A 72,089-nucleotide genomic window follows, 5' to 3' on the forward strand; every position below is an offset into this window, starting at 1 on the left:
CCCCGGCCAAACTCTAACCCGGACGACGCTGGGCCAATTGTGTGCCGCCCTATGGGACTCCCAATCACAGCCTGTTGTGATACAGCCTGGACTCAAACCAGGGTCTGTAGTGACACCTCTAGCAGTGAGATGTAGTGCCTTAGACCGCTGCACCACTCGGGAGCCTTCGCCATTGCACATTGACAGTAAACAGACATTGTGTTATCTTTTTTGTGTGTTGTGTATACTGTAGTTTCATGTAGTAGTTTTGAGTTGTGTTCTCATAGACTATTTAAACTGTGTTGTTGTTCAATGCATGTTGGATAGCAGGTTAGCGTTTTTCATCACAAATCTTGTTCTGGAGGCAGCTCTGCAGCATGGTCACTAGCTGGCAAAGCCACAAAGTCATCAAATGTTTAACCTAACCTTAACCACACTGCTAACCCTAATGCCTAACCCTATTCTTAAATTAAGTTTTGTTTTCATGAATGTTTACAATATAGCCAATTTTAAGTTTGCAGCTGGCCAATCTAGTGGATATCACTCAGTTCTGCCTCCAGGGCAAGATTCATGTCAATAAACATCAACCTGCACATTAGATAGAGGATGGCTTGTAAAACATCAGTTAATTTAAAAAAACGTAATTTTCAACAACAAATTGAAAATGTTCATCCATCCTCCTCCCCCTCCCCCAACTTTTTCCACCAGCTGCCACTGTTCCAAGTGCATACTGAGAGCCAAATAAAACAACTTTACAGCGAGCAATTTGTTTACCATGGTCTCTGGCAGATTCTGTTTTTATTCCAAAACTTCAAGGATGTGTGTACCTGAATGTGTTGTATGGAAGAGCTCCAACTTGAACTGTGGCCAGGGGAGTCCCTAATGCCCAACTGTGGTGTGGGCAATAATACCACTATAGGATCACCAAATTGCTCATAACAAAAATATTATGATCCTACACTCTGCTGTATGGAAAGCTTATGTCAATATGAAAATAAGAAAATACACTACAGAAGTTACAGAAGTTTGAATAAGTAGGTTATGTATTCGCCCCAATGTCCTTTGCGAGTGCGTGATAGCTCCTTGAGATTAGGACCTAAATTGCAGGGACTTTGTAGAGATATACTTTTGTAGAGGTATAATTACACCGCATAATTCAACACCAGGTATTATCCATCTCTGGGTCGTGATATGTCCAGATTTTTTTTCATACAGTGGGCATTCTTGGCTATCCCAGAATTCCGTGTGCCCAGTGTATCCTACGGTGGCAACCTAGCTTGGCTACTGCAGGCGGTGGCAGGATGACATAGGGGGACTACTGGAGTCAGCAGCCAAAGCTTGGAGAAACTGCACCTCAGACAACGGATTTTGGAGGACACAGGATACCTGGTAATGCAATAGAAACTCCAGATTTCATAAAGGGGACTCGTGTATTGAATTCAGTAGTCGCACATTAATTGTGGAAAGAGAGAAAATAGTTTCATTATCGATGTTTTCATCTGAAAATGTGACGTGCGGCCGTTGCATCATTTACAGGAGATGACGAGGCGATTCCCTTGTACAAAAAATACTGCTCATGGATAACTTAGTTATAGTAACATTCAAGACGAATAGAGATATGTTCATCTTTATTGAATCTTTGTATCCCGTATCCCTCATTGTAATTTGAGAAGTCATGCTTTCTGCATAAGCTACTTTGTATCATATGAGTATAATTTTCCTCTGGATACAGTATCATGGCCATGTGATCAAAACGCCCGATGCCTATTTGCGACTGGTTAAAAAGTGTCTAATAATTGGATTACGCACGGATTCTTGCGCATCAATGGAAAAGTTGTCCGTTGTATTGTTTTGTGGGAGTTGTGCTCTGTTTTGTGCAATTTACTATGGCGGTATGCGTAACGTCTAGCGGTTTTGATAAATTATTGGTTGACTATCACCGGTGTATGACAGTTATGGCTTGCAATCCCGAAGTTCCTGTCTCGGTTTTCGGTATTTCTGCAATGCGGTGGGTGTGGCCTGACTGTTCGGTAGATGGAGAGGAGGAGAGGAGAGCGTCTTGTGGCTGCTCGGCCAGCTGGTTTACTCGCCCAACGGGGCGTTTTTCAGCCCACATCATGGTTAGCAAAGTGAGGGCACATGCTACAGACACAGGTGGTGCTGCATTGTGCAAACTCATGGGTCAGAAAATGTAGCTATAGTGGTCCATTGTTTACTATTTTATGGATGTGTTTTATTTTGGTCTCATCTGTCACCACGGGACATCAGAAATGGGTTATAATAGGCCAACAATTTACAACTATGTTTGTGTGTAAATGTAATAAACTGTTTACATAGGTACGTGTTGGCTATTTGTCTGTTTTTGTCATCATTTTGATTTATGATGTCGAAACTGCAAACTCCAGCACAAAGTAATGCTATGATTGATTTGAAATGAAATGGTTATGATAATGTCTGCATCACTCTGCTTGGAATGTTTAAAGTGATAGGCCTATCTGGAACTTGATTTATTTTCTTAGCATATTTGAAGAGGTAGGGCATCAATGTGTGTCCATGCCAATACTTACTCTCTCCAAATAGCAGTATGGTCCACAGAATAGTGATTGTCACGGTTTCCTTTACGTGAGCTGCATGCTAGGGTTGTGTTGTTGACCAGTGACCACACCTCAGAAAGTGATTCACTCTCAGCCTGTTGAGGCTAACAGAGAAGTAAACAAATAAGCATATTGCTGCAGATTTCTGTTGTGCTTTTCACTAACACCTGCCCAATATCCTTTATCTTGGCTAGAGCTCAGCCAACCATTTGTCAATATTAGCAAAATAGCATTTGATTCAACATAATGGTTATAAGACCTTGGATAGAAGAAAGGAGCAGTCCAGCTGCTGAAGCCATGCTGGGTTTACACCTTCTGTAAAGCTCTTCAGTCCAGCTGCTGAAGCCATGCTGGGTTTAAACCTTCTGTAAAGCTCTTCAGTCCAGCTGCTGAAGCCATGCTGGGTTTAAACCTTCTGTAAAGCTCTTCAGTCCAGCTGCTGAAGCCATGCTGGGTTTAAACCTTCTGTAAAGCTCTTCAGTCCAGCTGCTGAAGCCATGCTGGGTTTAAACCTTCTGTAAAGCTCTTCAGTCCAGCTGCTGAAGCCATGCTAGGTATATTAGGTATATGGCCAAGTTAGGTATATGGCCATGCTGGGTTTAAACCTTCTGTAAAGCTCTTCAGTCCAGGAGCAGTGGATGGGTTCCATTCTTCTCATGGACGCGTATCATCCTTATGTCCTACAGCATATGACTTTGATGGATGGCTTAAAGTGTGTTATGCTGACCACGGACTACTGCAACAATACTGCTACTGTGCAGCGGTGTAAGGTTACATGGGAGAATGTCACACATACAGCATCTCTTACCATAACATTTTAGTCATTTAGCAGATGCTCTTATCCAGAGCAACTTACAGTAGTGAGTGCATACATTTCCGTACTGGCCACCCTGGGAGTAAAAACACAAAATACAAGATTTATAGTGTGATATGTTGGGTAGTACTGTGGTGGAGCAATGGGGGCCAAATAACAATGCTTGGCTTGTCTGGAATGGATTTCTCAGTCTAAATATGGGCCAGTGGCTTTTGGCCTCTGTGTCAAGTGTTTCAATCACTGGATCTAGGCTACAGCGGAACAAGTCACAGAGCAGCAGCCTATTCAGAGCAAAGCAGAAATAATATAAAGATACCAAGGGACTTTTCTATCAATAGCAGTGTAAAGTCCTTTGGTTGTGCACCTCTATTACATTTACATTTCAGTCCTTTATCAGATGCTCTTATCCAGACTGATTTACAGGAGCAGTTAAGGTTAGGTGCCGTGCTCAAGGGCACGTCGACAGACTTTTCAGGGATTCGAACCAGCGACCTTTCAGTCACAGGCCCAACGCTCTTAACTGCTAGGCTACATGCCGCTGCTTTGTCAAGAGAGTTCAAAAAGACTGCCTTGTGTGTAAGTATACAGTCACTCAGATTACTGCATGGAGACTAATTTACAAGAGCAGGCATGTTTTATGTAAAAGAGGAAAGCAGGACTTGTTTGTGACTCAAGGAGCTGTATTTTAGCATTGCAACAGCACCAAGGACAGCGCCACAAACTTTGTATAATAGACAGTCAGGCCCAGTTCAACTAATATACCACTGTTGTAAGCCTATTATTCTCAACTGAAGGGCTAGTGAATGTCAATCAAGAAGCCTTGTAAGTGTGCTGCTGCTTTGTCATCAGGATAATTCAATCTCATTGAAAGAGATATATGCAGTAACTCAGCAATTTTTCTCTGAGGTTTTTTTGCAAAACATTGCCATGCCTTTCCTTGATATAAGCCTATGACCCTCAAACTCAACTCTGGGCCTAGAAGCCAGTTCCACTGCATTGTTTCATTGTTCCTCTCTAATCAGGGACAAATTTAGACCTGGGACACCAGGTGTGTGCAATTAATGATCAGGTAGAATAGAACACCAGCAGGCTCTGGACCTCGTAGGGTCAGAGTTGACTACCCCTGGCCTATGAGTTGAACCATGAGCAGTTTAGAGGAGTTAAAGTCTGATTATATAGAATTCAGGTAGTAACCTTTACATTGTAAACAGCAACATCTACTGTATAACGTGTTACTTAAGCATTAAGGCCCGAGGAGATGTGGTATATGGCCAATATGCCACGGCTAAGGGCTGTTCTTAGGCACGAATGAACGCCCTTAGCCGTGGTATATTGGCCATATATCACAAACCCCTGAGGTGCCTTATTGCTATTATAAACTGGTTACCAATGCAATTAGAGCAGTAACAATACATGTTTTGTCATACCCGTGGTATATGGTCAGATATACCACGGCTGTCAGCCAATTAGCATTCAGAGCTTGAACCACCCAGTTTATAATATACTTTAACCATGTTATTACCACTTTACTCCATGGTAAATGTGAAGTGTTATCAAACATTTTTATAGAGGCTGTATTTAGGTTTTTGGAAGTTGTATTCTCCATTTATAATCATAATACTCTGACAGTGTATAGGGCTGTAGACAGTGTATAGGCCTATATCGATGGATCATAATCTTCACAGTATGCCTGGCGGCTGTCCTATATGATTGAAAGACAGCCTTTATGTACTATACTCTGTAATTGTGTGGATCTGTAGATAGTACTATATCATTCAGTAATATAATGGTGCGATCCTGCTTTAGAGTCCATGGGAGATTCTCTATGATGAGAACGTCTATCAACGGGAGAAAAAAAACTATTGGAGCTCAGTATGCAGATCAGATCAGTACATGCCTTATTTTAATTGGGATCTAAACTCAATTTCTTTTACCCTTATAATTATTATAATTTTTTCATCTTAACCAGGTTTCTGTTTGCTCTTAGATGGACCTGATTGAATAATTCATATTTCTCATTAACATTTACATTTTAGTCACTTAGAAGACACTCTTATCCAGACTGACTTACAGTACAGAGCTGCGTCCATTATGAGGGAAGTTAGAGTTAGGTTCACGGGCCAATGCTAACTAGCTTAGCACAAAGAGTGGAAGTCTTTGGGTACAGCTAGCATACATAAAAAATAGTATCCACAAGTTCATCTGACTCTGGGGAAGAAGATAAAGGGCTTCATTGCCAAAATCCCAAACTATCTCTTTAATATCATCAATATTATGCCACATGAGACACTGTTATTACAGTTCCAGGCGTGTTTGCTTTGGCTTCAAAGGGGTAGAGTTGAATGGAAAAACATTCTAGGTTACAGTCGCTGACTGTGTTAATGATACCTCATAAAAAAACATTGTTTTTGTAATTGTAATAATATTCTCTTCATTTCAGGAAATACGTTATCAATGGTTGTGTGGATGTCAAATATTAGACTTATTCTTTATTCATGAGCAGTGTTGTTTTGGGTCATCAATGATTGAGTATAAAGGTCTTTAATCCACCTACCAGGGAGAGCCATACAATAAGTAACTAGGCTCATCTAAACTGTGTCAGCTGATTGAACCTCTCTCCCATCCAGATCAATGGTTCCCTCAAGACCATTTCTAATCTGCCCTGGGGTTATTTAGTTGGACAAAACAGGTTTCTTCTGTGATAGGCTTTTAGCGCATTGTGACAGACAGAATCAACTCCTTCCAGTGTGTCTGTTCTACTTCACACTTTTGGATGCTTTGTGATGGGGGAACACAGATGTGCTGATAGCTAGCTCCCCCTCTGTTTGTTCCTCCAATTTCCCTAAGGGAGGTCATTCATTGTGGAAATGTGTTCCCTCACTCATGTGGGCTACTGTTGCTTTCCCCCCTCTCCCTGGGTGGTCTGGGTTGAATCCTGGTATTGTGGTTGGTTAAATTGTAGGGCTGTTTGGTAAAGAGGACCAGCTGTGGCGTTGAACTGGGTAATTGGCTGGGGGGTCTCTGGACTCTGCCGGTCCACTGCCGGCCCACCGGCTCTATTAGCTGAAGGGGAAGATAGCAATGCAATCAGATTGAAGGAGACACTGGTTATTTGGGAATAATTCAAGGGAGAACAATAATTGAAGGAAGCAAGCGTAAGATAAGATCTGAAGAGGACTTCTGTGGTACTAGTGCTGAGCGATTAGTGCCTTTTGAGGTCGTTTCGACTATAAAAAAAATATCACTGTTTTCAATTTCTTTTTTGATTATAATTTTTTTGGACATGAAATGCACAATGCATTTTGTGGGTTGAATGCTGTAACACAGAAAAACACTATTAATACAAGTCCAATGATGGTAGTAACTGCTCATTACTGCTTATCGCTTATTAACATAATTTATTCACATTACTTAAATATTTGTTTTAGTCAATGAATTTATTATTTCATTCCAAGTCAACATCTCATCTCTATAGAGCTGCTGCCTATATAGCCTGACGAATTCACTATTTTAGTAGTTCTTCAAAGTAGATTAGGCACTTTTATGACTGTTGAATACCAACTATCAATCACCTCGATCACGTATTTGTATGTAGAGAAAGCCCCGCAATGCAACTGCTTTCTATCTCTCTCTCATGCTCCACACAGACCGAGAGCTGACAAGTAAACGGACATGCAATGGATTATGGTTATTGTAGTTAATTACCACATTTCCTGTGCTAAACTATGTAGAATATTGGCCTGTTGGAAACTATAAATCCCTACTACATCGCAGAGTTTGGGCTAGATAAGATTTTTCTCCACAGAAACTGAGCATCAAGCTCACAAAAAAAACAGAACTAAATGGAATTTAAATAATTGAACTGACTTCAGTCAATTAGTTGTTTAAAAACTGAAAAATAAAAAGAGAAATCATTTAGTGTAGAGGTGCTGACTAATGGCAAATAAATTGTAAGCTATATGCTCTACATATAAACTCCCAGTAATTTATTTTGTAAACCACCAACGGTTATGTAGACAATGACAATATTGAGGGGTGTGTCAATTATTAGGTTGATGAGAATGATTTGAGTGAAACTGTTAAAAGACAAAAGTTTACAACATGTTGAATATATTAGGCTAATGTTATCATATAATATTAGCATCAACATACTGTACATTATTATTGAATTAAATGCAATATACAGTATATATTTAATTGTTTCCAATTTAATTTTTGTTACATGTCATCTTTTGGTTCAACCATAATGCATAATAAGCATTATCAACTGCGGGGAACATATTGGGTGTACGCTGATAAGCTGTAGAAAGAATATATGAATTTATCAGACTTGTTGGTAAAAAAAAGGAGGATTGTTCATAAGTCTGAATACTGAAAAAGAACAGACATTTCAGTTAATTGTTCAGCCCCAGTCTGTATTCTCTGTGCTGTAAATAGAGATAGGAGAAGAAGGGTTCAGATGTTATCTAGTCAGAGGAGAGGAGACTATTCAAAGGTAATACTGTTCATAAAGAGGATGCGGAGTCAGAACTAGCCACACTGGATTCAAATATTGTTTGTTTTCCTTCAGATACTTTGAGCATTTGTTTAAGCCTACCTGAAATGCCAAATAAGTGGGGTTTGCACTTTCGGGCATTTTCCATTTCTCCAAACAAGCTCAATCAAGCGCAATTAAAGAATTTGAACAAAAACAAACACCATTTGAACCCAGGTCTGTCTGATTAGAAGACAGGCCATTGTTTGATGCTATATGCTCTCTAGAAGAGTCCCACAGGTCCACAGACAAACAGTCTTTTGATGAGGACTCCAGATACAGTAAGTGTCAGAAAAGGTCAGAGCGGCCATCTTTTTCGACAGCAGTCGGCATTCTGTGTGTAAAAGATACCAGTACACGCATGCATTCTCTGCACAGCTGTGCCCAACCCAACCCATATTGGCATCCTTGCTAATTATAGGCACCAACGGGCGAGAAAGAGACAGAGAGAGAGAAAGGGAGAGACACCAATAAAGAGAGAGCATCATTCATGATACAATGGTAGCCCAGAAAGACGTTTTCCACTGGGGCTTTAGCAAGAGGCTTGTATGAAAAAGAACATACATCAGTGTTCACCGGAGGTTGAAGAAGCTACGCATTTGTTTTACACTGAACACAACATGTAAAGTGTTGTTCCCATGTTTCATGAGCTGAAATAAAAGATCCCAGAAATGTTCCATGCACACAAAAACCTTATATCTCTTAAATATTGTGGACACATTTGTTTACATCCCTGTTAGTGTGAATTTCTCTTTTGCCAAGATAATCCATACCCCTGACAGGTGTGGCATATCAAGAAGCTGATTAAACAGCATGATCATTACTCAGGTGCACCTTGTGCTGGGGACAATAAAAGGCCACTCCAAAATGTGCAGTTTTGTCATACAACACAATGCCCAAAGATGTCTCAAGCTTTGATGGAGCGTGCAATTGGCATGCTGACTGCAGGAATGTCCAACAGAGCTGTTGCCAGATAATTTAATGTTAATTTATTTACCATAAGCTGCCTCCAATGTCATTTTAGAGAATTTGGCAGTACGTCCAACTGGCCTCATAACCGCAGACCACATGTATGGTATCATGTGGGCGAGTGGTTTGCTGATGTCAACGTTATGAATTGAGTGCCCCATGGGGGCGGTGGGGTTATGGTATGGGCAGACATAGGGTTGCCAAGGGTCGAAAACCTTCCGGAAATTTTCCATAGGAATTTAAGCCCTGGAATTTGGGGAATTTTGCTTAAATTCATCAAAAACGTTAGCTTATAACAGTGAACCTTTTTTTGTGGGATACACATAAGGCAATTCTATGTCTTGTGGCATATTTTGGTTAAACTATCCCCAATTCAATGGAATTGCAACCCTCTGCATGCAAAGTGCATTCTTCCTTCACATGTGCAATGCACTCTTCCATCACATGTACAGCTGATTCTCAAGATCTTGCACACTAATGAGATGCTATCGAGCCCACACTACTACACTGTCTGAGCCAAGGACTACATTTTTTATGGTAAGTTTTGATTACAATACTGGGTGGGGTGAATATATTTTATAAGACATATATGATTTTTTGTTAACTAGTAAATAGTAGCCGACAGCAAAGTGTGTTTAAATTGTTTCTAACTTGTCAACAATTTCTGCTAGTTAGTTTTTGCTACCATGTGGGTTTTAGCTTGCTTGGGCCTACTAACTGAGGAGTGTTAATTCACATGTTTTCATAGATGTTTAATTTTAAAACATTTATCTTACAAAGGAGTTCTTTAATCTAACTACTTAACTATTTATCTGTACATGAAATTGTATTAGGAATTTTTTAACTTATTTTTTTCTAATGTTTACAGGAAAATGCCACGGGCACTATTTGATGTGTGGAGACATTTCACTGCAGCTAGTGTAGAAGAAAAAGCTGTGTACTTTTGCAAATACTGTGCCAAATCATATGTGAAGAAGGCAACAAAGATGCAGAATTATCCAGCAAAGTGCATAAAATTCCCTCAGCGCTCACAACAAGCAACCTCTGACAAAAGTCCCTCTACTTCTATTTGAGGTGAAAATGATGAATCAGACACTTTATCGATAGCAACAGCTATTGGTCCTCCTGGAATCAGAAGTTTTTTTGACTCAATGGAGGAACGTAGTCAGAGAAATGCTGATGAATGTCTTGCTCAAGCTGTGTATGCAACTGGTTCACCTCTGATGCTCACAGGCAATGTGCATTGGAAGAGATTTCTGAATGTTCTTTGCCCAGCAAACACCCCTCCAACCAGACATGCTTTATCTACTCATTTGCTGGATGCAGAGTTCAACAGAGTTCAAGTGAAGATCAAGCGAATCATAGAGAGAGCAGACTGTATTGCAATCATCTCTGATGTGTGGTCAAATGTTTGTGGGCAAGGAATAATTAACTACATAATCTCCACCCCTCAAACAGTATTCTACAAGAGCACAGACACAAAGGACAATAGACACACCGGTCTCTACATTGCAGATGAGCTGAAGGCAGTCATAAATTACCTTGGACTACAGAAGGTATTTGCACTGGTGACAGACAATGCTGCGAACATGGAGGCTGCTTGGTCTAAAGTGGAGGAGTCCTACCCTCACATCACACCCATTGGCTGTGCTGCTTATGCGTTGATTCTGCTCCTCAAGGTCATCATGGCACAAAAAACAATGGATACACTCTACAAGAGAGCCAATGAAATGGTTAGGTATGTGAAGGGTCATCAAGTTGAAGCAGCAATCTACCTCACCAAGCAAAGTGAGAAGAATAAGAGCACCACATTGAAGCTGCCCAGCAACACCCATTTGGGTCATGTTTGACAGTCTCCTGGAGGGGAAGGAGTCTCTCCAAGAAATGGCTATATCACAGTCTGCCGATATGGACAGCCCCATCAAGAGGATCCTCCTGGATGACGTATTTTGGAAGAGAGTGGTAAGCAGTCTGATACTCCTGAAACCTGTAGCAGTAGCCATTGCACAGATTGCACGCATCTGTCTGATGTTCAGACTCTGCTTGCAGATGTAAGAGAAGAAATCCGTACTGCTCTGCACACTTCACTGTTACTGCAAGCAGAGGAAACTGCAGTTCTGAAATACATCAGAAAGCATGAAGACTTCTGCCTGTACCCCATACACGCCGCAGAGTACATGTTGGACCCCAAGTATGCTGGCAAGAGCATCCTGTCTGATGCAGAGATCAACAAGGCTTATGGTGTCATCACTACCATGTCTCGCCACCTTGGCCTGGATGAGGGCAAGGTTCTTGGCAGTCTGGCAAAGTACACTTTCAAGCAAGGGGTTTGGGATGGAGATGTGATATGGCAGTCGTGCCAACATATCTCATCAGCCACCTGGTGGAAGGGACTTTGTGGATCTGAGGATCTTTCCCCTGTTGCCTCCATCATCCTCCAAATCCCACGAACATCAGCCGCCTCAGAGCGCAACTGGTCCTTGTTTGGGAACACACACACCAGAGCACGCAACAGGCTGACCAAAACAAGGGTTGAAGAATTTGAGAAGGTTGAGGGAGAAGCCTGAGAGGAAGACAACCTAACCTTTTGTTTCTAGACTATAATTTTAAAGATGTATGTTAAAAACTGTTTTTGGGAGATGCAATGGATCATTGGGGATCATTCAATAGTCCCTTTCTTTTGTTGTTCAGTGAAATCCTCCCATGTGAAGAGTCGGCTCTTCACATGGAATCAGGAATTCCCCAGCGTAGCTGTTTAGGCCCCTTCCTTTTTCCATTTTTTACTAACGACATGCCACTGACTTTGAGTAAAGCCAGAGTTTCTATGTATGCGGATGACTCAACACTATAAACATCAGCTAGCAAATGAAATGACTGCAACACTCAACAAATAGCTGCAGTTAGTTTCAGAGTGGGTGGCAAGGAATAAGTTAGCCCTAAATATTTCTAAAACTAAAAGCATTGTATTGGAACAAAATACTCACTAAACACTAAACCTCAACTAAACCTTGTAATAAATAACGTGGTAATTGAGCAAGTTGAGATGACTAAACTACTTGGCGTAACACTAGATTGTGACAACTGTCATGGTCAAAACATATTGATGCAGTAGTAGCTAAGATTGGGAGAAGTCTGTCTGTAATAAAGCGATGCTCTGCCTTCTTAACAACACTATCAACAAGGCAGGTCCTACAGGCCCTAGTTGTCGCACCTTGACTACTGTTCAATTGTGTGGTCAGGTGCCACAAAAAAGGACTTTGGAAAATTGCAATTGGCTCAGAACAGGGCAGTATGGCTGGCCCTTGGATGAACACAGAGCTAATATTAATAATATGCATGTCAATCTCTCATGGCTGAAAGTGGAGGAGAGATTGACTTCATCACTACTTTTATTCATGTTGAATGCACCAAGTTGTCTGTCTAAACTACTGGCACACAGCTCGGACACCCATGCATACCCCACAAGACATGCCACAAGAGGTCTCTTCACAGTCCCCAAGTCCAGAACAGACTATGGGAGGCACACAGTACTACATAGAGCCATGACTACATGGAACTCTATTCTACATCAAGTAACTGACACAAGCAGTAAAATTAGATTTTAAAAAACAGACAAAAAAACACCTTATGGAACAGCGGGGACTGTGAAGCAACACAAACATTGGCACATGCACATACACACTAACATACACATGGATTTAGTACTGTAGATATGTGGTAGTGGTGGAGTTGGGGCCTGAGGGCACACAGTGTGTTGTGAAATCTGAATGTATTGTAATGTTTTAAAATTGTATAAACTACCTTCATTTTGCTGGACCCTAGGAAGTATAACCGCTGCTTTGGCAGCAGCAAATGGGATCAATAATAAATACAAAAATACAAACTCTTCTAATTTAAGTTCAATTCGTAGCTAAATTGTTTTTTACATTTCTATTGGAAGGATTTAATAATTTGCAATTATGTCTACTTATGTTAAGGTAAAAGGTTTATGTTTCTGTCTCCATATGATATAGAGTATGATATATCCAATGCAAAAAACATCTACATTTAAATGGTATTAATATTAATTTGCATATATTTCAGTTAACTCCCATGTATTCCCATTAATTCCCATATATTCCCATTAATTCCCACAGAACGTTTCCACCTCAGAATATTCCCCAAAATGTCCAACCGTAGGCAGACATACTGTAAGCTATGGAAAACTAACACAATTGCATTGTGATCCTGAGATCCTGAGGCCCATTGTCGCAAGGATCTGTACACAATTCCTGAAAGCTAAAAATGACTGATTTCCTTATATGAACTGTCACTAATTTATATTTTTGTTCAGTATGGATGACATGTTTTTTTGTGTGGAACTACTGGCCTTTATCTCTGTGGTGAAATCCTGTTCTCTTGAATTCCCCCCATTGCTTCATTGGTCATGAAAGTTGATTAATTCTGGTTGAAATATCAGCTCCTTTGTCAAGTAAATTTTTACTCCTTTTTCTGATAAATAAATTACCTTCAGATGATGGCTTGAATAATTCAGATTTCTGCTTACTAGGAACGTAGAGAAATGCAAATTTGTCTCGTGATTTTTCAAGCAAAAATACAGAACATTTAGAACATTTGAGGATTATAATTTCCTAATATCAGTATGGCTAGAAAGGATTTCCTGACCTTCATGGGATCTTTCTTGTTTGTTCTGTTTTCTCTGCTGCTTTAATATTAGTCCAACAGCAGACTGCTATGCTGGCCTAAATATGCCTGCAGTTTACTGGTGTTCCTGCTGTTTAGCCTGGACTATCTTTAATGTCGCCATAGTAACTACTGCAACAAGCGCCACCTTTGTCTTTTTTGGGGGCTCCTTTTGTCAAGGCGTTTTGCAGAGCCTGGACAATAGTGATAATATTTTTTGAACATGTGATGCACAGTAGGCTACAGATGTAGGATTTTAGGAAGTATGAATTATTTTATGGAAATATGAATTATTATGTGGATTATAATTCATGTGCATTTTTGTAAGTGTTGATACATTTTTCGTAAGGGAAAATCAAGTCTGACATAGTAGAAATTACAAACTTCAGAAGTATTTTTAAACCACAAATGCACTACAAGTTATCCTGCAACAGGGTGATCAAATTAAGATCCTACATCTGTACACTTATGTAATCTCTTTAGAAATATTATACAGGCTACACTGTCCCGCGAATGTTCCGCAAAATCATCCCGCATTTGGGTATTTTAAATGTGGTCAACCTACTTCCATAAAACCTAGTAATAAATTACCAGAAAGTCCTTGCACAGCAGAAAAGCATGTTTTGCAGTTGACTTGAAACTGTAAAGTAAACATTCTTTATTTTGATTGAATAGGGTTCCTTCATTCTCAGAAAAAGAGGGTTCTAAAAGGGTTCTGCGGCTGTCCCCATAGGAGAAACCTTTTTGGTTCCAGGTAGCACTCTTTTGGGTTTCATGTAGAAGCCTCTGTGGAAAGGGTTCTACGTGGAACCCAAAAGAGTTCTACATTGAACCAAAAGGGTTCTACTTGAAACCAAAAGGGATCTTCAAATGGTTCTCCTATGGGGACAGCCAAATAACCATTTTTGGTACTAGATAGCACCTATCTAACAGTGTTCACTCTGTGTGCCTGATTTCATCCCTGAACCGCAATAGAAGAAAAGAGACATGGGGGAAATAAAATCCTACGTTAGAGGATTGGGACACGTCCCATTTCTCTCTCTCCAGGGGTCAGTGGGGCTGTCTCAGAATATTTCTCAATATCCCCTTTGGTGGAGTGCTCAGAGCAGCTCCCATCAGTACCTATCAGCCTCTGAGAAGCAGAGCATGCTGTGGGATATTTTTTGTTCACTGAAAGAAACGAGAGTAAACTCAGCCGTTGCCTTCTTCCTGTTTGCTACACATTTGTTTGATGTGGTGTAAAACGCAATTGAGATGAGAATGTCCTGATCTTTTGTAAGCTTTAATCTTCTCTATCTCGCTCGCTAGCCCCTCCCTCTCGTTTGATTGCATTATTCTTTTATATCTGGGCTGTAGTGTCTTTCGTCCTCTTTGACCCCGGACGTTTTTAGTCTCTGTAAAGCAAAGTCAACTCTATGTTTTCCCAAACAAAGCTAGAATCACCCTGAGGGAGAGGCAAACATCAAACAAGCTTGACAGGAGAGAGAGATGATTGTGGCTCACTGTTTTATCGGAGTGAATCCGATGTCAGTTAGTCTGCTGACGTGCTGTCAGCCTGTTCAATAGACCGACCAGCTTGAACCAATAAGTGCTCAGAGTCATTCCCAATTCAAACACCAGATTAAAATGATTGAAATCACAATCAACAACATAGCATTTCTATGAACCAGAATTCCCTGACTACATCAGAGATGTTCTGTAGAGTCACTGGCTGTAGCCTCACAGGGCTTCCCTGGTGGTGAAGCAGTATTGAGTCTATCTGGGCCTGGATGACTCCAAAATGTTCTGGGACACAGTAAAGTCCATGGAGAATAAGAGTACCTCCTCCCAGCTAGGAAACACTGTCACCACCGATAAATCCAAAATAATTAAGAATTTCAATAAGCATTTTTCTACGGCTGGCCATGCTTTCCACCTGGCCACCCCTACCCTGGTCAACAGCCCTGCACCCCCCACAGAAACTTGCCCAAGCCGCCCCCATTTCTCCTCCACCCAAATCCAGATAGCTGATGTTCTGAAAAAGCTGCAAAATCTAGACCCCTACAAGTCAACAGGGCTAGAGAATCTGGACCCTCTCTTTCTAAAATTATCTGCCGAAATTGTTGCAACCCCTATTACTAGCCTGTTCAACTTCTCTTTTGTATCGTCTGAGATCCCAAAGATTGGAAAGATGCCGCGGTCATCCCCCTCTTCAAAGGGGAGACACTCTAGACCCAAACTGCTACAGTCCTATATCTATCCTGACCTGCCTTTCTAAGGTCTTCGAAAGCCAAGTTAACAAACAGATCACCGACTATTTTGAATCCCACTGTACCTTCTCCGCTATGCAATCTGGTTTCCGAGCTGGTCATGGGTGCACCTCAGCCACGCTCAAGGTCCTAAACGATATCATAACCGCCATCGATAAGAGACAATACTGTGCAGAGGTATTCATCAACCTGGCCAAGGCTTTCGACTTTGTCAATCACCACATTCTTATCGGCAGACTCAACAGCCTTGGTTTCTCAAATGACAGCCTCGCCTGGTTCACCAACTACTTCTCAGACAGAGTTCAGTGTGTCAAATCGGAGGGCCTGTTGTCCGTACCTCTGGCAGTCTCTATGGTGGTGCCACAGGGTTCAATTCTCGGGCCGACTATTTTCTCTGGGTACATCAATGATGTCGCTCTTGCTGCTGGTGATTCTCTGATCCACCTCTACGAAGACGACACCATTCTGTATAATTCTGGCCCTTCTTTGGACACTGTTAACTAACCTCCAGACAAGCTTCAGTACCATACAACTCTCCTTCCGTGGCCTCCAACTGCTCTTAAATGCTAGCAATACTAAATGCATGCTCTTCAACCAATTTCTGCCCGCCTGTCCAGCGTCACTACTCTGGACGGTTCTGACTTAGAATATGTGGACAACTACAAATACCTAGGTGTCTGGTTAGACTGTAAACTCTCCTTCCAGACTCACATTAAGCATCTCCAATCCAAAATTAAATCTTGAATCGGCTTCCTATATCGCAACAAAGCATCCTTAACTCATGCTGTCAAAAATACCCTCGAAAGACTGACTATCTTGCCGATCCTCAACTTCGGGCGATGTCATTTTCAAAATAGCCTCCAACACTCTACCCAGCAAATTGGATGCAGTCTATCACAGTGCCATTCGTTTTGTCACTAAAGCCCCATATACTACCCACCACTGCGACCTGTATGATCTCGTTCACTGGCCCTCGCTTCATATTCGTCGCCAGACCCACTGCCTCCAGGTCACCTATAAGTCTTTGCTAGGTAAAGCCCCGCCTTATCTCAGCTCACTGGTCACCATAGCAGAACCCACCTGTAGCACGCGCTCCAGCAGGTATATGTCACTCGTCACCTCCAAAGCCAACTCCTCCTTTAGCCACCTATCCTTCCAGTTCTCTGCTGCCAATGACTGGAACGAATTGCAAGAATCACTAAAGCTGGAGACTCACATCTCCCTCACTAACTTTAAGCACCAGCTGTCAGAGCAGCTCACAGATCACTGCACCTGTACATATCCCAGCTGTAAATAGCCCATCCATCTACCTCATCCCTATACTGTTATTTATTTTTGCTCCTTTGCACCCCAGTATATCTACTTGCACATCTTTCATTACAGTGTTTAATTGCTAAATGCTATTTATTGCCTTACCTCCCTTATCTTACCTCATTTGCACACACTGTGTATAGACTTTTTTCTATTGTGTTATTGACTGTATGTTTGTTTATTCTAAGTGTAACTCTGTGTTGTTGTTTGTGTTGCACTGCTTTACTTTATCTTGGCCAGGTCACAGTTGTAAATGAGAACTTGTTCTCAACTAGCCTACCTAGTTAAATAAAGGGGAAAGAAAAAAGAAAGAAAAAAGTCATGCACACGGACACACACACTAATATTTGTAAATTCAGCCTGGAAGTTTGTGTTTAGTCAGCTCATTCCCTTCATGGTCTCTATGTCACAGACTCACCACTAATCCTACAGCAGATGAATAATACAGACTCATCACTACTCCTACAGCAGATGAATATAATTATGGTGGTGTAGCGCGGGGGTTTTGGGGAAGGGGGCGACAGGTGCTTGACTCTTGACTTGATTGTATTGCTAGTCGATCACTCTCCTCATCCAAGCTTCTCCACAATCTATGCTCCTATTCTGTTTTCAGTTGGTTTCATTGGTAGGGGCTTGTGTGCGTAATTTATTTCTCATATGTCCTTTCTCAGCTCACAATTGTAGCAAAGGAGTTAAATGTGTTTAACTGACAGTAATGTAAACTAATTATAAACCCTTTATAAAGTAAAAAATTATGTTCCAATCTCCAATTTCACCCGTCCCATATCACTGTTGGCGAGATAATATTCCCAATCTGCACATATGAACAGGCCACATTTGGGAGCTGTTCATTTCAAAATCTAATGCCCTTAGATTGTGTGGCCGTAAATTTTATTAGCTTTTATCCGCTCAGTCTTTTTACCTCTTTGAATTCTCTCCTGGCATTTACACCTTGACTTTTTGCCTGGCCAATTTACTATTTCTGTCATCTTTAGAGGTAAAAAAAATATGCGTATTGTTGTCAAGAAAATACACATTCTTTCACTATATGTAAATGTCGATAGATTATGCAATAGTTGCAGTCAAAGTTAAGTTAATGAAGCTAAGGTTATGCAAGTCAGGGAAATATTGTTTCTAGTAAAAAAATTATAATAATTTACCATTATGCTATAATTTTTCTGATTACCTCCACACTGGCAGGTAATATGGCATCTTTTTACAAATTGATGCTAATGCATTCTGACAAGAATCTTTGCATTATGATGATGAATTTGCATTAGGCCTACATAGGGCTGCTGCAGTGACCGTATTACCGCCACACCTCATTAGTAGCCCACCAAATGTGCTAACTGCCTGGTACTCAGCACTCTATTGTCCCTCTAATCACTTTGACATCAATGCAAATGTATTCGAAAATGGAATCAAACACTTCATGAGCTCATGTTGGGCAACATTTCCATAGGCTATGCAGTTGGTGAGAAAACAGAGTGATGGCCTCTACTGAAAAGGCTAGGCCTATTATATTTATTTCGCAACTTTCCTAATATTAAGCACATTGCTTATCTTTACAACAGGAGTAGAGCCTGCCTGGCTGGCATGAAAATGAATAACGGGAAAGCGTCCTCCATCTGCTATTTAAGTGCAGAGATGACTGTCACGATTTGCTAAGAGTGGTGGGTGGAATCAGGCGCAGAGAGCAGGTTCCAGTAATTTGTCAGTTTATTCTCCTGCGCACAAACGACGGTCACGCCAACACACAGGGTGAATACCATACCCAGCCTAAACACAGGACCAAAATAGTCCGGAGAATAAAACACACAAAAACCACCATATAACAGGATAACAAAAACAATCCCGCACAAAACAAGGGCGGGGACAACCTACTATATATAAGGACGCTAATTAAACTAAAATACGCACAGGTGAAACTAATAAGACAAAACCAACAGACAAACGAAAAAGGGATCGGTAGTGGCTAGTAGGACGGTGACGACGACCGCCGAGCACCGCCCGAACAGGCAGGGGAGCCAACTTCGGCGGAAGTCGTGACAATGACATGTATTTTTCCCCACTGCCACTGTTTCAATACAGATGCATGGTAATGGTCCATTCTAAATCACAGTAAATTTCACACACATATTATTTTGTATATGTAAAGACAAGATTAAATCAAGAATAGTCTGATGGGTGACAATATTAGCCTATCACTTGTGAATTATATATTGTCACTTGTGAATGATGCCCAGTATAAGAAACAGACTTTTTCAAATCACAGTTGTACACATCAAGTAGCCTAGCCTATAGGTCAATATGTTTTGATAAGGTTTATATCACAACTAAAGTGGCCAAAAAACTTCTTTAAATTAAGCACATTAATTTGCTTTTACAAGGGGTTTAGAGCCTAACTGGCATACATAAACAGTGCGTGACTTTCAAATTTAGGGAAGATAATTGTCACCATAAAAATGCACCTTTATAATAATTGCATTTGAAGTCACTTTTGATAGTGGTGTTTTCCCGCTAATGGAACATTCCTGTTTATAATAGCCTACTGCCATGTGCTTATAATGTGAAGAAATAGCCTAATAGCTTATTAACATTTGAAGCTAAAATAACTATTTCTTGGTTATTAACCGCTCAACACAGAATAGCCGCATGTGCGCACTCCCTCAAATCTTTTGGAGAAAATATTTATATTTTATTCAGCTTTGTTCAATTGTATTATTTATACTATTAAATAATATAAAATAATGCCACAGAATTCTAAGCACATCTTGTCTGCTAAATGAGGACAACTCAGAGAATGCTATTCTGTTCTTCTGAAATAGTCTACATTTTCTTTAAATCATGGATTTATTGTGAAGGTGTAGACGATATTACATGGATTTATTAGACTTTTTAAAATGGAAATGTTCCAAAGGTCCGCATCAGTGGCTTGTAGGCTGTGTGTGGAAGTCAGGAGATGCTAAATATGTTTATGTTAATTAATGGTCAATTACCGTGAGACCGACAGTTATTTGCTTGACAATCACTGGCTGATGAAATTTCGTGACCGCCACAACCCTCTTTTTTTGTATTTTGTTCATTATGCAGACACATACTCATATCGTAGTTAGTCTACATCCCTTCCCTTCCAGGTTTTACATCCGCTTTTTCCTGAAGCTCGGATATGGAAAATCATTTTGGAGATTGGTATTGACGTTTTTATTGCTTATATTTATGGTTTTCATGGCAACAGGGTCCGGTCCTCATAGCTGGGCTCCTCCAATCTGTCACCTCTTTGGTTGGAATAAACGGATGGAGAGCTTATAGTGTGTCTGACAACCTTCTGCCTGGTCAGCAGTGCACACTGACCTATATTATAGATTGTAGATTAAACCAAGAGAAGGTTCCACTGGCTTACGGCCCACAGAGCCCATTCCAAACCAAGCTAGGGTAAACCCGTTGTTGAATGAGGAAGAATGAAATACTCTCAAAAGTGTTTCTCTAGGGGATGTGTATCTGGTGGACCTCACAGAGTCTTTGTATTATCTGTATTCATCGCAACGCTGAGCATTAATTGAATTAAAGCATTATGGAATGAACGCAGTGAGTTCAACGGCAGTTCATGCTGTGTTGCTGAGGGCATGTTTTTGTATGATGTTCAAACAACTTAAGTGCGACTTTGACTTAGTTTCTGAGGGAGAAAGCAGTAAAGAACATAACTCTTAACTGGCCATTACAGTAGTAGCTGATTGGGTGTGGTACATATTTGAACCCTGCATACTCTGACTGCCATGGGCCTTAGTGGCCACGTGTGGGTAGGGGTGTCATGGCACCTGTCTACGTGCGTGTGTGTGCATGCCTCAGTATGTTTACGTTTAATATGTCTGTGTGTTTGCCCATATTTTTGTGCATTAGTGTGTGTGTGTGTGCGCACATGTGTGTCTGTATGTGTGTGATACTGGAACCCCTGCACCATGTGTGTGGAGACCTGAAGGGGTAACTGAGCCCAGTCCCATGTTGTGGGTAAACACTGGTGATACAGTATAAATAGCCCTAATGCTCTGACCACCCTGCCACAGCCCACTGTTAGTGTGTGTGTGTGTGTGTGTGTGTGTGTGTGTGTGTGTGTGTGTGTGTGTGTGTGTGTGTGTGTGTGTGTGTGTGTGTGTGTGTGTGTGTGTGTGTGTGTGTGTGTGTGTGTGTGTGTGTGTGTGTGTGTGTGTGCGTGAAAGCCACACTTCACCAGCCAAACACTTCCAACTATGCTGGCTAAAGTTCACATACTAACGTTGCCCTTTCCTTACTACTAAGATTTATTACAGATTCATTACAGCATGGATACATCTTACTGACATCAATACATATTCATTGTGATTATTTTGGAGTTAGCACGTGGGAATTATTAAATGGTAAGAGGTTGTTTATAAGGTGTCAAATGATAAGTGAAAGAACTGTAATGGAGTGTAGAGTGACGTTTTCTTTACAGAATAAAGACGCATTTGATATTTTTTACTGACTTTGTCCTTTCAGACAGCTGAATATATTGAAGTGGTTGTACCATTACAGTGTGTTCTCAGGGGAACCCATATACACAACATTATAAGTCCTTATGGTTTGTCAATGGAAAATGGGGCCATTATCATGCATATCAAAAATATAGTACTGTAAATTGTACTGCACTGTTGTAGTTACCAGTTACACCTCAATTCATTTAAATTTGAAAGACACTTGGTGTACACTGATGGACTGTCACAATGAGACATTGAGGTATATTAATGCTGGGGCGAGTGTGACACGTCTCACAACTCTTCACTGATTTAATCTGAGTTGAATCACTGCTGTCTCAAGGAAGCTTATTATATAGAGAAGTACTGTAGTGTCACCTCTGTTTCAACCTTGAAGCTATGTAAAATACATTAGTAGTCAAATCAATGTTGACTTTCACATTACAAGAGCTTCTTATCATGGCTGTTGTCCTAGATATGTTTGGCGTCGGCAGTGAGAAAGTGTACTTCATTGCTATGCAGGTTATTCTTGATTGATCCCAGATTAACACTTATATGGATCTCTTCCTCAGATTGACGGTGTGGTGGTTGGAAATATGATTATGTCTGCATTGCAGAAAGTATTCAGGGTACATATTATTATAGCATTTCATTTTCAATTTGTTAGATTTCAGTTGTATCTAGAAATGTGGCCATGTATTAGGGCATGTGTTGCAACTGTTGTCTTGTGTTGAACTATTTTTTTTTGTCTCAGTCGAAATTCTACCATCTTCTTTTGTGTGTATTTATTTGCTGTGTTGTAGGGTGAATTGTCATGACGACAGAACCAAATTCAGAGTCCAGCGCGGACCAGCAGGAGGCCAGTGCGGTTCCACTCCTGGAGGCGGACTCTTTCCCCCCGGCCGCCGCCCACAGCACGCCTGTCAGGAAGAAGCAGGTTAGCCACACCCACAAAAAATAGCACCGTCACAGAGTTTATAAGCCAAGTAGACACGGCCAGGGTTTGGGAAGTTAATGAGAGAAGTGAAAAATGATTCCTTATTTGTTCATTTTCTCTAAATCTAAAGGCACAACCTAGATTCGAGTCAATGACTTAAATAGTCAAACATGTTATTATTCCAACCTCATGAAAGTGACAATCCAAATCTAAAACATTTGCATTTTCATCAAAAACACTTTATATCGAAGGAGTGCCTTTGATTTAACGGCCTGCACATTCGCAGTCCGGCACAAGACGGCCATTAGACCTGATGACCAGTTTCTGAGCTTGAGCTTAGCTAGCCAGCGTTGCTATGACATCGCCTACAAGCATGATCATGTATTTCTATTGGAGAAACCTATCTTCATACTGTACTGTCTTTGGCACCGCCATCTTCATTTAGCCTATACAGTAAATTACGTGGGAATAGGCTTTAAATGGCTGAATTTGAAACATTTCATACAATATCAAACAGCCACAGTAGTACTATTCAGGTTTATAATAAACAAGTGTCCAAATAATTTCTCCTTAAAGGGATACTTCTGGATTTTGGCAAAAAAAAACTTTATCTACAGCATCATGACTGGTTGTGTTCAAGTCCCATTAAAAAGTAATTTATTTTTCCCATTTAAATAATGTATTTATTATTAGGATCATCAAAAAAATTGCACCCCCTCCCGAATGTCATGATGTAATTCACACTCTGACGCAAAGACATAAAAATAGAAAGTTAATCTGAGTAGATACAGGGCTTCATTGCCAAAATCCAGAAGTATCCCTTTAACATTTCCGTCACATTCATCCAGCCCACCAAATATTTATTCCACTTGACCATTCGTGTCACAACCTGTTGAGTCCAAAACAACGCATTATCATAATCAACCCACTTTAACATTCTCATCACAGTGCTATGTTAAAACCTGTGCCCCCCTTGTCCAGAAAGGTGAGAGAGCGGAGGGAGGCGTGGTCCCAGAGGAGAATCAGCTTGAGCCATCGCAGGTGGAGGAGGACAGGACCTCACACAGGTCATCCACCAGTAAGCTGTCCAGGTCTCCCGGTGGAGGCCGGAGCGTCCGCAGCTACAAGACCATGCAGTGCAAGGTCACCCTGCTTGATGGCTCCGACTACACCTGTGTGGTGGAGGTGGGTGGAGGGGGTCACCACTTGGGGTTGAGGGGAGTTTTGCAGGTAGGTGGGTTAACGTGCGTGCAGGGATGGGTTGGTGTGTGTGTGCGTGTGCGTGTGTTGCAGAGTTCACCAGGGATCAGAGGGGGCAGGACATGTATTTATCAAAGTTAGTCTCACTGACTTATAATTTTTTTCTCAAGTCATACTTTGTGGGGTTGGCTCAAAGTTGTCTTGAAATTGTTTTTTTATCATGCTGAATTGATGACGTCTCATTCTACAAAGTCACCTCTGTCTACATGAATTGAGTGGACATTAATGGTCTACTCTACTAATGGTCTTGTTCTACTGGAAGACTAACACTGACAATATAGGTTAGCAAGCTTATCTATATGCATGGCTGTTCCTTTATTTCCTGTATTATCTGATCTTAACATAATTAAAGACTATGGAAGCTTGCCCCAATGGAATTCACTCTGCTTTTAACATTATTGTAATAAATTCCCCTTAGACCTAATACTTGGCTGTATACATTGAAAAACACCCCATCCCCCACTGGCGCATAATCAGACAGTTTTTTGGCCAACCCCGGCGTTTTCCCTCTAATCATCCCATCACTCTGTATAAATCTGTTCATTCCTACACATTTACTGCTTTGTCTCCACAAAAAACAGAGGTTCTGTTCTTCAGCTTCTAGCCAGCTCTGTCGACCAACTACTGGAGAGAAACCAATCTATTAGTGCAGTTTGAGCCCCAGGCTGGATATGGCCAGATTAGTTGGTACATTCAATGGAAAAAGATAAAGCATTGTGGCCGGTTGGCTCGGTCGTTTGTTGGTCGCTCTGTGTAGGTGGCCATGGGAAAGCGACACTGTGAAGAGAGGGGTGTGGCTCCGGGCTAAACATGTTGCAGTGATTATTGACTGGCTCTTTCCCTGGCAGAGAGGACAGAGGAGAGATAGGGGGGGAAGCAAGGTGGAGAGGGGAGGAGAGCGATGAGGGAGGAGAGGACAGAGGAGAGGACAGAAAAGGAAGAGAGGGGATAAGGCAGGGGAGGAGAGATATGGTAATGTTTTGGGGGGATAGAGGTTATTAGTGAGGGGATAGAGGTCAGGAGAGAGGGGAAAGGAGAGGTAGAGAGGAGAGTGGAAAGGCTTGAGGAGAAGGGAGATGGATACACTCAGTAGAAAAAAGGGTTCCAAAAGGGTTTTTTGGTTGTCCTTTTTGGTTCCACATAGAACAAATGTCGGTTCCATGTAGACCCCTCTGGGAAAAGTGTCTACATGAAACCCAAAAGGGTTCTGCCTGGAACCAAAAAGGGTTCTTCAAAGGGTTCTCCTATGGGGACAACCGAATAACCCTTTTAGATTGTAGATAGTACCTTTAGAGAGAGGTGAGAGAAGGGCAAGAAGTTTACTGAGGGGATAAATAGAGAGAAGCGGGTGATAGCGTAACATCCCCTCCTCTCTCGCAGTGACATGCACAGTGTCACGTCTGTCACAGGCCACTCCGCTTCTGGGTCACATGGTCTGAATCATCAATGTCGCTCTAACCTCCCAAGTCACCTCTACAACATTCCACTTAACTACCCATCAGCCCCATCAATGTCACAACAACACTCCTATAGTGACTCCAAATCCCCCCCTCGCCCCTACCGACTTGCTCGGAGGGCCCTCCGTTGTCACGTGTTGCTGACAGAACTCTGAGAACGACTTCCAGTGTGAGTGGCGATGGGATCAATAAACCCATCAACTTCAGGACACACTCGTTAAATAGTTTTTAAAAAGCATGAAAATCAATTGAACAAATCCCCCCTGTTGTTTTACAAGATATAAACTCAGTAACAGTTCAACATTTAATTTGGGAGGTATTTCATCTGTTAGCTAATACATGTGGCGTATAATTAGGCACGCCTTTCCATTCTTTAGTAGAAAATTGCGCCAACTCCATAGATATTGCGGTGCGTGTCGGAATAGTACTTCACTCTGAAGCCTTGCTGGCTTGGCCGAAGTGGCTATCTGAAGGTCTAATTAGCCCCTAAACCCTCGATCATTTTCGGTCCCTCAGCTTTGGGACACGTGGGCAATTGGCGCACGGGAGCGAGCAAATGGAGGGCCAAGGAGAAGGGAGTGATTTGAGATTGAGCCCGAGTAATGGATGTAGGGCTGTAGAGGAGCTAGGGAAGTGGAAACACCTTTATCTCTCCATCTGTTTGTCCTCATTGTTCAGCAGCTACATTCTTTGTTTGGATGTTGTTTGGGTCACTCAGACAGTGAGTGACATCGCTGAAGTGCTCCTTCTGGTGATTGGAAGGGGAAATTAAGGCTGCAGAGATTATCCTCTTTAGCGTTAGCTGTTACCTGCCCATGGCTAATGCACATAGTTTATATTGTTCCTATATTACTGGGTGTTTAATAAGGTTGTGGTATTTAAGTGGTACCCCAAGTAGAGGTCGACCGATTATGATTTTTCAACGCCGATACAGATTATTGGAGGACAAAAAAAGGCAATACTGAATAATTGCAGATTTAAAAAAAAAACATTTATTTGTAATAATGACAATTACAACAATACTAAATGAACACTTATTTTAACTTAATATAATACATCAATGAAATCAATTTAGCCTCAAATAAATAATGAAACATGTTAAATTTGGTTTAAATAATGCAAAAACAAAGTGTTGGAGAAGAAAGTAAAAGTGCAATATGTGCCATGTAAGAAAGCTAACGTTTAAGTTCCTTGCTCAGAACATGAGAACATATGAAAGCTGGTGGTTCCTTTTAACATGAGTCTTCAATATTCCCAGGTTAGAAGTTTTAGGTTGTAGGTATTATAGGAATTATAGGACTATTTCTCTCTATACCATTTGTATTTCATATACCTTTGACTATTGGATGTATTGCCAGTGTAACAGTATAGCTTCCGTACCTCTCCTCGCTCCTACCTGGACTCGGACCAGGAACACAACGACAACAGCCACCCTTGAAGCAGCGTTACCCATGCAGAGCAAGGGGAACAACTACTCCAAGTCTCAGAGCGAGTGACGTTTGAAACGCTATTAGCGCACACCCCGCTAACTAGCTAGCCATTTCACATCACATCGTTACACCAGCCTAATCTCAGGAGTTGATAGGCTCGAAGTCATAAACAGCAGAGCTGCAGGCAAAACGCACAAAAGTGCTGTTTGAATGAATGCTTATGAGCCTGCTGGTGCCTACCATCGCTCAGTCAGACTGCTCTATCAAATCATGGACTTAATTATAACATAATAACACACAGAAATGCGAGCCTTAGTTTCTGGATTCGACCATATTAATGAACTATCATCTCCAAAACAAGACGTTTATTCTTTCAATGAAATACGGAACCGTTACGTATTTTACAGTGGGGCAAAAAAGTATTTAGTCAGCCACCAATTATGCAAGTTCTCCCACTTAAAAAGATGAGAGAGACCTGTAATTTTCATCATAGGTAGACTTGAACATCAATGCCCTTGCTGATGGAAGGAGGTTTTCACTCAAAATCTCACGATACATGGCCCCATTCATTCTTCCCTTTACACGGCTCAGTCGTCCTGGTCCCTTTGCAGAAAAACAGCCCCAAAGCATGATGTTTCCACATCCATGCTTCACAGTAGGTATGGTATTCTTTGGATGCCACTCAGCATTCTTTGTCCTCCAAACACAACGAGTTGAGTTTTTACCAAAAAGTTATATTTTGGTTTCATCTGACTATATGACATTCTCACAATCTTCTTCTGGATCATCCAAATGCTCTCTAGCAAACTTCAGGCAGGCCTGGACATGTACTGGCTTAAGCAGGGGGACACGTCTGGCACTGCAGGATTTGAGTCCCTGAAGGTGTAGTGTGTTACTGATGGTAGGCTTTGTTAATTTGGTCCCAGCTCTCTGCAGGTCATTCACTAGGTCCCCCCCATGTGGTTCTGGGATTTTTGCTCACCGTTCTTGTGATCATTTTGACCCCACGGGGTGAGATCTTGTGTGGAGCCCCAGATCGAGGGAGATTATCAGTGGTCTTGTATGTCTTCCATTTCCTAATAATTGCTCGCACAGTTGATTTCTTCAAACCAAGCTGCCTACCTATTGCAGATTCAGTCTTCCCAGCCTGGTGCAGGTCTACAATTTTGTTTCTGGTGTCCTTTGACAGCTCTTTGGTCTTGGCCATAGTGGAGTTTGAAGTGTGACTGTTTGAGGTTGTGGACAGGTGTCTTTTATACTGATAACAAGTTCAAACAGGTGCCATTAATATAGGTAACGAGTGGAGGGCAGATGAGCCTCTTAAAGAAGAAGTTACAGGTCTGTGAGAGACAGAAATCTTGCTTGTTTGTAGGTGACCAAATACTTATTTTCCACCATAATTTGAAAATAAATTCATTAAAAATCATACAATGTGATTTTCTGGATTTTCTTTTCTCATTTTGTCTGTCATAGTTGAAGTGTACCTATGATAAAAATTACAGGCCTCTCTCATCTTTTTAAGTGGGAGAACTTACACAATTGGTGGCTGACTAAATACTTTTTTGCCCCACTGTACACACACAGTTATTTTGTACTTTGTTTAGCTTGGATGGGATAACTTCTGTATGGCCCATCTCAAGTATTCATTCTGACACTTGGTTTGTTTTAACACACCTAGCTACTTCTCCAGAAACTCTACAAAATAACCCAGTTTTACCACACCTAGTCAAAAAACATTACAAAATATAACCCTTCAAATCTTTATCCGTTTCAAGGTGACATATTTGGAAGAAGTCTACTGTGTCAGCCCCCTTTACCCCTGGCTTAATTGGGCTATTTTTACAAAGCATTAAGGCATGTTGCTAATTAAGAGCTAGCAATAGGAGCCTCACAGGTTGACGTATCATGGTTCTGAAAGCCTTGGATCTCGCCCTGCGAGGGCCAGGCAAGGTAACAGCCATTAGTACAGGGATCATGATGTGACACAACATGGTGTGATGCTGGGAGATGGGAGTGGAGCCCTGTTGACAGGCAACCCCCTCCCCCTGTAGAGAGTGGAGTTATGGTAGGAAGACTGGCACCCACAGCGGCAGACGTGACTGTGTGTGTGTGTGTGTGTGTGTGTGTGTGTGTGTGTGTGTGTGTGTGTGTGTGTGTGTGTGTGTGTGTGTGTGTGTGTGTGTGTGTGTGTGTGTGTGTGTGTGTGTGTGTGTGTGTGTGTGTGTGCGTGTGTGTGTGTGTCTGAATACTCTTTCCAGTGCCTATCTTTCATTAAATGGCTCCTGACCCCGTTGGAGGAATACATCACAATTTAGCGCAGTGACACACCATTATCATTCAGGAGGTGTTAGATAATAGAAAAATGGTCTGCCGCAGTAATCTGTCCAATGTATGTTTGTAGCATTTCTAGAATAAGAGTTCTTCATGTGCTTTTCTGTGCAGAAACGGGAGAGAGGCCATGTGTTATTCCACAAGGTTTGTGAGCAGCTTAACCTCCTGGAAAAGGACTACTTTGGCATCACATTCCGGGATATTGAAAACCAAAAGGTGGAATTTCTCTTTTTGATTTTTATGTGTAATTAGGGCTATTTTGGTTATTTTGTAGAGGTGAATTGACACTGTCCTCTTGAATTCTCCCAGAACTGGTTAGACCCATCTAAAGAGATGAAGAAACAGATCAGAGGTGCGTGGAATATGGGTATTTGGATATTATTTCTCTGCATGGTGTGAATGTTAGCCAGCATGCTAGTTACTCAGGCTGAAAGGATCTATCCTACTGTTCAATGGTCATTTGAATGACCCGCTTGTTTTTGTACGCTCCAGGAGTCGCCTGGAATTTTTCATTCAACGTGAAGTTTTACCCTCCAGACCCTGCCCAGCTGTCTGAGGATATTACAAGGTAACACTTTCTCTAGTTTCACCTTCGGGAAGCTGTCCACTAGGTCCTTTTTCAAGAGGTTTGCTATTTTTGTACCTTTGGGATGTCTACATTCACCAAATAGCTGTCTGAGTCACCTGGGATGTTTTTATTCTTCTGTCCTCAGGGTTTTACATTAGCATAATGACACTTTTTTTTAATCAATTCATTACTGTGCTTTGTGCATTTGACTGCCAATTAACTCTCTCGTTCTCTTTTTTCCCTTTCTCTCACACTTCTTTTTCTCCGACAAACTCCCTCACTCCCCTTTCTCTTCCCCACCCCTCTTTCTCTGTCCCTCACCCTTCCTCCCCCTCTCACTCTCAGATATTACCTGTGCCTCCAGTTGAGAGATGACGTGGTGTCGGGGCGTCTGCCCTGCTCCTTTGCCACCCACACGGTGCTGGGATCCTACACAGTCCAATCAGAGCTGGGGGACTACGATCCAGAGGAGTCTGGGACAGACTACGTCAGCGAGTTCCGCTTTGCCCCCAACCAGACCAAGGAGCTGGAGGAGAAGGTCATGGACCTGCACAAGAACTACAAGTCAGTCTGTCTGTCTGTCTAGAACTACAAGTCAGTCTGTCTGTCTAGAACTACAAGTCAGTTTCTGTCTTTCTAGAACTACAAGTCAGTCTCTGTGTCTAGAACTACAACTCAGTCTGTTTGTCTGTGTCTACATTTTTCTGTCTTTCTGTCTATATAACCTATTGGAAGAGACGGTCATGGACTGAACAGTTACTGTATAAAAAAACATACAAAACCCTCTGTGTGTGTTTGTCTCTCTCTCCAGAGGAATGATGCCAGCTGAGGCTGAGATGCACTTCCTCGAGAATGTGAAGAAGCTGTCCATGTACGGAGTGGACCTTCACCATGCCAAGGTAAAGGGGCCGTATTCAACTTATACAAACACCTGTTATTGACCCCAACCCTGTTGTTGTTGGGGTTTTTTTCAAAATGTCTGCTCTGCCATGAATTGAAAAAGCCCTGTTGTTATGACCTGCATGATTCTGCCTGGTTCCCTGTCCTTTGACCGCCAGCAGCTTGAATAGCCATTTGGATCTTTGTTGTTTGAATCCTTAGATCCAAACCATGGTGTTATGTACTGCCCTAAGTGACACCTCAAACCCCACAAGTGCAGGGAATGAAGGATATCACTTACATAGGCTTTGAAATTAACTAATTTTACCTTGCTACCAAATTCATTATTTTAGCCTGTCAAAGGTGCGTACACTTTTTATGGTCTGCGTATCACTAGCTAATGTCCTCTCTGTTTTGTGTTCAATTTTGTTCTAGTTGTTACTTTGTGCCTCGGTTGGTTGTTAATGTTGTTTGCAATGTCAGCTGGGAATGACATGTTAGGACTAACTATTCACCTATCTACACAACACTGTTATATAACTAAGCAAATCAAAAACTGCCCAATTCACTGGCATAGATTTTAATGGACATGGCACAGTTAGATAAAAGAACATTGTCAGATTGAATATACTCAAGAAGCAATAGGAGAGGAGAAAGAGCTTATTTTAGATTTCAGCTGAACCTTTTACAAATATGGTTATTTTTTGTCTTTATCGAAGAAACATTGTTTGGAAAATTGTATTTCTGTTGCCAGCCATGTAAATATAGCCTGACCCAGCTATGTAATGTGGGTTATATCATCTGACCTCATGTAACCCCAACGCACCATGAGGAAAAATCGTTTGCCAAAAACCGTTTCACAACACCTCCTAGCACCAATTGCATCAGAGAGTAAACATAGTGTTTTGTCATGAAAAAAAAAAAACATGAAATAATGACATGCACTTATGATTTTAATTCATAACCAAATAATAAGGGAACACATAAAAACACTCATAACAGACTCACTGATGGCATGGAAACCTTCCCTCCGTTTGGTCAGATCAGACTGTTTTTATCTTTTCTTGTCTTATTCTTACTGAATGGCCTAGTTGGTAGGAAGCCTGTTTGAGTGCTTGTCTCCAGCTAAGGGCGAGGTAAGGCTTGCATTTTGTTTGTGTGTATGTAAAGTTACATGTATGTTACATGTGTTCCTGTCTGAAAACCCCTGTCTTCTTGCATGACCATGGACTGTTAGAGTCCATCGTTTAGGGCTGTGGGTTTGTCTCACCACAATTTCAAGTTGATATTGTGGATGATTGTAATTGTAATTTCTTAGGTGGCTGTTGTGAGGTGTAGGATATCCCCCCCCCCCCCATGGTATACTGCATCCCCTCATAGCCCCAGTGCTCATATCCCACACACAGGGAGTTGTGGACCACCCTCTGTCCCCCCATCTGCTCTGTGACAGCCTGACTGTGCTCATCTGCAGACTTCAAGACCTTTTGGGGAAGGCCTCATCATTGTGATGTCATGTGACTAGTATTCTCCATTTTAACCCCACATTCAGGCTACATCCAATATCCACATTAACATGCCTCTTGAATGAAGCAACTAGGCAGTGGTATGCTAGTGTGGACATTGGAACATAGAATTAGACTTAAGACAGAGTAGATGTCATTGTAATAACAGACTCCTCCATCACCCTAACATTCACTGTCCTTGCAATGCCATCACATTGTGATGTACGTAGTTGTATGAATGAATGTTTAGACAAAATTCCCACTGCAGCCTTGTAGACCTTCAGCATCCATGGATCATGAAATAGGAGCACAGGTCATTGTACAGCCCAGCTGAAAATACCTCACTGTGTTCTGTAAATTGGCTCTCAATTGCTTCCTCCCCTAATCTCCTTAACTTCATCTGCACTGATTGGAACGTGACAGGTAAAAACATTATGGTGCAAGATCATGATTAGGCTGGCTTTCACCTGTTCAGTTCTTTCAGCTGAGTGCAATGAAGGAGAGGAGGCAAGGAGAGGACAGACTTCTTAGACAATTGAGAAAGAGCCCAATACTTGCTCCTGGCTAAGCCAGACAGATAACTAGTGAAAGTAGGAGCTGTGGAAAGAGGCGATTTAGGATAAATAATTGGTTTCCGGTAATGTAGGTCATTTTCTTGTCTCTTGAGTTCTTGGTTTGGCGACGGTTTGTGAAATATGTTCATCAACATTACGACAGCTCTCATTATGTTTTCATTTCAATTATCCTTTTTTTAGAAAGCTCATTTGAATCCTTCATTGAATAATGCATTGTATTTGGCTTGCCGTATTGCCAGTCATCTCAGGCTGCCTCACTTCTTTGTAGGGGAAAGTGGTGGTGTCTGATAATGTCAACCATTTTTGTTTTAAACAATCAGAAACTTTTTGTAGCCTGGTTGTCAATCTGTTTTGGCATTAGTCAACTACTCTGCTGTTATTTTATTTTATTTTTTTATTTTTTATTTAACCTTTATTTAACCAGGCAAGTCAGTTAAGAACACATTCTTATTTTCAATGACGGCCTGGGAACAGTGGGTTAACTGCCTGTTCAGGGGCAGAACGACAGATTTGTACCTTGTCAGGTCAGGGGTTTGAACTCACAACCTTCCGGTTACTAGTCCAACGCTCTAACCACTAGGCTACCCTGCCGCCCCGCGGTAGAGTCTAGAAAAGATTAGGAATAAGTCTATGGTCATACTGTAGACCAGGGCTATTAGAACTCCAGGCCTGGAGGAACGAAACACTTCTGGACTCTCTGGGCCAATCAGTGGCATTCAATCAATCAATGAATTACTCGTTAGTAAACAAAACCAGGAGCCCTTTGGCCCTTCAGGCATGAAGTTGAATAGCCCTGCAGACAGTAAACTAAGGACAACAACCAATAGGTGAGCTGACTAAGACCAAAACTGACTGACACCTAGGCTTCCTCAATGTGAGATTAGTAACAAAATTCCACAAACTTGACCAAAGTTCTCAGGTTTTTTCAGAAATCCCCTTTGTGGAAGTTTCAGGAATTTTGCAACCCGGAGTCTCGTTTGAGTAGTGATAGGTTGTTAACCACGCTTCCTGACATTCCTTCCCAGGATTCCGAGGGTGTTGAGATCATGTTGGGCGTGTGCTCCAGTGGTCTTCTGATCTACCGTGATCGCTTGCGCATCAACAGGTTCGCCTGGCCCAAGGTCCTCAAGATCTCCTACAAAAGGAATAATTTCTACATCAAAATACGCCCTGGAGAGGTAAGCATATCAGTATAAGGCCCTGCTGACATGAAAGCAATGTCCTGATCCTGTTTCATGTATGAAGGTAGTATACACATCACATAGAATGGCATCACATAGAATAGCATCACATAGAACAGGGTTCCCCAACTGGTGGCCCGTGTGCCCGAATTTGGCCCATGGGTGGTTTTATTTTGCCCTTCAAGTATTCCGAGCAAAAATAAATACAACATTTATTGTTGGAAATAAAATACTGTAAAAACACCAGGAAATTAGCTCCAAGTGATTTTAATTTAAGAAATCTGTTCCTAAATATTCCCACGCATAAGAGAGAGACACATGATCATATAGAAATGTATGCAGGGTTTGAAATGATTATCTTTTAATCTAACATTATATCTGTTTGGACTTGTTGCAGTCAACAAATTCTATGTTCCGGCACCCCGACCATCCGCTCAAGAAAGAAATTGTCCCGCGGCTGAATCTAGTTGATGATCCCTGTGTTTGTGTGTTTTTTCTGTATGTTTTGTCATCAGTTTGAGCAGTTTGAAAGTACAATTGGGTTCAAGCTCCCCAACCATAGGGCAGCCAAGAGATTATGGAAGGTTTGCGTGGAGCACCACACCTTTTTCAGGTGAGACCTGGGCCACCACCTCAACGTGTAGACATCTGCCATTTGAGTGAAGGGTTTTGGATGTAAATCCATAGTCATTGAACATTGTCTTGGTTAACTTCATGCTGGGTTGGAACAATTGCCTGCACACACTGCTTCCCTCCAGGACCATTTGCCCATCCCTGCTGTAATTGTGTGTCTTTCTTGACCTCTAGGTAGATTAATGTCTCCTCTTTGTTCATCTGCCCTCAACATTCCTCTCTGTCCTCTAGGTTGGTGTCTCCAGAAACTCCCCCCAAGAAGTTCCTAAATCTGGGTTCTAAGTTCCGCTACAGCGGGAGAACCCAGGCCCAGACTCGACGAGCGAGCTCCCAGATCGTCCGCCCAGCGCCCTGCTTTGAGCGCTCCACCAGCAAGCGCTATATCATGTCTCGCAGCCTGGATGGAGGTTTGTAGTCCCATCAACCTTTCTCTTTGAAGTGGTTAGGAATGAAGGAGGATTGTATCACATTTCTCCCCATAGAGTTTGAGTTGGGGAAGCATACTACAGGACAAAGCAAGCTACGAGACATTATTAAACAACCAAACCTAAATCATCTCACTTATGAAAATCATATGTTGCCCTTGTCCTCCGTGTTCATGTCCACACTTTTCTGAAGTATTTGTTTCTAAGCTGTCAAAGTCAGAGGGATTGACAGTATCCAGAGATGTTTTTACATGCATCTCAGGCACCATTCAATCAATGCACCCATTTGTCATAATGGCCATACCACTGCACACCTTGTAACATCTGTCAATCAATCACACTTGATTTGGTTTTCACATTGAAATTCACTCAAGTCCTCCCAGACCTGTCATTGGCTTTACAAGTGTCACTGGTGTGAATAGGGAATACTTTCCCTTGAATATCCTTAGAAAGATAGTTGATATTCTCCACAGAGCCATTTTGGTCGCCGTTTGTCTTGAAAGTGGTCGCTTGCTTGACAGCTTCAACATTTCCTAGTCTACATGAAAGCTTAAGAGAACCTCCGTAAGCAGCCGTGCTGTGAAGGCTCTATAGCCTCAGTACGCCGCTCAGACTAATTACAGTTTTTAGCCATTGTTATCTTCGCCGCTCTGCACTCACAATGCCTTTTCATTCCCTGGAAGGACCCAGGGCCATCCCTCACTCCCCTGTCTTTATGAACCAGTCCCAAACCACGGGTAAAGTCCTTTATTTTTTTATTTTTCAAGCCAGCTCACAGAAGAAGCCACAGATAAATGGCTCGTAGTGACGACGGCTATGTATGAAGAGAGAATCGAAAAGATTGTTTATTTTATATCCCCTTCTGAAGGAACGGATAATCGCCACAGGGATTTACCAGGCACCCCATTGTGTTGTTTTGTCATCTTTGCTTGACGATGCACCCTCTGCTTTTGTTCTCCCCCGTTCGCTGATTAATTGGAGAATTTAGTTTTTTATTGTATTTATGCTGCCGCCCCTCCCATGTCATATCTGAGCTGTGACGAAAACCTGTCCGTTTGAATGCAAATGTTGCTGTTTCATTTAGGAATAAAGAGCTTTTTTGGCGGGATTTCACTAGCTAACTGACTTGAAAGAGAGACTCGGCCAATTGGCTGTGATATCAATTGAATATGAGCCACCCCGGGGCCCATATTAGTTTCAGATTCCATCAGTATCATTGGACCTAAAAGGCAACATTGATTTTTCTGTCTCAACTCTTCATTGATGGGAGAAAGTTTGTGTCTGACTGTCTGTTCTCATCCCATCAGAAAGTGTATCCATTTAGTGTTTTAGTTTTAAGAGTCTTTCCATAATACTGTGAACCAGACAACTTACACATCCTTTAACGTTCATTTATTAAAATCCATAGTCAATAACTCTACAAAATTATTATATAAACAAACAATATTCTCTCCCTCTTTCTCCCAAGTGCTCAGCTGACTACCTAATGCTCAGCTTTGAATAATATTATGTGTTATGTTAATGTTGAATCTTCCCCCGTGATATTGAATTTCTATGCAATCCTCCTCAGCTCCGCAGAGTACACCCAAAAGGAGTTCATCCAATAGGAGTTCACCCAAAAGGAGTTCACCCCAAAAAACTGTATCACCGAGAATTAAACCACCTGCTAGTTTAAACGGCACTAAACCAACAGGTAGATATTATGCACTGTGTCTCTCTGTACGTGCGAACAGTAGATGTAGCCCCTGAGCTAACTATGCCTGCTAGTTAATGACCCCATCTCTGCTTCTTTCCTTTGACTTTTTCCAACGGTAGACATTTGGTTTTGGGCCCTGGTTACAGACACCCCTCGGTGCTGATCAGGCTTGCGCTGCATGCTCCCATGCTGATTGGGGGGTGTGGGGGGGGGGGGGGGGGGGCTCCCCGTCAAGCATGTGAACGCACCATGGCCCTCCGTTCATAGCTGTTCACTTGTAGTTGTTTGTTTGAAAAAAATGGAGAAAAAAATCCCAGCCTTGTTCTGTTAGCTTGGCCGCTAATGGCTTATGTGGCCTGGATCTATAAAGAGACTCAGCAATCGCTCGCTCATTCTCCCAGCTCGTTACATTGATTCAGAGTGCTTTTTGTGCTGTCAGTGACGTAGGGAGATGATATAAGTTAACATAGTTACAGTAGTCATTGTTTAAGATATGTGTTTTATGCCCTGAATGATCAACAAAGCTAATAAGCTGTGTTCTAAGTTCACGGCAGGATGCAGTGCATGTTTTGTCTGAGCTGACTCATAGCAATGATGGAATATTAAATGTTTCTAATTTACCAGCACACCCAATACCATATCATCTGCCAACTGCATATTTTTCCCCCTTTCTCGTTTAGGTTCTGACGCAGTAGTTTTCATGTTGGTATTTAAGTGCATGCAGTTTGAGCCTTTCATTATCAGTCAATGGGAGGAATTCAAAAGCTGCAGTCAATTAGAGAATGTTTGTAAGTACGGCCCATAGAGGAGCTGAAAAATGACAGCTTATCAGGGATTGCTGTCTAATGTTAATTGAAAATTGATTATCGGGGTAGTCACCCTAGCATTTAAACCTCTGCATGGAAACTGATAGCAATTTATATATATATATGTATATATATATATATATATATATATATATAGCCTTTTCTCATAAATCTGGAGCGTGGTATTTTGTTAGGTGCGTACTGTTGTGACTGAAACCCTTGATGATATCGATTTTAATACATAATACTGCTTATGAGATGCTTTTCATTTCAAACCACACAATGATTATGGAGTATTGGCTTTAATTACAGATCAAGGCTAATATCTGAATGAAAAGCTCTGACGTTGATAATAATAGTGTTATTATCAATGGGAATGGGATTTAATGCGTGTTCTTAGGTTTATCTTCCATGAGTCTATGGTTGTGATGACTATGCTGATACAACCTGCAGCTTATTACATTCACGCTCCAACCTGCTAATGTGCGATGTTGCCTCAGTTAGAGGAAAATGACAATTTCTTAATGCAAAATGCTGTGTGTGTGTGTGTATGTGTGTGTGGGTATGTGCGTGCCTGTGTGCGTGCGTGTGCATGCATGTGCGTCTATGTGCATGCTTCAGAGATGGGCTCGGATCTATACGGAAGGGCGAAGGGCATTGCCGTGAGTGACCTCATCACCACAGTGACACCGGAGAAAAAGGTGGAAGAGAGGAAGGCAGAGGAAGAGGTGGAAGTAGAGGTGCAGGTGGAGGTGGAGGTGGAGGAGGAAGACGAGACCACGAAAGCCACCGAGATGTCTCAGCCAAGTCCAACCTCTCCCATTCGACATGACACCAAGGTATAGTTCTCCACACCCAATCAATTATCTCTGTCCTCAGTCCACCCCTGAGCTCTCTCTATAATACATTAAAACAAATTCCTCTGAGTGCCCAGAAAACGAAAGCTGTTTAATGCCGGAGCCCAGAGTGTAACCTCGCTATGCCAGCCAGAGCTATTCTGTCAGACAGACTAGAGCCAGGTGGCCATCAGTTTTCCAAGGTAGTGAAGCATTACAAATCTCATTGTCTGGGAATGCCGTCCTGTGCTTTCACGCTCTGCCACGCTCTCTATCAGGTAGGCAGGGCCCTGATAACTCACTAATGGATAACTCAGAGTCCCCGAACCTGAACTGTCTCTACTCTGCCTGAAAGGCGACTTCAGATCAGTGCCAGAAGACCCGCAAAAAGGCAGGGACAGACTATTTCAAATGTAGAAATTAAAAGTGCTTGTTTAGACGTGATGTTCATTCATTGTGAAAGTTGATGACAAGGAGCTTAAACGTAATTAACTTTGGCAGATGTAATGTCTATAGTTACTTGTTACCTAGGAGAAGAGTTCTTAGTAGAGTCCTAATGCTTATTGTGAAAGGGCAAACTGCAACTGTAATTCAATTTGTGATGATAATTGATAAGGCAGGAGAACAACCTCCAGCTGGTGGAGTCATCTGTAATGTATTCTAATGGAATGATGTTGACATAGGTCTTCTGAATATGTTTTAATGCATTTCCTGTTGTTTTTTTACCCCAAAAATGGTTTACAATCACTACTTTGCTAATGGCTAATGTTTTGGTAAAAATGAGTTCTGGGAAATCCTACATTCAACCCTAACAGCCACGGTTCTCTTTCTCCTCACGCTTGTCCATTGGATGTTCTACTGTGTTACTACTAAACAGACGGAACTGACTGACACTTGTGTCGATGGTGAACTGACAGCTACTGAGGTTTGTACCACGGGTAGACACTTCACCTCAACTCTCATCTGTTCTTGTAGAAGTCTTACGTTCTTTAGTTCCATATTTCTATTTCAACAATATCGGATTGTCTGATTATCCATTCAATGCGTTATTTGATAGTTTCTCTGTTGTGTTGTATTGCGGTTTTGATATCAAATTCCCTCTCTGTGCTTCCCATGCTGCCAGTCGGACCAAGACGATGAGTCTGAGTTAAAGACACAGGTATATTAACTAGTGTATGGTGCCTTAACTCTCATTTCATCCACAGCTCGTCAAACGACCATTTCATCCGCAACCTGTGAACCTGGGATTCAAAATCACTGTAGGCTTCACAATCAAGATCTGCAATCTATGAGGAGATGTGGATTTTATATGCAACAACATCTAAATGACTGTCATTTTCCTTCCAGAACAGTTTCATAAGGCGAATTAAAGGAGAGAATGTGTTTGTCAGACATAGTGTGCTGATGTTAGAGGTTGGTACAGTATGGAACGCCAGGCTAGTGCATGGAGATTGGTGACATTTTGGTCAAGGACTAGGTTTGGCCAGTAACAGTGATTTTCCCATTTTGACCACAATAACACATATTGTTTTGAACTGTCCAATGTTGATTCACAAGCTAAAATACTTAGTAAGCATGGAGTGTTTTTGGGGTGATTTAGTTTTTTATTGCTTATAAATAGAGAATAAGATGAATTAAGGTTCAATTGATGTCTATGAATACTTCTTTACAAAGAGGTAAATCTTAACTTTCACTTCAGTTAAATTTGTAAATTTGATGTCTATGTGAGACTAAGTGAAAAATTTACCTTGTGAATTATCCACATTTTGTGGTGAATCCTAAGTATACAAGAGAGGCAAATGCATTGCAGTGTTCTTTTGAATGCATGTTCTGCCTGTTTTGGATAGATTATGCCGTATATACAGCTCATTACACTGCACTGCACCTGTGAACATAATATAAACATACATCAAAGTAATGGACATTATGTTTGTCAATCTGTCACCAAGACGATACTTAGACACGCTACTTCAATAGCAGCACACAAGCTGCACTCACAAAGATTCAGAATTGTAATTTTGTCTCATAGTACACCGTTGATTTCCTATTGCGTTTGCATTGCAGAACTCATTCACTACCTCATTTTGTTTTTAAAGGATTGATTTGTAGCGTCCAGTAGCATATTTTTTTCAATAGAAATGTTATTTTCAATATTGTTCAAAACATGGACATAAATGTTAAACAGCCTGAAAGAACAGGACACAATACTCCGACATTAAATTGATATCCACACACGTTTAAAATCTAGAATTAGCAGTAGCATCAGTCAAATGACTTCTCTTTCTGTTCCTCAGGACACAGTGGGCACGCCAGAGGAGCTGTTGAAACACGCAACCAACATCAGCGAGCTCAAGAGGTCGTTCCTGGAGACGGGTGCCGACACGGCCGGCCTCACCGAGTGGGAGAAGAGGCTGTCCTCGTCCCCCCTGCGCTCGCTGCGTCTCGACGAAGCCCCTATGATCGAACCACTGGAGCTCGATGAAGTACCGGTAAATTCACTGTCAAATCGGAAAGGGACTGAATAGAGAGGGAGGAGGCATCCATACAGCGTTTAGAGACCCCTGTGTTTTAATTACACATTTAGTACAACCTCAGTGGTGAAAACACGTAGAATTAGAAATCCGGTAACATGTAATCCATGGGTGGACATTATGCTGCTTTTTGTTCCATCCTGCTCTAACACACCTGGTTCTACTAATCAGCTGCTCATTAGCTCCTTGATAAGCTGAATCAAGTTTAAAACTGCTGGAAGTACACACATTACTATCCTGACTTAAAGAGAAATAGCATCCTTGCTTTTGATAGGACATGATTTGAAGGTTGAGATGTGCCTTCTGCATTGTGAGAGGGTTGACATGTGCCTGCTGCAGTGTGAGAAGGTTGACAGGTGCCTGCTGCAGTGTGAGAAGGTTGACATGTGTCTGCTGCAGTGTGAGAAGGTTGACATGTGTCTGCTGCAGTGTGAGAAGGTTGACAGGTGTCTGCTGCAGTGTGAGAAGGTTGACATGTGCCTGCTGCAGTGTGAGAAGGTTGACATGTGTCTGCTGCAGTGTGAGAAGGTTGACATGTGCCTGCTGCAATGTGAGAAGGTTGACAGGTGCCTGCTGCAGTGGGAGAAGGTTGACATGTGCCTGCTGCAATGTGAGAAGGTTGACATGTGCCTGCTGCAGTGTGAGAAGGTTGAGATGTGCCTTCTGCAGTGTGAGAAGGTTGAGATGTGCCTGCTGCAATGAATGAGATCCCTCCTCTCCATGTCAAATCTCAGGAGACTGGGGCCTCTACAGTGTCTCCTTGAAAAGCTACTCAATAATCTATACAGGTGGAGGAAGGTGCTTAACACCCCGCTACTGGAGATAGAGGGACAGATGTTAGGAAATAATCGCTGCCTCATTATGACGTGACACCTATACCCTTCCTTCTCCAGTGACGTGTTCAAGTAGCTACCAAGCATCAACGTGTTTTTCAAGTGAAGTTAAGCCACTGTGAAAGGAAGTGATTCAGAGGCAGCTCCTTGATGCAGACAAAAAGTGTAGGCTACAAAATCCAACCGCTGAAGCCAAAAGTAGATACAAGGAGCACCAGTTGAAAGTACCAGGGGACAATTTACAGTGTGACATCAATATAGGGCTGGATTGATTTTTAGCAGCCTGGCCTGTGAATGAGTAATAAATCCTTGTGCTATAACCTTGCCAAATGGAGGTGGGAGGGAGAGTCTCAAGGAAGCAAACATCCTCCTTGGCTAAGCATTTTAGCAGGATTAAGATCAACCACAGCCCTGCTATGGAAGAGCATGCATGGACTTCAAAAGGGAGGAAGAAACCCCCACCCCTCTGCATGCTGTGTGTCTGTGTGTGTGTGTGTGTGTGTGTGTGTGTGTGTGTGTGTGTGTGTGTGTGTGTGTGTGTGTGTGTGTGTGTGTGTGTGTGTGTGTGTGTGTGTGTGTGTGTGTGTGTGTGTGTGTGTGTGTGTGTGTGTGTGTGTGTGTGTAAACATCAAGCAGTCGGGAGAACGGCAATGATGATGTAACCAAGGAAAGGGGATTTATTTATTTATTCATGTACCAGCGACGATAGCATATTTCTACCAGTATTTCTTTTTATGACTGTTTGTATGTGATTAAAGTAGGTGTGGAAAGGAGCCAGTTTACCCCTCAGCCAAGTCTTGCAACCTTGACCCATTCTTTATTTGTGAGATACTGGAAGAAGAGTGATTGTGTCTGCAGAGAATGTTCTCATTAATCCACACCCTTATCTCTGTTATCAACCTCATAGTGTGAGTATGTTTGGAGAGATACTTAAGTCCCATCGTTACACACTGTTGTGCCATGTTTTATGGAAATCTCATATCCCACACACTCTTATCAAACAGAATGAGTAATGATATCCATAATAGGATACAGCCCACATGCGTACACCTCAAAGCTACTTTCCATTCTACTTCATTCATGCCGGGCTGTTTGTTTGTCTTGTTTGTCTTTTCTATTCATGTAGAGCAAAGAGGATGAGAGAGAGGATGAGAGAGTCATGGCTGCAGGCGGTAGCATTGAGGAGGAGATCAACCACAGCCCTGTGGATACTAAGACTACTGTGGTAGGTAGCCAGGATGTATGCTGGTCCAGCTATCTCTGTGTGATTGGAACACCTTCATCTCTGCTGCTTGGTTAGATTAGAGAAAGCTAAGCCTATGAATTATTAACATGTCTTACTGTACATTTTTAACCAAAGATCCATTTGGGGGTGTAGGACTAGCATCCTATGTTATTCATTGTCAGCAGTGGAGGACAACATGACAAGAATTTGAATCTGTATGTAGGTCTACTGTAAATTAGCTATACATAGAGACCGGTTTTAAATAGCCACTGAACATGCCGATTGGCACGTGTGTTTTTCTGTTGCTCATTAGAAAACGAGATTTCAGTCTTGGAGGTGTGTTTCCTGACCGATTCAGCGTTTGGTTAATGATGTTTGTCCCCGATGAGACACTAGCCGCGGAAGCCTATTTCACTTGCTCAAAAGTTCACTCAAGAAATCTGTAATAAATTTTTCAGTTTTTGCAGAGGATGCTTTAGTTTTAGTTTAACACATAACTAAGGTGTTTTGTGCAATATTTCTCAAGTAAAAGAATGGGCAACATGTTGTCTTATGTAAACAAAATCGAGCTGCTGGGCAGGTCTGTCTCATTGTCTATGCTATTGGATAGAGAGCAATCACCGCAGCTGTTCACCCCATGTTAGATTCCCCAATGGACATTGCCAAATCAACACTGTTTTAGACGAGACTGACTTCATGACCAAAATTATTCCTAATTACACTTTGTAGTCAATTTTGACACTAGAACTCTTTCTGACTCCATGCCACAAAGGCCGTTTTCAACGGGATTTGTTGCTTTTTAAAGGCCGTCACTCTTTAACAATACACTAACAACTAAGAACTGTGATCTATGTTGCTGTCTATGTTAATAGTGTCTACGATCTATGTTGCTTGCAAGTCTAAAGTTGCTGCTTTAAGAATTGCTCTTCTTGGGACTGCCACTGGACGTCCTTCTCCCCCCATTGAACTGCAAGTTGCCATTTATTGTTATGAATATTTCCCAGGAGGCAGCAGTGCGAGTGGTCATTATATGGCACAGCCACAAAGTCATAAAATATTGTTTAAACCTAACCACACTGCTAACCCTAATGCCTAACAGGCTGACTACACATGAGCGTTGTGAAATAAATTTAGACATATATGTTCAATTATTGCACCCACACAGCTCGCGAGCGTCTGCGTTGCCAAGGGCTAAAATAGAAGTCAGTTCTATTTCTGACGCAGATCGTGCTGCAAGTCCTGCCTCTCCCATCTCCTCCTTGGTTTATAGAAACAGGTACCCACGTGTCATCTCCTCATTGGTTATACCCACGTGGGTGAGTGAAAGACGAAATAGGTCGGTGGCGGTAATGCACGTAATTTATGAAAGTTGCCAATCACTATAAAATCAAGAGAAGAAAAAGCTTGGAAGGAGGAGAGATGACTAGAAACGATTCGGTTGACAGTTTTATGTGTGGATTAATTGGCGGAGTAGAGAACCTTGTGCATTTCAGGTAAAATAACAACTAAATGTTTATATCCCAGGACAAATTAGCTAGCAACAGCAAGCTAGCTAAATAGGACAAATTAGCTAGCAAGTGCAAGCTGGCTCGCTAAATTGCCATAAATGTTTAATGCTTTTTGACCTGTCTCCAAATTAATATAATCGGTGCAGAGTTTGTTTTGATATTTTAACCTGCGTGTCGTGATCGCATTTGGTGTGGGGGGACAAAATAAATGTATGCACGATGGCGCACGAGCGCAGCCGGTTTGGCTTCCGTGTAACCCTAACCTTAAATTATGCCTAGCCCAAATTTTTGTTTTCATGATTTTTTTACGTATAGACAATTTTGACTTTGCAGCTGGTCCATCAGGTGGAATGGCCTCCAGGGCAAGATTCATTATAATTAACGTCAATCTGCCGTTGACCTGGCTAACCCCAGTCTTTGTATGTATCTTGTATGTAGGATTCTGACGGGTGGGTAATAGTAAGTAAAGTCCCTCCTAAGGTAACCGAAAAGAAAAACATTGTCAACTATAAAGTTATGACCGTCACTAACACTGTGGCCGAAGGAGTGCTCGCCGGCACCAGTGGTGGCATAGTCGGCAAGGAGTTGAAAGAGTATGAGAGCTTCCGCAGCGAACTCCCCTCCAAAACCGAGGAGATGAGAGAGAAGAACTATACCCTGGGCAAGTCCTATGACACAATGTCAGGCAAGATTGTCACAATGACAAAGCGGGCCAAAGATGGTGGGGAGGCTGTGGCGTCTGCTCCGGCAGCGTTTGCCAGGGAGCTGAAGAGAGCAGCAGACCAATCCACCACCACAGTGAAGATCATCCCGGTGTCGACTGAGTATGAGATGCCGGTGTCTGTCCACATGGGTCTCCCACCCCAGGAGGGAATCGGACCCCCCATGATTACCATCAAGGAGGCCAGGACGCCCTCTCCATCCGAGCCCAGCAACGGTGCCCTGGGCCTGGGCACCGTGCGGACCATGGTGTCCATCCGCTCCAGCCAGGACATCAGTGATGCCGCGAGAGCGGACAGCAGGAAGCAGCTGAGGGAGACTTTTCTCCTGGGAGACAGGAGCACCACCCCTGTTGCACCTCACACACCTCTCTCGCCACGCTCCCCCATGGCCAAGTCACCTATGGCAAAGTCTCCCATGACAAAGCCCAAGACTTCAATGGAGGGTCTGTGTCTGAGCCCCGGCCCCGTGTCCTATCTATCCAGAACCCCATCGCCCTCCAAAGTGGTAGGATGATATGACGCCCCTCCCCCCAAAATGCCTGAAGCCCCCCCTCCCTCTCCCTCCCTACTGTAGCCCCCAAAATGTTTTCAAGCTAATCCCGCCCCTGTCTGCCTGGTCTTCGTATCTACTGCAACAAGCCTGGACCCGGCGCTGTTTTGCACTCGACTGAATGTTTATGGGAGTCGCTTGGGAGTCGCTTTCTTTCTATCCTTTGCTCTTTTTAGTTGGACACAAATCCCTTAACCACGGTATTTGGTGTAATTTGTTTACTGCTTTCCTAAGCCAAACTTGCTGCCTCATGGGCACTGGCATTTGTTTACCCCTTTCATTTCAATGTAAATGAAATTGTGTTTCGTTTTATGCTTATTCCCCATGCTGCTAGCCACAACAAATTAATGCTTTACACTTTGGCTTATGGTACAGTATACTATGGTTTATATGCCACTGACTGCTTCAGCCCTACCACATTTACTTTTGACTTCCCTTGGTATGCCCTCTATAAACTCTCGGCTGCTTGATCTGAGATTATGATATGGGCCCTATTCATAAGAGGAGACATCCCGACTCACAAGACATACTTGTCTGGCTCATCTATTGCCTTTGTGATTGACATTCTCAATAGATGAAAGCCAAGTACTGAGCTGCCATAAGGTCTCCCTAGTAGAGTTGAATTGCTGACGATGCTCCACTCTTTTGTAGAAGTGCTATAAATGTATAAAAGCTCTAGTAAAGTGATTGATATGTCACAGGGTGGTGTTTCTATCAATTCCTCAGATTTGCGTAATATAGCATACAAACATGGATTAAAAAACACATTTGAAAACACTGTCATTTGATCACTTTAAACCTTTGAAATCACTCTAGATTCTTAAGAGTTCTTAAAGTATTCTATCTTCTCAAACCCAATCTTCTAAAATGACCCTTCTTAGCGATCAATCTACACCTCAATGCTCTTATGAATAATCCCCACAAACCCCTATCCCCTGAGCTTGTGTCTGGGCATTGTATCAAAGGCCTGTCTGTCTGTGTCTCTCCTCCTTTTTATGTACAGTATCTAACTGTGTGTGTGCGTGTGTGTCTCTCTCTTCTACTCCTGTGTGTGTACTCTCCCCATCTCTCTGTCTGCTCAGCCTAAGCCGACCTTTGAGGAGATGTCCCCGGAGCTCACCGCTCTCTTATATTCGGCCCGATATCAGACCAGCACGGGGGGTTGGACTGCCTCGCCTGCCCATAGTCAGGCCCTGCTCAAGGTGGCCTCTTATGCCCTATGGACAATATACAACTTAACAAATGGGATGACAGCAGTTATAATTTATTTGTTTTCAACTTTACATATACAGGTTATTTAAATTGAGATAACATCTCTTTTGTAAGAGAACTGTTCAGTGTCTATACTGTTTGTCCTTGTTGGTGAGGAAATGTTGTCGCTCTAGCCACTGCTGTCTGTCAGGCATTTCTGTCATCGCCACTTGCCTGTTCCCTGTCAGTCCGTCCGTCCGTCCGTCCTTTCTCCCGACCATTAAAACAAATCAAATCAAAAACAGAGGACAGGTTGATGAGGACATATGTTTTAGGACAGATTTAAAAGGACACATGGTTAAGGACAGCTTTATGAGGACACATGATTTAGGACAGGTTTATAAGGACACATTGTTAAGGACGGGTTTATGAGGACATGGTTTGTCTAGACAGATGTACCACATGGTCCTATGACTGTATTGAGGAGGAATGTGAGAGATTTTTTTTCCACCCTACTCACCTTTTAGAACATTTCGATACCTCAAAGTGGAAAACAAAGCAATCATGCAATGAAACCAATGTTAAATGACAATATGCATTCAGAAGATCACGTCGGTACTAACATATAAAGTAACCCTTTCCTGCTGTATGGAAACACAATCATGCTATTTGTCTTTGTTTAGGCCTACTAGGCCTACAGTAATTGAAGTGCCCACACAGGTTCAAGGAGACTGACTGTGACGTTTGTTTCCTTTGCTAGACAACAGAGAAGGTGGAGCGGATCGTGCTGCAGACAGAGGTGGTATCATCACAGCAAACAGAAGAGGTTGAGGATCAGCAGACAGAACAGCCGGCAGAGGACCAGGAGCAGCCGGTGGAGAAACAGCCTGACGGCATGGAGAAACAAGCTGGTCAGCAGCCTGAGCAGGTAGAGACAGATTCATTGGGAGGGATAAAGGATGATGGGCCTCAGTCCGTGCTTGGGTTTACAGGGACGCTCATGCATGATGACTCGGACACGCCCAGCGAGGCGAGTGACACTAGCGGCGCCGCTAGCATAGCCTCCGCAGGGCCTGCCCTGACTGCCGCGGCCCAGGCCGCTGTGGACGAGGCTGTAGAGGCAGCGGTGAATCAGACAGAGACTGAGGAGGAAACTCCAAACGCAGGCTCAGGTGGAGGCCTGGGGCTGGACAGTCCGTCAGAGGGAGAGGTGTCCACAGGGTCAGTCTCAGAGGAGGAGAAAGAGAACAGCCTGGACTGGAGAGGGCACTTTGTGTCCCCCTCTCCTACAGGAGCATCCTGGCAGAGTCTCAGTGGGGAGGTAGCTGCTGCTAGAGCTCACTCAGAGGTAACACCCCAAAGAGCCCCAACCTTTTCCCTAGTTGTCCCGTAAGTACGTCCTCAACTCTCCTTCCCACTCGCCTACATTAGCACTGGAAAAGCTAGCTGAAACTACCCTGGTCTCACATTCCTTTTTGTCCATGCTACTTAGAAAGTGCTCAATCTAGCCGAGTCTTACCCTCACAATCGCCTGTAATATCAATCGAGCCTCCCAAAATTATCCCAATATTGGCCTCCCATTTGCCTGTAATTTGCCTGTAATAAGCAGTATTACCACTGGATAAGCCATCCAACTCTCCCAGTCCTGCCCCTCCTCTTCACCAATAACAGCAGTCAGCCATTACAGCCTGTGGAGCTGTGTGTGTAGTGATGTGCAGGTGGGGATGACAACGACCTTGTTTCCTGTCCCTGTTTCTGCACACTGGGGTTTCTATTGGAAATCAATACCCTGGCCAGGCAGGTTGTAAATACTGCAAGCTGCAGATACACGCTACTGTATATGTATTACCCAGGAGCAGTATTGAAAACTGTCGTGGAAGATTCCATAGAGGGAGGTGTGTGTGTGCCTGTTAGTGTTTGTTCTTGGAGCGACAATATAAACGTTCAATTCGAATATTTCGACCTGCACATGTACACACAGTTTCACAGCGGAAATGGTGCATATCCCTTCCTGGTAGTACTGCCTCATTTCCCCAATGTTCCCAAAGATTACCTTTGTGGTAATCATGAGTGGCAATAATTTAAATTTTTATGGACACGCGTCTATGAGAAGCACAGCTTAAATAGATAGCAGTCTGTTGCTATCGATTAAGTTTGAAGTCCACAGCCAATTTCAATGATATGGACCGTTTCAGTGAAAGCAACAGGAATTGTTTATAAATATGTACAACCCTGCCAGGTAGACCAATTTGGCCTTCTCCAAAATGAATGAATAGGCTTCCACACATCCAGATAAATAAGACTTACTCAGTGGTGAACACTGTTGAGTTCTGTCATGCATGACTCAGACTGGTTGAAGTGAAAATCTCTTTGCATTTGTTCTTTGGTCAGGGTCCAAAGGGACCTGGGTGATATACAACTCTTTCATCAGGAAAGCAAATGTTGTTGTTATTGTAAACATTTGACATTTTCTTACATTCTTTGTAACACAAAATTCTCCCTTATTCTGTGCTTTGGGATTTGATCATTTATGTTGATTCATTTATTGAAGTTTTTTTATGTTTTTATCAGAGAGAGCATGCATCTCATGAATGATCAACAATTATTCAGACTTTCCTTAAAGGAAAAATCCACCCAAAACCACTCATTACTATAATTTACAGTGTTAAATAACACTAATATGTGAGAACAATATTTTTTGTGAACAAATATTTTATTGTTATAAAAAGGTTGGTAGCAACATGTGAAAATCGTTATGGAAATCTGTTGCAGTTTAAGTCGACTACAAAACCTACAATGCAATGCTCTCTCTTGGGGCTGGCTGTCTAGCTAGCTAGCCAACGTAGCTACACACAATAATATCAAAGTCAATATCGGCATGTGAAGTAGCTAGTTAGCTGTAAAATTGCTGAAACAAACTGCCCTATCAATTTAGGAGTTTACAAACTCACCATGTTCAACCTGCAGATCCATGTGCCTCAGAGTGGAGTCTGACATTCACAATGGCCATGCAACGACACCATGCAAAGCACCCTGGACTGAAGAGGCAGACAAGTAGGAGAAATGTGCTAGACCCTCCGTTAAATTACACATTTCTTGAGGTAGGAATATCAAAAATATGATCAATGGCTAATTCGAACGAAGACAACCTCCTGCATTTGACATCGGCCAGTATTGAAATCTGACATGTATGACAGACGTTTTCACAATCTAAAAGTTGTATTCCGATTAACTTCCAGGTTAGTGAGAGTGATTTTATCGCAGTGCTATGTCATACCGGCAGGATTTCTGCCTGCCTAAACGGCAATAGCAAAAATACACATGAAATATCCCAGGGAAGTGATAGAACATTGCTCAGAGATGCACAAAAACAATATCATATTCAAAATGGGTGAATCTTTTCTTTAAGCTTTTTTCCCATTTTCTTCTCCTGCATTTTCTATAACCTTCCAATAAACAAATTGCTTGTGTTTGTCCTGTAGACAGGTGGTGAAATTGTAATTCTGTGTGTGTGGTCATGAACATGTTTATGCGTAGATGTACGCTAGCGTGTGACCATAAGGTATAAAGATCCAACTTTCTGCACCAGTCTCATTTTGTCTCTCTCCATTTCACCCTTCTTCCTCTCTTTCAGACATCTGCGCTGGAGTCTCCAGAGGTCCTGACCTTCAACAGGGCAGACGTGATGGAGGAGACAGAGATGCTGGTGCCCCAGGACGTACCTGTAATACACACGGAAATGAAAACCATCACATACCGGTCACTGGAGGTAAAGGTCCTCACAAGACGTCAGGGTTGTTCAGGCTCATGCTCTGTACTGGTTCTTCTCATTTACTCCAATGTTTTCAACCTCATTCATTAGGGCACACAATATAAAAGTTGTAAAAGTTTTGCAACAGAAAACAAAAAAGAGCCCAGGGAATTCCTCTGTTTCAGTCCGTTTTCTTCCGTTTGGTGCCAGATGAACACGACCCTGTTCTTCAAATCAAATGCGATTGGTCACAAACACATGGTTAGCAGATGTTAATGCGAGTGTAGCAAAATCCTTGTGCTTCTAGTTCCTACAGTGCAGTAATATCTAACAAGTAATCTAACAATTCCCAAACAACTACCTAATACATACAAATCTAAAGGGTTGAATGAGAATATGTACATATAAGTATATGGCCAATGGCCGAGCGGCATTGGCATGGTGCAGTAGATGGTGTAAAATACAGTATATACATGTGATATGAGTAATGTAAAATATGTAAACATTATTAAAGTGGCATTGTTTAAAGTGACTAGTGATCCATTTAATAAAGTAGCCAGTGATTGGGTCTCAGTGTAGGCAGCAGCCACTGAGTTAGTGATTGCTGTTTAGCAGTCTAATGGCCTTGAGATAGAGGCTGTTTTTCAATCTCGTAGTAAGAGGAAGGGAAGCGCTACTAAGGTACACAATAGTACATTTTGGTAGACAGAAGGTGGTCTTTAATAAAAGGGGTGAATTGGTCATCAAAAAGAAAGGAGGACCAAGGCACTTTTCATATATGAAGAGTGCCTTGGTCTTCCTTTCTTTTTGATGACCTGTTTTTCAGTCTCAGTCCCAGCTTTGAAGCACTCAATGGAGAGGATGTATTGTGTCTGTGTTTTGTGCCAGGGTGACGCTGACACTGATCCAGAGGCGGGGGTGTTGATGAGCGCCCAGACCATCACCTCAGAGACCACCAGCACAACAACAACCACACATATCACCAAGGTAGGTACTACCTGACCCGGCCTGAGTGGGGTGCCACTCTCATTCACCATCAGCATGAATGAATAGGGGCATGAGTGAAGAGAGCAGGGATCATCAACTAAACGCAACATGCAATAATTGTAAAGATTTTACTGAGTTACAGTTCATATAAAGAAATCAGTCAATTGAACTACATTCATCAGGCCCTAATCTATGGATTTCACATGACTGGGAATACAGATATGCATCTGTTGGTCACAGATACATTAAAAAAAGGTAGGGGCGTGGATCAGAAAACCAACCATTATCTGGTGTGACCACCATTGCATCATGCAGCGTGACATCTCCTTCGCATAGAGTTGATCAGACTGTTGATTGTGGCCTGTGGAATGTTGTCCCACTCCTCTTCAATGGCTGTGCAAAGTTTCTAGATGTTGTCGGGAACTCGAACACGCTGTCGTACACGTCGATCCAGAGCATCCCACACATGCTCAATGGGTGACATGTCTGATGAGTATGCAGGCCATGGAAGAACTGGGATGTTTTCACTTCCAGGAATTGTGTACAGATCCTTGCGACATGGAGCAGTGCATTATCAGGATGAAACATAAGGTGATGGCGGTGGATGAATGGCACAACAATGGGCCTCAGGATCTCGTGACGGTATCTCTGTGCATTCAAATTGCCATCGATTAAAAAAAAATGTATTTTTGTCCATAGTTTACGCCTGCACATACCATAACCCCACCACCACGGGGCACTCCGCAAACCGCTCGCCCACACAACACCATACACGCTGTCTGCCATCTGACCGTTACAGTTGAAACCGTGATTCATCTGTGAAAAGCACACTTCTCCAGCATGCCAGTGGCCATCGATGGTGAGCATTTGCCCACTGAAGTCAGTTACGACATCAGTCAGGTCAAGACCCTGGTGAGGATGACGAGCATGCAGATGAGCTTCCGTGAATAGGATTCTGAAAGTTTGTGCAAAAATTATTTGGTTGTGCAAACTCTGTTTCATCAGCTATCCAGGTGGCTGGTCTCAGACAACCCCACAGATGAAGAAGCTAGATATGGAGGTCCTGGGCTGACGTGGCTACACATGGTCTGCGGTTGTGAGGGCGGGTGGACGTACTGCCAAATTCTCTAAAACAACACTGGAGGCGGCTTATTGTAAAGAAATGAACATTAAATTCTCTGGCAACAGCTCTGGTGGACATTCCTGCAGTCAGCATTCCGATTGCATCTGTGGCATTGTGTTGTGTGACAAAACTGCACATTTTAGAGTGGCCATTTATTGGCCCCAGCACAAGGTGCACCTGTGTATTGACCATACGGTTTAATCAGCTTTTTGATATGCCACACCTGTCAGGTGGATGGATTATCTTGTGAAAGGAGAAATGGTCACTCACAGGGATGTAAACAAATTTGTGCACAAAATCTGAGAGAAATAAGGTTTTTGTGCATGTGGAACATTTCTGGGATTTTTATTTCAGCTCATGAAACATAGGACCAACACTTTACATGTTGCGATTATATTTGTGTTCAGTATAAAAAAATAATCTTGAGTGGATGGTCAGGGGTCCGGAACATGATTACAAATATTTGTAGATTGCAAATTGGCCGCAAGAAGCCCAAACAGATTAGTTTCAAACCTTGCCTACATTTGTGTACAATTACATGGATATCTCTATTATGCATGGGAATACTTTGGAACAGATATCCAAAATTAAAATCACTTGAAGCTGATTTGCTAGTGTTTTCACAATTGTTTTTAATGTCCAACAAAACAAAAAACAAAATAATTGCTCAGTAAACATGGGAACCAGTTGGGGAAGCCTGGAATAGAGGATATGGATATTACTAGTCTGTTAGTGGTGTAGCTATAGAATTTAACCAAGGTGGTTCTTATGGCTCATTTGGTTTGTGCTTGGCGTTTGCTTCCCGCTTCCCACATGCTGTATACCAAATATATCTAACTATAGTTTGACTTAGTTGTTCCTTGAATGAAATGTCCCTTAAATTACATTTGATTTTTTTACCAGACTGTGAAAGGAGGAATCTCGGAAACGAGGATCGAGAAGAGAATCGTCATCTCGGGGGATGCAGACATAGACCATGACGAGGTAGGAAGACACTCTTACACTGTGTGTCCTTTAGCATGCAAGTAGCCTTACAGCTATTAAATAGGCAGAACTATTTTAACACAGGTGGTACCTGGATACAATGCTGATAATATTGGGTTCCTTACTCAGCGGGCAATAACATCATTATAGTGTCTTTTATGACGTCATGGTCAGGCTGTATACTAGTTGTCTTTTTGGCAACCAGAAAAAGACATCTTTATCTTGTTGTAATCTGACTAGATAACAAATTGACATCTTTTCTTTCACGTGTTAATGTTGTCATGAACAATATGTCTTTACCTGGTTGCTACAGGAACCAGTTGGTTGCAATCTGGTTATATGGCCACTTCTCAACCTGAATAACAGTTTACAACCAGAAAATGACGTCAATTTGAAATAATTTTCCATATTGTGCCTGCTGGATACTGTGTTGGGAGATGCTTTGCCTTTAAGTGACTTAAAGCTCTGTTGTTCAACAGCTGAGGTCCGTGACCGGGAGGTGTACACACACAGTGACAAACACACACAGTGACTGAGGTGTACACAAACACATACTGTGACGAGTCCAACCCTTACACTTGTGATTCTGATCATACCCATTCCACCTTCCTCTCTGTTTCCCTCCATGGGGTGTTTGGCATACTGTTTTTAGGCCCTGGCTCAGGCCATAAAAGAGGCCAAAGAGCAGCACCCTGACATGTCAGTGACCAAAGTAGTGGTCCACAAAGAGACTGAGATCACGCCCGAGGAGGGAGAAGAGTGACCGCAGGTAAGGGGACAACGTCGGTCGGTCAGTGACGGCTGTGGCTGGCTGACAGGACACTGACCTCCCTCCATTCCTTCCTCATCCCTCCTCTGGCTCCTTGGTTGTCTTCAGTCACCGCCTTCTCGATAGGGCTGCTTGACACTCAGCTAGCTCGACAAACCTGAGGCGGCTTGACACTCAGCTAGCTCTACTAACCTGAGGCGGATTGACACTCAGCTAGCTCTACTAACCTGAGGCTGCTTAACATACAGCTAGCTCTACTAACCTGAGGCGGCTTGACACTCAGCTCGCTCTACTAACCTGAGGCGGCTTGACACTCAGCTCGCTCTACTAACCTGAGGCGGCTTGACACTCAGCTCGCTCTACTAACCTGAGGCGGCTTGACACTCAGCTAGCTCTACTAACCTGAGGCGGCTTGACACTCAGCTAGCTCGACTAACCTGAGGCTGCTTGACACTCAGCTAGCTCGACTAACCTGAGGCTGCTTGACACTCAGCTAGCTCGACTAACCTGAGGCTGCTTGACACTCAGCTAGCTCGACTAACCTGAGGCTGCTTGACACTCAGCTAGCACGACTAACCTGAGGCTGCTTGACACTCAGCTAGCTCGACTAACCTGAGGCTGCTTGACACTCAGCTAGCTCGACTAACCTGAGGCTGCTTGACACTCAGCTAGCTCTACTAACCTGAGGCTGCTTGACACTCAGCTAGCTCTACTAACCTGAGGCTGCTTTTAGCTTTTATGCTTTCAGCTTTCACTCCACATTCATCTGTGCCCCGCTCAGTATCGTGATTCCTTCTGTGTGGATGGAGTCTCTATATCCAGTATAGTCTTCCATGGCTGGCTTCTGTCGCTGAAATGCTTGCTCTAGAAATGTTTTTAGTGCTAATGTTTGCTTTTTCCTTTCAGCTTCTAATACCGTTATTGACCATAAGCAATTAAAACATTGTGCGTTTGGTCATTGGTGTGTGCATTTTCTTTTTACTCTCTTTTGTCAAAATTTAGAGGTGGGTTTTGATTGATGTCTATAGTGCTGTCTGCTGGACGTCTCTGGTACTGTTTAGAGTGTACTGGAAGTACCGACAATACGGTTTTCAAATTGCCAGTTTGTCTCATTCCTATTAAATAAAGGGTTATTTCGAGAGTGTATTGAGCAACATTACCTGATTTGGTCATTCTTTTCTGGTTATTGTTATGGCATGATGCTGAGGAAAGAGACACCATTTCTTATTATCAAGGTTTCTGTACACTGTAGCAGAGGCATGTTACTGGACGGAGCTTGTGTTTGCTTTGCAAGGGCTGTATAGTCTTGAGCATTAACCCTTTTCATGTATTTTTGTCATGACTTAGCATGCAGCCTGTATGATACTGTGTTTGTACATGTCTCATAAGTGTTAGTTTCAATGGAAAAAGTTTTTTTCTGCCGATTACAGACAAAGCATTGACCGTCTTTCACAGGACCCCTCTCATGCTCTGCTTTTAATCTCCAGCCATAACAGCTTATTCCACTTACAAGAAAATCACATGATTTCACATGTGAAATCATGTGAATACATGTGTTTTTGAAACACTGCACATGCGATCACATTTTCAAATGTGTAGTTAAATGTTGCTTTACATGTTGTCACATGTTATCACATTAACTTCACATTAAGATCACATGTGATAACATAAAAACATGTGTTTTTGGAACACTTCACGTGTGTTCACGTAAAATTCATGTGGTTTTTCCATAAGGGTTATCTTCAGCCATAGTGGCTGCAGAAACAGAAAATATTTATTTCATTTCCATCCTTCTGAAAAATATGTAAGAGAATGTGAATGCTCAGCATTCTGTTTTATCTAAGCATGAGCTCTATAAGGATAACCTTTCTGTTTTTCAGGATTGAAGGATCACTGGGTTCCCCAACGTTTCAGAGGCATTCTGTTAACGTTACTTCACGCTCTTCAGAGTATGAGATGCAAGCAGGATAGTGACGTTGCCAACAGACAACACACCACTGTAGAGGACACTACTATACTACTCTGTCTGACTACTACTGGACTAACCTAACCCACACTCACCAACACTACTGGCAAACACAGACCTCCAAAGCTGGCCAGCCCTTCAATGGAACATGTATACTGCATGAAAAGGGATCATTTCTGCATTTTGTAAAGGAGAAAACAAATACATTGGAGGAAATATCAAATGATATACATGTTTTACTTGACCTGTGCACTCAGGCTCGAAGGGAGAAGAATGTATGTCATGAGAGTTTTGATTTATGATAGTATACTCTGTTTTATTTATTATTGAACTACAATAATAGTAGCTAGGCTGAACGTGTATGATGGCACAATATTTATCCATGCAATAGATGTGACATTCATCTTACCATACATCCCCTTATTTATCCCAATGCTGATTTTATTCCATTTTACGTACAGTATTGCCTGGAAAAAGGCAAACATAATATGTATGGTACTGGTACGTACATTTGCTTAGTAGACCATATACCCTCAAAGATGATTTGGTTGTTTTTACTTTCATTGTAAATATGTTCATTTGGTTTTCCTTCAATTACAAAGTAAGGATGAGTATAATGAGGCAAGATCTCGTAGAATTGTGTTAGAAGGGAATGTTAAACAGACTCCATTACTGTGACTTCCGAGTTGATCAAGAAAACTCTTATAATATATGTATTCACACGGTGGTCGGTGGATTGAACGTTCTTGTTGGGTTGTATCTGAAATGACACCCTATTACCTATATAGTGGGCTTTGGTCAGCAGTGCACTATGTAGAGAATAGAGTGCCATTTTAGACAGTCTTGCTCATTCTTAAATCATACCCAGAATGCACCTCTTATCCCTGCGTGGCACATCCAAGCCTTAAAACTGTGAAGAACGGACAGACAACCTCCACTACAACCTGCAATGTATGTTTTATTTCTCCAAGGCCGATGTGTCAGCGGCCATCCAACACAGGGGCATCATGCTCATTGAACCTGAGGTGACATGCTCCCCTCAATGTAAACAACTGGTATGAGAATGAATCATCAGTAGTGTCTTATATAAAAAATAAGACATATGTTTGGTCATCGGTTCCCCCTCAGATATTAGGAGCATGATGCCTCTGATCCCACTCCCCTCGACTCAACAGCTGCAAAATCATCCATGTTGAATGTGTTTCCCACAAGATAAATAAAATGCTAAATACATTGGGTTGGATTTTTGTCAATCACTGAAATGCTATCTCTGTTATGCTTTCATAAACTCATGGCAGGAACTCTACAGTGAAGCCAGTAAGGTAATGACTTTTACAAGTTTAAGTGACACTAGACCATAAATTCCACTTTCACTCCTCTCTTTTCTTCTAAAGATTAGCTAATTATTGATGGAAGGAACCCCGCTGAAAGGAAAGATGTGGCAAAATGGGTGGTCAAGTGTTACATGTGGTGTAAATCACTTCGGTTCTGTGTGACAGACAAATAATAATAACCAAGCCAAATGACCATCAGCAAGACTTTGAATGACTCGTATGAGAAGCAGTATTTGGTCATGTGATAATTCAGTTCCACAACAGCATTGTCTAAAGAGGAACCTAACCAGTCAGAAACCAGGGCCTGTATTCAGGTTTCCAGTCAGACTACTTTGTGATTGCCCTGCTCAAAGGATGCTGGACGGCTACAGCTGTTTGTCACGAATCCAATTAGGCTTTTGAACAGTATGTGTTAGGTACAGTAGATAGAACATATATCTATCTTTTTATATTAGTGCTTGCCTGAAGCTACTGAAATGGAAATGGTTCTCAACCCAGTTAAGTAAGAGTTAATACACTCTCGTTCCTGTGGAAGTTATGCAATATAGAGATGTTTCAAATGTCTCGCTGGCTCTGCAAAATAGTTTTTGGTGTATCAAAAATCTATCCAGTACCGACAATGTACTTTCCATTGCAGATTTAGCTTTTTATGACATATTGGATTTGACTTTGCTCCAATTCAGATGCAACATGAAGTCAACTGTGAAGGTACAGCTGGTCTAGCATGATGAGGCAGATAGGGACATTGTTCCAATGGCTAGAAGCATCATGTTGGTTGTTGTAATTCCCCTATAGGCTTCAAGATAGGGTACTCTGAACACACCATAACAAATACACTGAGTGTACAAAACATTAAGAAACACCTTCCAAATATTGAGTTGTACCCCTTTTTGCCCTTAGAACAGCCTCAATTCGGGCAGCGCACAATTGGCCCAGCACCATCCGGGTTAGGGGAGGGTTTGGCCAGGCCCAGATTTCCTTGTCCTATCGCGCTCTAGCGATTCCTTGTGGCAGGCCGGGTGCCAGCAAGCTGACTTTGGTCGCCAGCTGGATGGTGTTTCCTGCAACACATTGGTGTGGCTGGCTTCCGGGTTGAGCGAGCAGTGTGTCAAGAAGCAGTGCGGCTTGTGTTTCGGAGGAAGCATGGCTCTCGACCTTAGACTCTCCCGAGTTCATAGGGGAGTTGCAGCGATGGGACAAGACTGTAACTACTAATTGGATATCACAAAATTGAGGAGAGAAATGGGTAAAAGTACCTTTTTTAAAGAACAGCCTCAATTCTTCAGGGCATGGACTACAAGGTGTCTAAAGTGGCCCAGGCTGACTCCAATGCTTCCCACAGTTGTGTCAAGTTGGCTGGATGTCCTTTGGGTGGTGGACCATTCTTGATACACACAGGAAGCTGTTGAGTGTGAAAACCCCAGCAGTGTTGCAATTCTTGACACTCAAACCGGTGTGTCTGGCACCTACTGCCATGCCCCACTCAAAGGCACTTATATATTTTGTCTGAAGGGCACACATGCATGTCTCAATTGTCTCCAGGCCTAAAACTCCTTCTTTAACCGGTCTCCTCCCCTTCATCTACACTGATTAAAGTGGATTCAACAGGTGACATCAATAAGGGATCATAGCTTTCACCTGGTTTGTCTATGTTATGTTTTGTACACTCAGTGTATGTCAATAGTGCAATCCAATGGTTGAAGAGATGTGCATCACATTAAATGCATGAAACAGATGGTGCCGAAGAACATGGCTGACATTTTACATTCAATTGTGCAATTGTTTTTGCGTAACTTAATTTTTTTACTTATTGTGTACATAATGTTGCTGCTACTGTCTCTTATGACCGAAAAGAACTTCAGAAAATCAGAAAAGCTATTACTCACCACTGACTGGAAGAAACGTTTTCCTTTAACGAGTCAACGAGAAGGATATCCTGCTTTCACTGAAACAGGCCTTTTGCGTGAAGAAAAGACGCCGGAAAATGGGACGCAGATCAGGGATCCTTCTGAGAATGCCGAGGCGAGTGAGTAAACTCCCAATGCCTTCCTTTCTCCTTGCTAACGTGCAATCGATAGAAAATAACATTGATGACCTACTATTAAGATTATCCTACCAACGGGACATTAAAAACTGTAACATCTTATGTTTCACCGAGATGTGGCTGAACGAAGAAACGGACAATATAGACCTGGCGGGATGTTCCATGCACCGGCAGAACAGAGATGCTACCTCTGGTAAGACGAGAGGTGGGGGTGTATGTCTTTTTGTCAATAACAGCTGGTGTGCAATGTCTAATATTAAAGAAGTCTCGAGGCATTGCTCGCCTGATGTAGAGTACCTTATGATAAGCTGTACCAAGAGAGTTCTCATCTGTATTACTCGTAACCGTCTATCTACCACAAAGCGAAGCTGGCACTAAGACCGCTCTCAACAAACTCTATAAGGCCATAAGCTAAGAAGAAAATGCTCACCCAAAAGCAGCGCTCCTAGTGGCCGGGGACTTTAATGCGGGCAAACTTAAATCAGTCTTAGCAAATTATTACCAGCATGTCACATGTGCGGGGGGGGGGATCCTAGACAACCTTTACTCCACACACAGAGATGCATGCAAAGCTCTCCCCCACCCTCCATTTGGCTAACCTGTTTTGCTAGCACAGACTGGAATATGTTCTGGGATTCATCCAATGGTATTGAGGAATACAACACCTCCGTCATCGGCTTCATCAATACATGTACATACATATCCCAACCAGAAGCCATGGATTACAGGTAACATCCGCACTGAGCTAAAGGCTAGAGCTGCCGTTTTTCAAGGAGTGGGTGACTAATCCGGATGCTTATAAGAATTCCCGCTATCCCCTCAGACGAACCATCAAACAAGCAAATTGTCAATACAGGACTAAGATTGAATCCTACTACACCAGCTCTGACGCTCGTCAGAAAACTATTATGGACAACAAAGGGAAACCCAGACGGGAGCTGCCCAGTGACGCGAGCCTAGCAGACGAGCTAAATGCCTTTTATGCTTGCTTCGAGGCAAGCAACACTGAAGCATGCACAAGAGCACCAGCTTTTCTGGATGACTGTGTGATAATGCTCTCGGTAGCTGATGTGAAAACCTTTAAACAGGGCAACATTCAAAGCCGCTGGGCCAGACGGATTACCAGGACGTGTACTCAAAGCATGCGCAGACCAACTGTCAAGTGTCTTCACTGACATTTTCAACCTCTCCCTGTTTGAGTCTGTAATACCCACATCTTCCAAGCAGACCACCATAGTCCCTGTGCCCAAGGAAGTGAAGGTAACCTGCCTAAATGATTACGCCCCGTGGCACTCACGTCAGTAGCCATGAAGTGCTTTGAAAGGCTGGTCATGGCTCACATCAACAGCATCCTCCCAGACACCCTAGACCCACTCCAATTTGCATACCGCCCCAACAGATCCACAGATGACGCAATCTCAATTGCACTCCACACCACCCTTTCTCACCTGTACAAAAGGAACACCTATGTGAGAATGCTGTTCATCGACTACAGCTCAGCATTCAACACCATAGTGCCCACGAAGCTCATCACTAAGCTAAGGACTGACTCTGGGACGAAACACCTCCCTCTGCAACTGGATCCTAGACTTCCTGATGAGCCGCCCCCCGGTGGTAAGAGTAGGCAACAACACGTCCGCCATGCTGATCCTTAACACTGGGGCCCCTCAAGGGTGTGTACTTTGTCCCCTCTTGTATTCCCTGTTCACCCACGACTGCGTGGCCAAACGACTCCAACGCCATCATTAAGTTTGCTGACGACACAACATTGGTAGGCCTGATCACCGGCAACGATGAGACGGTCTATAGGGAGGAGGTCAAAGAACTGGCAGTGTGGTACCAGGACAACAACCTCTCCCTCAATGTGAGCAAGACAAAGGAGCTGATCGTGGACTACAGGAAAAGGCGGGACGAACAGGCACCCATTAACATCGACGAGGCTGTAGTGGAGCGGGTCATGAGTTTCAAGTTCCTTGGTGTCCACATGACCAACGAACTATCACGGTCCAAACATACCAATACAGTCATGACGAGGGCACGACAAAACCTTTTACCCCTCAGGATACTGAGAAGATTTGGCATGGGTCCTCAGATCCTCAAAAGGTTCTACAGCTGCACCATTGAGAGCATCCTGACCAGTTGCATCACTGCCTGGTATGGCAACTGCTCGACATCTGACCATAAGGCGCTACAGAGGGTTATTCTGAACAGCCCAGTACATCACTGGGGCCAAGCTTCCTACCATCCAGGACCTATATAAATAGGCAGTGTCAGAGGAAAGCCCATAAAATTGTCAGAGACTCCAGTCACCCAAGTTATAGCCTGTTTTCTCTGCTACCACGTGGCAAGCGGTACCGGAGCACCACGTCTAGAACCAAAAGGCTCCTCAACAGCTTCTACCCCCAAGCCATTAGACTGCTGAACAATTCATAAAAATCACCACCTGACAATTTACATTGACACCCTGGAATTAATCTCACTTCCCTGGCATATACTACATTAGGAATCATTATGCAATGGGGCATCTCTAATTAGCATTAATTACTGCATTGCAGTGGAGACAAAGAATATTGTTTTAATGTAATTTATGCATTTACATTTAGAATAACAATAGAATGCCACTGAAGGGAACCATGCCATCCAATTATCAATGTCAATTTATTTCTCCATTACAATTGAGGACCATCAGAAAGTGAAAATAATCCTATTTAGGGGTACATCGATTGTGAAAATAGTTTCTCGATATGGATTTTATTATTAAAACAGTATTGTAATGTTAAATATATAATTAGAATAACGATAGATGTTTTGGTATAGTACTCATTTAATTTAACCTACCTCGTGTGTTTGTCTGAAGCGCTGCGCTGTTTCCTTGTTGAAGTGCTGGTGTGAATTATGCATGAGGCAAAGTAGTCTACGTGTCATCAAGGAATATTTATAATATGACAGGGTTAACCAAAGTTATTCATTATCGCTGGGGTGAATTACGTCATGAATGTATATTGTGACTAAAAGTAGAAGTTATGGCACAAGTTATTGAAGTGTGTGTGTTTATGTAAAACCGTTGTTTAGGATATGTCCATGGGAAATTACGCATATCATGATGGAACATTCCTAGTTGAAGGAGGGTGGGTATAATTTGTGCAACGTTCCAACAGGAATCTGTTCCAAAAACTTCGTAAAGTACAAGGAGGCCAACAAACAACCTATACAAAGTAGCATGATCAATTCACCTAGTTAACTAAATGCCGAATAAGCATCAACTCACCACGTAGCTTATTCTTCATGTTTGTCCATAGGCTACCAGAGTGAGGACAGACATTTTTCGGAATAAATGTGGTAAGTGAAAAACGTAATTAAATTACCAACTCCCTATCCGGTATCTTAATCTGCCGCTTTACAATTTTGTATGCGATGTTTGTTGGCAACCTTGTTATTTACGAAGTTTTTGGAACAGATTCCTGTTGGAACGTTCCACAAATTATGCCCATCCGCTGAAGGGTGTTCCTGGAAAGAGTATTTAGGTGCTCAGTTGGCCTTTGCCTTGGGGAGAGCAGGTTGGCTAGAGTAGAACTACACCAGAGTTTTGTTATAGGCAAAAGAGTTGTTGCCTTTATAGTTTATACTGATATGTTTGATTTATTCAAATCTTTGTCAACGTCCTGATTGTTATTTTCTGTACAAAGTTGATTGGCCAATTAGTCCCACACCTGTTAATATTGTAAATAAGGGATAAATAAGGGAGGTGAGCACCAGAACATTCTGTCTGTCAATTTACTGTCCGATCCGCTCTTTCGGTTACTGCTTCACAAAAATCAACTTTTGATGTGGCATTTGGGCGGCAGGTAGCCTAGTGGTTAGAGCGTTGGGCAGTAAACGAAAGGTTGCTCGATCGAATCCCCAAGTTTACAAGGTAAAAATGTCGTTCTGCCCCTGTACAATGCAGTTAACCCACCGCCATTGTAAATAAGATTTTTTTTTCTTAACTGACTTGCCTAGTTAAAAGGTTTTAAAAATGTCAACCCTTTCCCTTTTAAATATGGAGTGGTGCCATGTAGAACACTAGTTTGACACTCCGTGCGTGCACACATGTACAACTCGAATTATTATCCAATGACTAGAATCTCAGTAAAAAGCACTTCGCGACCCAAATTTGGTCCAGTTTTCCTCGCGCTCCAGAGATTTTCTCATCAGTAATTTGCGCAAGCATGTTCAGTCATCAGTGTGGTTTATTCGTGTTTTGTTGCATTTACGTTTTGAACGTAGCCGCATCCATTTACAATTTTCGTACGTACCATAGAGATTAGGTAAGATCTTTATCTGTGCTATTATAGCGCCTGTGACACTGGCATACATATAGATTTGTCCTGTTTGAACATTTTCAGATGTTAAATTAATTACAACTTTAAGCCCACGTTATTTATAGAAATCTGTTAGCGGTATTTTGCGGAGAGGGCACATTAACTGTACCCCCCTTATTCTCCTTAAGTGGTTCATTCCAAGGTGCACCATGGAGCAAAGTAGAGTGAAACACACAGTTTTTGATTTTAGCTGGGCAGGACTCGCAGAAATGGTTTGGAAATACATTTGATCAAGCTATGCACATTGATTCCTTTTTTTTCTCTGTAATACTAGCCACCTAGCAATTTTATGAAGTTGGCATTAGCTAGCCAGTTTCTGTAGATACCCATTCTCATAACTAGCTACCAAGCCATTTCATGCTATCAGTCAAGGTTGAGTAGCTTGTCTAACTATCTTAACTGGCAAGGTTGCTAGACTTTAGAAAAGCAAGCAATTACTAAAATGTACTGAATAAGACTAATCTTTTACCCAGATTTTTTTTGCAGAGAAGCATATTTAGTTTCTTAAATATATAATTTAAAAGCCAGGAGGATGCAGACTGCTCTAGAGGTCAGCTTAGATAGGCATCCCACAAACTGTGCATGTAATATCCTAGGCATGTTTGTGAAGTATATTGAGATGTGTGATTTACAGCAGTCAGAATGAAGCAATTATTAAAATGACAATTGAACAGGTAAAGAGGTATGCTCAGTGGTGGGAAAAGTACTAAACTGTCATAGGAGTAAAAGTAAAGATACCTTAATAGAAAATGACTCAAGTGAAAGTCACATCGCAAAATACTACTTAAGTGATTAGGCCTGGCCCGCAGCCAGCATTCCAATTCATCCCAAAGGTGTTTGATGGGGTTGAGGTCAGGGCTCTGTGCAGGCCAGTCAAATTCTTCCACAATGATCTTGACAAACCATTTCTGTATGGACCTCGCTTTGTGCATGGGGGCATTGTCATGTTGAAACAGGAAAGGGCCTTTCCTAAACTGTTAACAAAGTTGAAAGCACAGAATCGTCTAGAATGTACCTTCACTGGAGCTAAGGGGCCTAGCCTGAACCATAAAAAACAGCCCCAGACCATTATTCCTCCTACACCAAACTTTATAGTTGGCACTACGCATTGGGGCATATAGCGTTCTCCTGGTATCCACCAAACCCAGATTCATCTGTCAGATTCCCAGATGGTGAAGCGTGATTCATCACTCCAGAGAACGCGTTTCCACTGCTCCAGAGTCCAATGGCGGTGAGCTTTACACCACTCCAGCCGAAACTTGGCATTGCGCAAGGTGATCTTAGGCTTGTGTGAGGCTGCTCCGCCATGGAAGCCCATTTTATGAAGCTTCCAGAGGCAGTCAAGTGTAATGCAGTTCAGCACTCAGGGGTCCGGTTCTGTGAGCTTGTGTGGCCTACCACTTCCTAGAAGTCTCCACAATAAAAGCACTTACAGTTGACCGGGGCAGCTCGAGCAGGGCAGAAATTTGACTAAATTACTTGTTGGAAAGGTGGTATCCTTTTTTTATGACAGTGCCACGCTGAAAGTCACTGAGCTCTTCAGTGAGGCCATTCTACTGCCAATGTTTGTCTATGGAGATTGCATGGCTGTGTGCTTGCTCGATTATATACCTGTCAGTAACAGGTGTAGCTGAAATAGCCAAATCCACTCATTTGAAGGGGTGTCCACATACTTTTGTATATACAGTGCCTTTGGAAATTATTCAGACCTGGACTTTTTTCACATTTTGTTAGGTTACAGCCTTGTTCTAAAATGTATTAAAAAAATAAAAATCCTCAATCTACCCACAATACCATATAATGACAAAGCAAAAACCTTTTTTTTAAAGCTAATTTATTACAAATAAACTGATAACATTTACTCAGTACTTTGTTGAAGCACCTTTGGCATTGAATACAGCCTCAAGTCTTCTTGGGTATGATACTACAAGCTCACCTGTATTTGGGGAGTTTCTCCCATTCTTCTCTGCAGATCCTCTCAAGCTCTGTCAGGTTGGATGGGGAGCGTTACTGCACAGCTATTTTCAGGTCTCTCCAGAGATGTTTGATCGGGTTCAAGTCCGGCCTCTGGCTGGGATACTCAAGAACATTCAGAGACTTGTCCCAAAGCTACTCCTGTGTTGACTTAGCTGTGTGCTTAGGGTTGTTGTCCTGTTGGAAGGTGAAACTTCACCCCAGTCTGACGTCCGGAGCACTCTGGAGCAGGTTTTCCTTAAGTATCTCTGTACTTTGCTCTATTCATCTTTGCCTCAATCCTGACTCGTTTTCCAGTCCCTGCCGTTGAAAAACATCCCTACAGCATGATTCTGCCACCATGCTTCACTGTTGGGATGGTGCCAGGTTTCCTCCAGATGTGACGGTTGGCATTCAGGCCAAGGAGTTCAATCTTGGTTTCATCAGACCAGAGAATTGTGTTTCTCGTGGTCTGGGAGGTTTCAGATGCGTTTTGGCAAACTACAAGCGGGCTGTCATGTGTCTTTTACTGAGGAGTGACAGCAGTCTGGCCACTCTACCATAAAAGCCTGATTGGTTGAGTTCTGCAGAGATGGTTGTTCTTCTGGAAGATTCTCCAATCTCCACAGAGGAACTCTGGAGCTCTGTCAGAGTGACTATCGGGTTCTTGGTCACCTCCCTGACCAAGGCCCTTCTCCCCCAATTGCTTAGTTAGGTCAGGTGGCCAACTCTAGGAAGAGTCTTGGTGGTTCCAAACTGCTTCCATTTAAGAATGGATGGCACTGTGTTCTTAGGGACCGTCAACGCTGCAGAAATGTTGGTACCCTTCTCCCAGATCTGTGCCTCAGCACAATCTTATCTCTGAGCTCTACGGACAATTCCAACAAATGTCATGGCTTGATTTTTGTTCTGACATGCGCTTTCAACTGTGGGACATTATATAGACAGGTGTGTGCCTGTCCAAAGCATGACCAATCAATTGAATTTACCACAGGTGGACTCCAATCAAGTTGTCGAAACATCTAAAGGATGATCAATGGAAGCAGGATGCACCTGAGCTCAATTTTGAGTCTCATAGCAAAGGGTCTGAATACATATGTAAATAAATTATATTTTTTTTACTTTTTAAAATTAATTTTCCAAAAAAATCTAAAATCCTATTTCGCTTTTTCATTATGTGGTGATTTCTGAGGATTTTAAAAAATCAATTTAAATCCCTCCCTTGCCCTACACTTCATGCCCTCTAAAATAATGGGTGCACGACACCCTGTGTGACAGCAATAGCCAGCTCCATTTTAATGTAGTCAATTGTATTCTTCATCATTTTTGATTGCTCCCAACTCAGAAATTCCCACCCAGTTGACTACTTTAAAATGGTGGAAGCCGTCATTGGCAAGCTCTGTGCTAAACTAGGTTTTATCCATGATGAGTCTTCTATCTATCTCTATGGTTCTTACGCGCATAGTCACTCAAATTCTGCAGTTCCGTGCTGGCGCAGCGCGTCCTTCCGCTTATGCTCGTCCTCAGGCAAACGACACACAAAGTGTATTATTCTTTTTGCACTGCTTGACATTCATCGGAGACTTTCTCAAGGGGAAAACATATTCTACCACAGGTAAGAAACATATTTTTAGAGAATCAGATCCGTTTCCGAAATATTGCATAACGTTTAACCAAGATGCCTGCGCGCTCACGGTTTTAGCAAAAGCTCGAGTTCGTCATTTCAGGAGTGTTCATGGCTGCTCGGGCTTTTTCCGTGCTGGGTGACAGGCGCTTCCTCGCGTGCGTGTGTTAGTCGGATAGGCACCCCTCTCTCCCTCCGTTCATAATGAGACGGATAGTGTTATTGTCATTTACATCGACATAAATTACGATTTTTACGACCGTACTAAAACTAAGATAAACATCATAGTCATGCTCTGTTGTATACAATACGAATGTAAACCCAGATGGATGCAAACAATAGCCAACTAAAGGTTAGCATCGAGGCTAATCCCCAAATCTAAAGCTATTTTGCTTTCTATTTTGCTTTCTAATCTGTTTAACGTTACTGTATGCATGCGAGCTAGTTAGCTAGCTCGCAAATGCGATGTATTGCTATTAAGTAAACTTGCATAATGTGACCTGTTTATCATGTGCAACGTTATAGAATTGTTTTTTTTCTGTGTTGAAAATGATCAGTCATACAATTTCCCATCAATTGTATCTGCCTAGATGAAATGTACCCGAACAACATTCATCTACCACCTTGATTGATATTGTTTCGTTAAAAAAAGCGAAAACCATTCAATGAAATGATTCAACAATATGCCTCGTATATTTCCCTCTGGTCATGTGATGCATGTCAGGAGGGGATATTAAAAGCTTGCTAAGTGATAGCATAAATAGGCTACGATCACAGTAATGCCCTCTTATCCCAGACATATATACACAGATTACTACATTTATTAGGTCGATATGATAATAAATGCTGGCGAAAAAAGTATGGCCTTTTCAGTCATTATTCTGCCCGCAAGAGCAATTATGGTGTCATCCAAAGGAACAACATATCGGGCCATGTCACACAGTGCATGAGTATAGGCCTACAGCAGTATACTTATTTCTCAATGGTTCAGAGTGAAGTGTGAAAACGACATCTAATAACATTCTTTCTAATTTGTTCCAGAATATCAGTCCACAATGTCAGAAACAGTGAAGTACATGGATGACGAACACAAGACCATCTTCCTGAAAATACTAAATGAGCAACGGTTGGAGGGTGAACACTGCGACATTGCAGTGGTCGTTGAAGACGTAAAGTTCAGGGCCCACCGCTGCGTGTTAGCGGCGTGCAGCAACTACTTCAAAAAGCTGTTCAAGAAACATGAAGTCGACAACTCCTCCGTCATAGAAATTGACTTCATCCGCTCAGACATCTTCGAGGAGGTGTTGAACTACATGTACACAGCCAAGATTACTGTGAAGAAAAAGGATGTGAATTTGCTGATGTCTTCGGGCCAGATACTCGGAATCCGATTTCTGGACAAACTCTGTTCACAGAAGCGTGATATGTCCACTGAAGAAAATAATGTCCATAATGCCAAACCATTTCCCTATGATATTGTCAAAATGGCTCTCCCTACTGATGACCCTACATTGGGCCAGGAGAACGACGTGCAGGTGCTAGGTGACCATGATGACACTCCCACTGACGACCTTGTGGAAGAGCCGACGGCCAATCACGACTTGGACAAATCTCCAAACACGGCGTTGAGAGTGCAGGAGGCCATTCTCAAAGAGCTGGCCAATGAGGACGTGCACAAGGTGAGCTGCTACGACCAGGACGTGGAGCCCATGGACACGGAGCCAAAAGACCTGGCGGGTCACGCCACCACCACACTGACGTTCGCTGACAGCATCGGCGAGGTGAAGGACGAGCAGCCCCCTGGGTGGTCCACCTCCACGACGGACATGAAGTTCGAGTACCTCCTCTACGGCCACCGCGAACAGCTCGCCTGCCAGATCTGTGGAAAGACCTTCATCGACGAGAACCGTTTGAGGAAACACGAAAAGCTGCACTCGGCAGAACGTCCATTCATCTGTGAGATCTGCAGCAAAGCCTTCACTACACAGGCCCACCTAAAGGAGCACCTGAAGATCCACACAGGCTTCAAGCCCTACCGCTGCGATGTATGTGGAAAGTCCTTCATTCGAGCACCTGACCTTAAAAAGCACGAGCGGGTCCACAGCAACGAGCGTCCCTTCGGCTGCCAGATGTGCGACAAGGCCTTCAAGCACAAGTCCCACCTGAAGGACCACGAGAGGCGCCACAGGGGCGAGAAGCCCTTCGTCTGCGGCTCGTGCACCAAGGCCTTTGCCAAAGCCTCGGATCTAAAGAGACATGAGAACAACATGCACAGCGAGAGGAAACAGATGCCGCCCAGCTCCCTGCAAACTGAGACTGAACAGCTGCAGGCAGCAGCCATGGCCGCTGAGGCCGAGCAACAACTGGAGTCCATAGCGTGTTCATAGCACACAACATTTGTACCTCACTTGTCATGGACAATATGAGAAGAATCTGAGTTTTTCAATTACGTTTTATTTTGTATTTTCTTTTGGGAGGCCTAAATACTCCAATAATTACATAGATTTGATGTTGAGAATTTTTCTTGAGGATATAGTGGAGTAAGATCGGATTTGAATGCGTTCATATATTTTCAGACTTATTTCATGTAATTTAGGTTGCACTGTTCTGTGGTATGACATCTTTTTCTTGATTATATTGTAAATGCTTAAAATATTTTGTTTTGGTAGGAATGATCATACCAAATGTGTTTGTGTAAATTTTATGGCAGCCTTATGGACAAAAATGCTCTGACTACTGCCTCTACCTGGTTTTGGTTGTCAATATATTAGTGCTGTTATACAGTACTGGTTTTATAATGAAAACTGGATATAAAATGTTTGATTTGTAAAATGTATGAAAAAGAATGGTTACAAACTACTACATGTTTGACGGTTAAATATTCCATTGTGTTACACACACACACACAACTTTTAGTGTAATTGACATGTACATTTAGCACATCAACATGTGTTGCTTTAATAAAAATGCTACCCTCAACTGCCAACAAATCATATCTTTGCATTATTTTTTATAAATAAATTGTAGCTGTGATTTGTGCAGACTATGCTTGCATCGATTGACATGCAAGCATACAGTCTCAGTTGGTAGAGCACATGCACCTCCAGGGTTGTGGGTTCGATTCCCAGGACCAGCCAATAAGTTTGTTGTAAGTTGCTTTGGATAAAAGCGTCTGCTGAATGGTATTATTATACACTAAGTGTAGAAAACATTATGAACACATGCACTTTCCACTATCCAGGTGAAATCTATGATCCCTGATTAATTTCACTTGTTAAATCCAAGGGAGGAGAAATGTTAAAGAGGGATTTTTAAGCCTTGAGACAATTGAGACATGGATTGTGTATGTGTGCCATTTAGGGTGAATTGGCAAGACAACATATTTAAGAGCCTTGGAAGGGGTATGGTAGTTGCTGCCAAATGCACTGGTTTGTGTCAAGAACTGCAACACTGCTGGGTTTTTAATGCTCAACAGTTGCCTGTGTGTATCAAGAATGGTCCACCACCCAAATGACTTCCAGCTAATTTGACAAAACTCTGGGAAGCATTGGAGTCAACATGGTCCAGCATTCCTGTGGAACGCTTTCCACACCTTGTAGTCCATGCCCCCTGACGAATTGAGGCTGTTCTGAAGGCAAACAGTAAATTAGGAATGTGTTCTTAATGTTTTGTATACTGTATAATCAATGCCACTATTACTACTTGTATGTTCATCAAGGGTATGCTGTTATAGGCATATTCAGTCATTTGATGATCTATTTGCTGCCATGCTCAATTATTTTATATCTAAGCAAGTCTTACACAGACACTGTATTGGATTTTTATGCCTGTCATGTATTTGTTTTGGCTGATGCGCTGATTTGATTTTGACCCTTGGCTTTCAAGCATGCGCAGTATATATATGCAACTGTCAGGTGTGTGTTCGGAAATCGTGGAGTTGAGTTTAATCGGTTACATCAAGAGTAGCCTAATTGACGCGATTGAGAACAGGACAACTCTGCTTACAGGTAAAGCATGCAAATACGTTATGATATGTTGGATAATGTTTGTTACCGAAACAAAACTATTCTGACAATCTAATTAAACAGTTTATTTAGCGAATGTCAATCACTCCATCAGTCAATCAAAGCGTGATTTAATTTGTTTGATTTTTTTATTGATCTACAAGAACCATCCGTACGTAATTCGACATCGTTTGTGTTGATAATGATCTGAATTAAACATGTCACGAACAAAACAATATTTGTAATTGACTAATTGTCAACACCACATCTACATTTGTACAGTCTAACTTGAGTAATGAAACTGGAAGACAATGAAGGACATGGTCGAGCCAGAACATACAGCAGGAAAAGAACAGCATCATCATCCAAGAGGGATGGGTGTCCTCAACTTGGCCCTGCTTTACCACTGGCCCTGGGTTAGAAATGCTCCGGTTGTCATGCTGATTGGGGCAGGTTCACATGATCCTAGATCTAATGGGTGTGACTTTGG

At 42.4% G+C, this 72,089-nt stretch overlaps 2 protein-coding genes across 6 annotated transcripts; both read left to right on the forward strand.

Moving 5' to 3' along the window:
* Positions 1–1,256: 1,256 nt before the first annotated feature.
* LOC135517308 (band 4.1-like protein 3) lies at positions 1,257–57,512 on the forward strand. Of its 5 annotated transcripts, none has more exons than XM_064941494.1 (23): positions 1,257–1,368; positions 22,427–22,560; positions 23,542–23,745; positions 29,150–29,254; positions 29,348–29,405; positions 29,531–29,606; positions 29,952–30,170; positions 30,418–30,505; positions 33,588–33,740; positions 34,259–34,356; positions 34,608–34,783; positions 37,925–38,142; positions 39,017–39,064; positions 39,263–39,298; positions 40,434–40,628; positions 42,630–42,728; positions 46,591–46,710; positions 47,460–47,627; positions 50,334–50,468; positions 51,339–51,437; positions 53,464–53,544; positions 54,197–54,313; positions 56,194–57,512. In XM_064941494.1, exons 2-22 carry the CDS (start codon positions 22,438–22,440, stop codon positions 54,305–54,307), a joined length of 2,610 nt encoding a protein of 869 aa, XP_064797566.1. In that variant the 5' UTR covers positions 1,257–1,368; positions 22,427–22,437; the 3' UTR covers positions 54,308–54,313; positions 56,194–57,512. The 5 variants fall into 5 exon arrangements, with proteins under 5 accessions (XP_064797566.1, XP_064797567.1, XP_064797569.1 ...); XM_064941495.1 differs by having other exon boundaries at positions 29,348–29,390; XM_064941497.1 differs by lacking the exon at positions 54,197–54,313.
* A 9,943-nt stretch (positions 57,513–67,455) lies between these two features.
* LOC135517309 (zinc finger and BTB domain-containing protein 14-like) lies at positions 67,456–70,575 on the forward strand. The gene is made up of 2 exons (XM_064941499.1): positions 67,456–67,586; positions 68,637–70,575. The coding sequence occupies exon 2, from the start codon at positions 68,651–68,653 to the stop codon at positions 69,980–69,982; it is 1,332 nt and encodes a 443-aa protein (XP_064797571.1). The 5' UTR covers positions 67,456–67,586; positions 68,637–68,650; the 3' UTR covers positions 69,983–70,575.
* The last annotated feature ends 1,514 nt before the right edge of the window (positions 70,576–72,089 follow it).

The sequence above is a fragment of the Oncorhynchus masou genome, chromosome 28 (assembly GCF_036934945.1).
Source record: "Oncorhynchus masou masou isolate Uvic2021 chromosome 28, UVic_Omas_1.1, whole genome shotgun sequence".
Lineage (NCBI taxonomy): Eukaryota > Metazoa > Chordata > Actinopteri > Salmoniformes > Salmonidae > Oncorhynchus > Oncorhynchus masou.

Bases quoted from the DNA above. Each gene is read 5' to 3' on its own strand.
- LOC135517309 (XM_064941499.1), top strand. From the start codon at position 68,651: ATGTCAGAAACAGTGAAGTACATGGATGACGAACACAAGACCATCTTC.
- LOC135517308 (XM_064941494.1), top strand. From the start codon at position 22,438: ATGACGACAGAACCAAATTCAGAGTCCAGCGCGGACCAGCAGGAGGCC. The intron at 38,143-39,016 runs GTATAGTTCTCC...ACTACTAAACAG, and splicing joins CCATTCGACATGACACCAAG to ACGGAACTGACTGACACTTG. The intron at 40,629-42,629 runs GTAAATTCACTG...CTATTCATGTAG, and splicing joins TGGAGCTCGATGAAGTACCG to AGCAAAGAGGATGAGAGAGA.